The sequence below is a fragment of the Pleurodeles waltl genome, chromosome 5 (assembly GCF_031143425.1).
Source record: "Pleurodeles waltl isolate 20211129_DDA chromosome 5, aPleWal1.hap1.20221129, whole genome shotgun sequence".
Lineage (NCBI taxonomy): Eukaryota > Metazoa > Chordata > Amphibia > Caudata > Salamandridae > Pleurodeles > Pleurodeles waltl.
In genome coordinates this window covers 1,559,557,827-1,559,629,915 of record NC_090444.1, presented here as the reverse complement: position 1 = coordinate 1,559,629,915, position 72,089 = coordinate 1,559,557,827, and positions in this window count along the sequence as shown.

Sequence of the window (72,089 nt, the reverse complement as noted above, 5' to 3'; positions counted from 1 at the left end):
CAGTGCACGTGTAAAATGGCATTCCATTGAATCTATTTTCATTCATAAAGGTATGATAAGCCAAGAGATCAGTTAAACTACCATTCCATAAGATGAAAATGTCATCTATGTAACGACCAGGAACATACGCACATGTTGTTGGATATGGCTAGAATGATTTTGACTAATAATGTGTTTCTTTATAATAAAACATGGTTTCTACAGAAACAAGGGACTGCAATTGGCTCCAGGTTTGCTTCTTTTTACACTAACCTTTTCATGGGTTTGTTTGAGGCGGAGCATGCCTGTTGACATCAAGCACATCAATGGATGAATAATATAATTTTTTAAGGTCGTTACACAGATGACATTTTCATCATATGGAATGGTAGTTTAACTGATCTCTTGGCTTATCATGGCTTTATGAATGAATATAGATTCAATGTGAAACTGACTCTGAAATATGACAGACAAACTTTAGAATTTTTAGGTTTACAACTATATGTGCACAATAATGTCATTCATAGTGATATTTGTAGAAAACCTACAACCTGTAATAGTGTATTACATGCTACAAGTGCACATCCCAGAAAGACAATTGAATCAATACCATATGGCGAAATGGTAAGGGCCAGACGTAATTGCAGTCAACAGGAACAGTATGAAAAGAGATTAATGACCATATATCTTGAATTTCACAATAGAGGATATGATGAAGGTGTTCCCAGAAGGGCCAAAACTAAAATCAAGGGACTAGATAGAAAGCTCACATTGAAAGAAGATCACAAAAAGAGAGAAGACAAAAAGAAAAATAGGGTCACCAACAAGAAATGTGAGATATGTTTTGTCGCAAAATAAAACTTATACTGCAATAATGTGTTTAATGTACTAAAGAAAAACTGACAAATTTTAAATTCATTAACATTGTCAGAAGGAGTTTTACCCAAAAAGCCCAAAATAGTTTATCGTAAGGGCAAGACATTAAAAAATATATTATGTCCCAGTTATGTAAAAGACAACCAGAGGAAATCAGAAGCAGAAACACGGCTGCCTGTCAAACCGTTAGGCTTTTATATTTGTGGAGGATGTTCTATATGCAAAATGGGAGTCAATTAAATACAGAGGTTCAAGTATAATACCCAGGTTGAATACACTATCAATTATTTTATTAATTGTAACACCACGTATGTGATTTATGCGTTAGGGTGTTCATGTGGGAAACTATACATAGGTAGAAGTATTCGAAGTCTTAAAACAAGGGTGTTAGAACATGTGAGAGCCATAAAAAATGGTGATGTTAGATATCCTGTGGCCACTCACATACAACAAGTCCATGCCACTAATACCCAAATTTGGGTTCATGGTATGGAGCATGTGCCCCAGTGTGAAAGAGGAGGAAATAGGGAACTTGTACTCAGGCAAGCTGAGGCAAGATGGATATGTTGTCTACGAACTGTAAATGAAGGATTGAATGTAAATAATTAATTTCATTATTTTTGGGGGAATTTGAATTTCAGATGAGACACAAAAGCTATAATAACACTTGCCATGTTTGACTATAGAGTGTTGTACATGATGAATGTCAACGCCGTGTCCTCCGCCTGCTTCCTCACTCTCCGCATGCTCCGCAAGATCTTCCGCTGGATCCCCGCCGACACCAGAAAAACCGTGACCCACGCCCTTGTCACGAGTCGCCTGGACTACGGCAACACCCTCTACGCCGGGACCACCGCCAAACTCCAAAACCGCCTGCAACGCATCCAAAACGCCTCGGCCCGCCTCATCCTCGACGTACCCCGCAACAGCCACATCTCCGCACACCTGAGACACCTGCATTGGCTCCCAGTCAGCAAAAGGATCACCTTCCGTCTTCTCACCCACGCACACAAAGCCCTCCACAACAAGGGACCGGAATACCTCAACAGACGCCTCAGCTTCTACGTCCCCACCCGCCCCCTCCGCTCCGCTGGCCTCGCACTTGCTGCCGTCCCTCGCACCCGCCGCTCCACGGCGGGTGGGAGATCTTTCTCCTTCCTGGCGGCCAAGACCTGGAACTCCCTCCCCACCAGCCTCAGGACCACCCAGGACCACTCCGCTTTCCGGAGACTCCTAAAGACTTGGCTGTTCGAGCAGCGATAACCCCCCCTTTCCCCCCTAGCGCCTTGAGACCCGCACGGGTGAGTAGCGCGCTTTATAAATGTTAATGATTTGATTTGATTTGAATGGTGATTTGGATACTTTATAGGCAAATTTAATATTTTCAAGGTCTTAATGAAAATAATTGGTGTTAAAAGCGGGGTATTACCTATGGGCTCCTAATGAATAATAGATCTAGGCCAATTAATTGAATTCACAATAATTAAAAAAAATGGAGATGCTCAAATATGGCCGCCACGTATACACGCAACTGAAGGAAATTTGAGGGAAATCTATTTTAACTAAATAAGATCTGATAAGGGAAATGTATAAACATTACAAGATCGTATCATGAATGAGTGCACTTATTTTGTATGTTCAAATTAGATACATGAACAACATTTATGTCCTCGTTCTTGAACCAATTCGAGTTTGTAAACAATATGAATCTAAAATGGCCGCCATGAGTGAATATATTAAAGTGAGGGAAATCGACGATGAGATCATAAGGGATCTGTGTCCTAAAAAAGGCTTCATCTAATTTGATAATCTTAGATCTGTAATTCAAATATGTGAAATGATTAACTATGTCTCAAGAGGTGATTATTGAATATACCGAACCAATGTAGATTGGAAATACTTTGCTCATTCCAAGATGTCCGCCAAGGTTGTATGCATGGACATGGGGTTCGTAAGAAATCACACAGGTGTAAGTAATTGATGGGGATTATAAAAGCAGCGAGATCGAACATAAGAAGATTTGCTTCTCTGTCGCCGAATCGAATTGTGTTGAGAGGAACATTCCATTTGACCTGCGAGGTAGGAATTTATTTAGGTCATCATATATAAAATATGCATAAATAATAATTTTTTTTGAGTTTGTTTGGCCCGACAAGTATAAAATTTAATACAAATTAGATATTCCAGTGTCATTTGGCTCAGTGTAACATGATTAAGCTTCTACAAAATTAGATTAATCTTATCTACATTAGATATGCTCATGTAGTACACCCATGAGGTCCATTGTGGCAATCTAATCCAATATGGCCGCTGCGTTACAAACATAAAGCCATCAATTTTGTTAAAGTACTAAGGCTTTATAGAATGTATGAGATTCAATAATGCTGGATATACTTAAGTATTTTGTGTATGAGATCTACGATGGTAACCCTTTAATATGGTTGCCGCGTTATAAATATAAAGTAAACATTCTAGTTTGGAAATTATCTATGTTAGATATGCTCTTGTAGTATGCCTATGAGGTCTACTATGGTGATTTAATTCAATATGGCTGCTGTTTTACAAACGAATACCCACTAATTTTGTATAAATACCAAGCTTTTACAAAATGTATGAGATTTAATAATGCTAGATACACTTAAGTATTATATGTAGGAGATCCATGATGGTAACCTTTCAATAAGGTCACTGCGTTATAAATATAAATCAAACATTCTAGCTTGGAGATTATTTTTAAGGCCATATTAGTAGGTAGATTTCTGTTATGCTATTGAGCATTAAGTTCTGATTGTAAGAGGCACTTTGGATTTTGGTTGATATTTTGGTTATTATTCGAAGAGAGGATAACATTTATAAACATATGTTAAAAATGAAATTCATTGGCAATAGCTAGACAAACGATTATTGGTCATAGATTAAGGACATCAGTGTCTGGGTTGGTCACATTTACAAAATGATGGGAGTTCAATCAATTTCATGTATTGCTCCTCCTTCCTCTTTCAGGTCAAAATAAAATATACTAATAATTGAAAATAACAAATTAGAGGGAAATACTCATGAATGTATTAGGATTAGTTCCAATGCACATGGATTTTGTAAATAAATATAAAGGCGACATGTGAACACTGTAAATATTGTATTCGCTATAGGTGTATTTATGGAGTAATTTTAATGTTTAATTATTTTTTTCTTTTTTCTAAATTATGGTTAATTATGTTTGTATGTTTCTAGCCCTGAAGAAGTCCTTTGGGACGAAACGAGTTGGCTATGGCTATTTTTATTTTATATGAAGTCATATATGGATAATTACAAGTGAACTAATAAAAATAATAATGTCAAAAGAAGACGTGGTCGATGAGATAATGTTTACATATGGTGCTGCATAAGGATGTGAAGACACATAAGGAGATTTTTCCCTTTTTTCACAAGTGGATGTATATATGTGCTGTCTCTCCTTCTATAATTATAGCACCTGGAGTGTTGGTGATTGAGGATTAGGGGGCTAGTCCTCAAGACTACAGCACTATCTGTCTACAGTTACTTACACATATTATTGATATGACTGAAGGAAAAGGTGCAGCAATCTTTGCTTCGGTCCCAGGGTTTTTTGGAATAATAATATATGTATTAACATTAGGTAATATATTTTAACAATATTTCCTATCTAGGATTATTTTCTATGGGGGGTATTGAAGCACCTGTGAGTGACCATGTGGGTTCTGGACTTACTCCAGTGCTGAGCTGGAGTACATTCACAGTTACTTTGGCTCCTTTTGACTGTAGTAACTTCAAAACCTCATTTTGTGAATATGACGGGGATTACTCTTTTGTAGGTGAGGGATGTTCCTCTATAATCCCTTCCTAAGCCCTAACTTAAACCTATCCGTACTCCTCCAAAAAAATCTCTAACCTTTAGTCATATATATTTTCCATTTTCTATCTACTCCCCCTCCCTCCTACATTTACATTAAAAAAATGTATATCTATATGGGCATAAATCACCAGAGTCAGGAAGGGTATCTCTGCATATAAAGGATAGGTGAGGCAGGAACCTCCACACGTAGGTTTGTAAATATCATTTTGTAGTATGTGTAGTAGTGCTAGTGTAGTACTACTAATCGTACTACAAAAATGCAGTTTTGTTCTTAACAGTAGCAAACAGATCTATTAAGGGTAAGCCCAACTGAGCAAAGACACCTTGAACCACTCCCGGGAGCCGACACCACTCATAATCAGCAAGATGATGCATACTGAGTTTGTCTGCCTTGATATTCATGAAACCCAACAGGTGACTGAACAATAGGAGGAGTAAGCCACTGATACAGCCAAAACCACTACAGAAGACACAGGACTCCACACCGCTTGCTTGCTGCAGTACCACATGGCAGTCGTATATACGCATTAAAACCTGGAATGTCCCATCCGTGATAAAAGGCAGAAATGTCTTGAAGGACTTCTCCCAAATGCTGATGTTGTATTAAAGGCACCACCACTGTTACACCCAATGAAGGTGAAGGTTTCACTGTAGAACCAACATTTGCCAATGGACATAAGGTACCACAGCATGCATAAAGTCAAAAGACAGGAAGCCTCAAAACCATCTGAGCCAAAACCAAGGCATAAGACCAAAACTATTGTATCACAGCCCGACCATCCTGGCCTTATTGTAGAGGCAGAAACCTCTTCAATACCACCGACTTGAGCACTGCCCTGTAAGGGAAGACTCTGCTCAGACCGAAAGATGAGATTTCAGCTTGTTGATGTAGAACCCCAGATTGGACAGTAAGAAAGCCATCATTTCCAGATGGTCCAATATCAACTGAGGCAACCTCGGCTTTAGCAGCCAGTTGACAAGGTATGGGACTAAATGTATTCCGGATGAGCAAAGATGAGGCACCTCCACAAGCATCACTTTCAGGAACGCCAGGGTGGACCGCCATGAGGCTGAAGGGCAAGACGGTGAACTAGAGGTGTTTTTCATCATGACATATAAGAGGAAAACCCTATGGGACTGCAAGATCAGTACATGAAAGTACACATTTGGCAAGTCCATGACCACCGTCCAGTTTCTGGGATCCAAGGTCACCATGACCTGTGCTAATGTCAGCGTTCAGGATTTGTCCTTCCTAAGCAAGGGGTTTAAAAGTCTGTAATCTAATATCATCCTGAGCCCCCCATTCTTTTTAGAAACCAATAAGTATTAGGAGTAACATCCTGTGCCCCTCTTTACAGCAAATGCCATTTCATTCACACTCTTGGCAAATAGTGCCTGGATTCTCTGGCCAACAGGGCGGCATGGCCACAAACTGGTCGAACATGGGAAGAGGTGGACAAAAAGGGGAGAGCATAACCAGAATAAACAACATAAAGGGCCATAAAGGTCGGCAGCAGCTGATGAGGACAGTGTTGAGGACTGCTACATCAACTGTTAGCCATGGCCCCTGCCACCATCATGTCCATTGGAACCACTAAAAGACTGAAGAGGCTACTAGACATGTTGTCACTATCGAAAGGCTACCCCTTTAATTACCTCCAGAATTTCTGATACCGTTGGTGAAACTGGCAAGAAAAGAAAATAATTTAGCTTCTCTCCAAAGAGCCAGGCTCTGTCAAATGCCATATCCATCAATGACATTTGGACATTTCATGAAATGTCAGTAGCATGTCTCCAAGTAAGTCATTAGATAACCATAAAGGTGCCTATTGCAACCTGGCAAAATCCTAAGTAACCAGACTAGACTGAAGAATGACTATGGAGGCATCTGGGCCATTATGTACAGTTTGAGCAAAGAAATACCGAAAGTCCTCAGGGAGACTGGAGAAAATCTCTCTCACCATGTCCCTGAGTGCATGTATGATTGTGTAGAGGCATAGAGATATCAATGATTGCAGGTCCAAAAGGGTAGAAGAAAAATACTCTTTTACTAATGCCATCGATCTTTATGGATGCCATATGAGGAGAAGAACTATGGAAACCATTAGTGTTCACCTTGCTTGCTGACGTCTGAACGAAGAGGCTCTCAGGATTTGATATTGCACCACAAAGGAGGGTCTGCAGTAGTAGACCTATGGTGCAGAACTACTGGCAGTTCACAGGTGGTGTGGAACAAAGTTTGAGTCATTTGGTCATAACACCGTCGGACAGGGCTTTGTTAAATGGCACTAAGGACTGTCATTGGCCCAGATTGCACATTTCAGGCACCAATCACTGCAAATGGCCACCACAAAAGTCGCACTCTCTTCAGTGAGGAAGCCAGAGTCAAATCCCATTCAGTTTTAGGAAAATTGCTTAAATTACTGGCATTCTGAAAGTAGAGATAGAGGCAACATCAGTATATTGAGAGGGGATTGAGGAAAAAAGAACTGCTCACATCTACTTGAAGTCTGAACACATTAAGTAAGCAAAAATAAGCAAACTGCAATATTGCAATGTAACACGTTTCCCCTTACAGCAATGAGCATCCAATCCCGATCCACCCTCCCCTTTTCATAGGCTTTTATAAACTTCCACATTCTAGCATCCAATGGAATGCATGTGAAGTTATCTGAAACTCTGATATTGTTGTAGGAGCACAGCATTGTGTGAAAAATGCACAAAATCTCAAGGAAAGATACAAGAAATTTACATTCCAGATGCTGAATTATCTCATTAAAAATCCTTGCATTGTATAGCCACGCTTGAGAGTGAGACTAATTACTTCAGAGGCAAAGCAGCTTCGGCAGCTATGGTTAACATGGGCAAACAAGATGCCAACAATTTAAACAATATGGCATCAGCCATTACGGTTGGTTGAAAACAAATGTGTATGTTTTCTCAGAAGTAAGTTGGCTGCCTTCTCAGCATAATTTTTAATATGGACAACTTGTTCGAGGCCCCCGACTTCATGAAAGTCGTAAATGAAAATGGGTTCCAAGATTCTGAGAACAAAGGTTTATCGAAAACCTGCAGGCAGAAATTTTCCGTTACATTTTACTAGTTATCATCCCCGGTCATTATGGAAAAAAACGTAGTAGGGCAATTTTTGCGTATCAGACGCAACTTTACAGACACATCTACATACAGAGAACCTGCGGATATTCTAACAAGACAACTGAAGTCAAGAGGTTACCCCGAAAGGATTATATATATAAAACGGCTATTATTAATAACCAGGAATACCTGCTTGAAATTTACAACAACACTACAGAGGATCACCTAGTATGTGTTACTACTTGCAGTGACCTGTCAAATAATATCAAACAGATCATAAATCTGAGCTGGACGCTGTTTGCACATAAACAGAAAAGGAATTTCGGGACCATCTGGTACATACACGCCCAAAACAGGGCGTTATTCCTCTGAAGACGATGTCAATACCAAAGATTTAAGGTCACCATCCATTGAGCAGTGTAAATCCTGTATTCTCACAAAACACCAAGATACATTGGGCCTGATTTGCAAAGATAAACTTGCACTTTTGTTTGCCATTCACAAAGGTTAGTATCTTTATAAATGCGGAGTCTCCGCAAATAAAAAGGCCGCTCTTTTAATGTGCAGAGACAACACACCTGTAGAGATACTATTTGTACATCCCTTTGTGAATAGCAAACAATTGTATACTATCACGAAAGTGTAAGTTTACCTTGTGAATCAGACCCATAGAAGTTGGGATTATGACCCCCCTGAATACTACATAATTATATCAATTGCAACAGTTCTGATGCCATTTACATGATTACTTGTACTTGTGATCTGCACTACATTAGGATGACTTGTTGTAAGATGAAGACCAGGATTCAGACGCACTGTAGCAATATTAGATGTAAGAAACTTAGGGCCTCATTTAGATGTGGATGAAGGGAATAAACCGTCACAAATGTGACGGATATCTCGTCTTCTGACAGAATATCCGTCACGTGTGAGATGGAATATTCCCCTCCGCCGATATCTAAAACAGGCCATTACTGCTAAGATGTCTACACACTTTCATGTATGTATGTATGTATGTATATAGTATTTATAGAGCGCGTTCCGGCCCGAGGGCATCGAAGCGCTAACTAAGGTGAATGGGTGCACGCACTACTGTGATGGGTCATGAAGAGATTGACTTATATTGGACTGCAATTGAAAATCCATCCTTTCAAAAATACCCTATCAACAATTAACCATTTCAGAAAGAACATAAATGGATCTTCAGACTATGTACTAATGAAACAGGCTTAAATGATGAAATTCCTTGGATAGCCATAAACTTGCACTTGTAGAAATATTTGAGTCTGTTTATCTTTAACAGTTTTTCATTAGATCACAGGTCCATATGTCCCATAATTCCCAAGACGCTTTGACATTATCCATGTAGGCTGCTGACTGTACATTTCAAGCGTAAACCACAACATAAGTAGAGATTTAATCTAGGGTACTAGGATATAGAATTCAGCCCCTCATTTCATATGTAATATTCTCTGACTGATACACTACATGTTAACCACACATTTCCCCCCTGATGTCAGTAGTCTGCGCCCATGAACTACACTTATCATCAATCCAATTATTACTGTGGGTTGTTTACGAAACAGACACATTCCATTGAGGAGTCCTTTCCATTTTGTTTCAGTATGTTGAGGTTTACGTCACAGTTTGACGACATTGGCTTATTTAGAATGATATATTAGGGAATTTTGATTTGAACTGCTCTTTCTTTCACAGTGTGTTTTCTACCTCCATGGCCATTACTGGTGTTGGGATGCTTGCGTTCCAGTTCAGAGAGGACCTGGCTGGGCATTTTCGGCTGGGCAGTTAGTGCAGGATGCATGGTGGACAAAGGAATGATGGGCTGCAATGCTACCCTGAGCAATCACCAATAGACAAATCAGAAGGATTCACTTTTGTATGTTTGACTAGAACTGACTTCACAACAAAACTAAGGTACCCTAAGAATAGTTACTTGTTACTTTCACATAGGTCCTGACAAAATACAGAAAAAAACTAAATTTTAAAGGGTGGTAACCAATGTTCCCTCTAATTTTTTTCCACTGTGTGCGGCAGTGTAAGGTCTCTGTGCGCTGCAGGCAAGGATACGTGCGCCAAGAAATTGACCCTTCACGCGAGCGCAGCGCATAATTACTAAGATCAGGCATTAAAAGGAGGCTTCCATTGGTTACAATGGGCCTCTGTGTGCTTTGCAGGATTAGCGTCAACATTTTTTATCCTAATCCTGCAAAGCACTGGACTAGCATATAAAATCCTGACACTAGTCCACTAACTACCGCCATGGTGCGCCGTATTTTGAATATGACACACTCATGGTGGTGTTAGAGGGGGCGCTAAAGGGGGCAAGCAAAGTGGCACTGCACTGTGTGCAGCACCAATTTTTTCAAATATGCCCCATAGTTCTGTTTTTTGCAGCAGGCATATTAACCCTCTATGCCACTTTATGCTGAGTCAAAGCTGCCACCAGGCAAAACTCCCATCTCTCTCTAGTAAGAACATTAATCACAATAGGCATGTTGACATTTTAATTGTTTCTTGAAGGCTAAACGCACAAGGAACTTTTCAGCAGGTGCTTTTAAATCGCAAGTTTTGGAAGTTTTTGCTAAACACAGTGCTCCCCAGAGGTCAGGTCCCGGTGCTGTTGCACCGCTCGCACCGCCAAAAGCCGGTCCTGTGTGTGATTATAGCAGGCTCCTCACAAAGGGCCATGCTTTGCAGTTCATTTACAAAAATGTGAATTCAGCACTTCAGCTAACTACCTGCAAAGTGCATATTTGACCCAGAGTAAATGGCAGTACTCACAATGCACTTTCTCTGGTCATGGTGCAGCTGCCTTTCATCAGGATGTCTGGGCATCCACTGTGTCCTCCATTTGTGCACCTTTCCCCTGTGAGCTATTGCTGTATTAACATGGAGCAGCTGAAGTCACCGGCTTGGAGCCAGACCAGCAGCGCTTTGCAGGGATTCTCTAAAGAGCTCTGATGAGCAGTGCCGATGTGATGCTGAGAGGAGGAGAGACGTTATCATGTTGGAAGCAGGCCTGCAGGGTGAGTTTGCTGCTCTTGTCCTTCTTTTGCAAGCATGTGAACGCTATGTTAATTCCTTGCTCCTGTGTTATTCTCTCCTTTCTGTTTTTTTTGGTTTACAGTTTTGTAAGTAGCTTTAGGTAAGCGACATTTAATTGCAGCAGTCGCGTGGTTAAGTGGAGGGTTTGGGCACCAGCACGGTTTTATTTGCAGATTGAGCAGTTTAGAAAACACGCTCACTGCAGAGGAGAGGCCAAAGGCGAAGGTCATATGTATTTGGTGTGTTTGTGTGGAGTTTATCTGTGATGGCCTTAGTCTGTAATCAGCGTAGAGGGAGCAATGTCTTGAAAGAATGCATACTTCGCTGTCTGGATCAAGACTGTGTCTAGATTCGGGTGGCTTGCAGAATCAAGTCCTTCTGGTTCCTGGGCCAAAGAGCGTGAAAATATCTGTTGCAACAATGCCACGCAATGGCTCATTACTGCCGGCCTCCACACAGCTCCAAGCAGCCTTAGCCACCGCCGGCACTCCCTGACTCTCAGCCTGCGCTCCGAGGAACAGGCAGCCCCAGCATTGCCTTGGACATCCTCACTGCGCCAATATGCCAGGGAACAAGAAACACGTACCTGCTTTCATTTGGAGATCTCCTCGTGCAGGGATTTCTCCTCGGGTCCTGCACTGCTGTTTTGTTTTCCTGATCTGCCGCGAAGAGAGTGACCGCGTTTTTGGCCCTGTTTCGTTTTTTAAACATAGCGCTGCCATACGGTTTCACTCTCTCGCGTGTGGCAGACAGAAATGTGCGTGCTTGGCAAACAGGCCTGCACGGTGGGGGAAGGGAGGGTGCGCGCGCGCCCGCGCGCACACCTTACAGGGAACATTGGTGGTAACCCTCACCCACCAACAGAGTGGCATGCTTCATTGTAGTGCTGCTCCTCACGCCTGAAGTCATGGGCTACAACACTGAAGGGGACTTCTGGGATATGTTTAAAGTCCTAAAATGAGTGATCATATGAAGGAGCACCCAACATAAAAATGGTAATGACTGGCTCTGCTAAACATACCTCATGGTAAGCCTGACTTCACTTTAATGTTGTCATATGATTAAAAATAATGAGGGGAATAATTCAACCCTCAAAAAGGTCGACATGTTTTAGCTCTAACTGTGCCTTCCAAAAGAAGTGCTGGAGAGCTTCTTTAGGACCATTTCACCTATTTTCTGTATAAGTACCCCTAATCTGTAACATATATACAATAATTCATTTTGATACATGACCCAAAGATTCCTGAGGAGCTACGGTCACCATAGAGACTTTTCCTGGAATCTATGAAAGCACTTTAAAAAGCGTTTGACAAAGATATTCTTAGTAGTAGCTTTCATTACAAAAGCAAATTAAAAGATGTGCCCCAAACCATGCATAACTAGACATATATCTGTATAAGAGTATTAAGGGCCAGATGTAGCAAGCCGTTTGCATGTCTCAAACTGCGAAAACCGCAGTTTGCGCCATGCAAACGGCCTCCCGCGATGCACATTCACAAATTGCGAGTCGGTACCGACTCGCAATTTGTGAATGCGACTCGCAAATAGGAAGGGGTGTTCCCTTTCTATTTGCGACTCGCATCGCAATTCAGACTTGCTTTGTGACCGGGAATGCGGTCGCAAAGCAACTCGCAGTTACCACCAGTGTCACACTGGTGGTAACTCATTCGCAAAAGGGAAGGGGTCCCCATGGGACCCCTTCCCCTTTGTGAATGTCGGAAAAAATATTTTTTCAGAGCAGGCAGTGGTCCTATGGACCACTACCTACTCTGAAAAAAACGAAACCAAATGGTTTCGGTATTTTTTTCATTTTGCAACTCGTTTTCCTTTAAGGAAAACGGGCTGCAAAATGAAAAAAAAAAACTGCTTTATTTAAAAAGCAGTCACAGACATGGAGGTCTGCTGACTTCAGCAGGCCACCATCCCTGTGAGTGCATGGACTCGCTATGGGGTCGCAAAATGCGACCCACCTCATGAATATTGATGAGGTGGGTCTTTGCAACCCCATAGCGAGTCGCAGAAGGTGTCTGAGACACCATTCTGCATATGCTTTTGCGATTCTGAAATTGCGAGTCGTTTCAGAATCGCAAAAGCATATCTCGCTACATCTGGCCCTTATTCACTTACAAGTGCTCATGCAAAATATTGTGAATCATGTAAGCACTGAATTATATATCTTACCCCCTGAGTGTCCTATTACGTTTTATGCTCACAGGGTCTGAACAGTCAGGGTGCTTTAAACAGTGAATGACAACAATCATTATATGGTCACTGGACAGCCAATACTCACATACCCATGCTATAATGTAATGATGCCCAAAATAGATGAATACACACTCCCTTTGTCATTTCCTAATGTATTCCAGTCCATTAGTGTTAAACAGACACGTAGGTCTCAACATGAGGAATTGTAAAGTAAGTGCATGCTAGCCCAAGGGTGAAGGTTATCCTACTCACTTGTAAGTCACCCTTTCAGCCAATACGTCTTGTATTGTACAGTGATTTTTTTAAGTGCTTAGTTATTTTTTGATTGTTTTAATTATAATTCTATATTCTTGAAATAAAGAGTAGAATTTTGAATTGAAAATGATTTTAGTTTTGTATTTAGCTTCTGGAATAATGTTTTACAATTGTTTTTGTTTTTAATTTTTTGATCATTGGTAATTTTGCACATAATTTAAAGTTTGGCAGATTGAGAATTGTTCATTGGGATGGCAGTGGATATTACTTCTGCCATCTCTGTGTTATTTCACCTGCCAACCCTTGTGATCATTTTTGTATACTGAAGGGAACCACCGTCACAGCGGTTCCTCTCAATGTGCTAAAAGTTTCAATTTTTTGCTCCAGCTAACCCCACATAATCTATGTAGAAGTTCCGTGCTGCCCTAGGGTCTCAGCACTGGAGTCTCTCCTCCTCCCTAGAGGGGTGTGGCGGAGCATCGAGCATTGGCAGGGTAAAGGTTTTACCAACATGGAATCATGTCATGGCTTTCAGCAGAAAGGACAATAGACTGCAGAACCATCTTGTCTGGAAAGAAGGTTGTGTATGGAAAATTATCAAACAGAGCCAGAAGTTCACTCACACACGGTGCTGATGTGATAGCGGCAAGGGACACAGCCCTGATGGTAAGGAGCAGTAAGAAACAGCTGTGGAGCATTTCAAATGGAGTGCACATCAAATAAATAAGGATGAGATTGAGGTCCCACTGGGACATCACAAAAATGGAAGGGGGAAACATGTTGCAGCTCTTTCAAAAGTCACAAGTGACTAAACAAAATCAGGGCTGATCAGAAGGCCAAAAAGGCGGAAGGGTAACCTTTCACTGTGCCCAAAGCAAGGCTTTGCAGGGCAAAAGATTAAAAAAATATATATTAAAAAAGAACATCAGACACTTTGGCCTTGAGGGGATCAATCTGGCACGTGCCACACTAAACCTGTCCCAATCAGAGGTGTATACAGTTGTTTTGAGGGATAGCTGCCTGCCAAGATGACATCAACCACCACCAGAGGAATGTGAAAGGTGTTCAACTGTCACCACTAAATCCCTGTGCACGAAGCTGGAGATTGTGAAGGCCCACATGGAGAACCTGACCCTGCTGCTGCAACTTTAGATCCTTCCAAAAGGGCAGCCTGATTTAGGAACAGATGCTCAAGCCGAGGAGCTTTGGATACCCCAAAATCGAAGCATTAAGATAGCGTGGGCCCAGTTGGTTCTGATATTTTTGAGAACTCGGGGCTGGTGTGCTATTGGCGGAAAGGCATACAGCAGTCACGAGATCCACTAAAGTCAAAACAAGTCTCCTAGAGAGAGACACCTTGAATATGCAAACTTTCAGATGTGATGACATTGATCATTCTTGGTGGTGGCAAACAGATCGAACTGAGGTTCTCCTCATATGTGGAAGAGACCTTGCATTACCTCCATGTGTAACTGCCATTCGCGATCTATTAGGCACTGATGGATGAGTTTTTCCACCACAGCATTCAATGATGCTTCCAGATGGTTCACAACTAGGAAGATTCCTTGGCAGACCAGCCATTTCTAGAGGCACAAGACCTCCTTTTACAGAGTCCACAACCCCCCCCCACTCTGCGTGTTGCAGTATAAAAAGGCAGTGGTGTTGTTCATGAGCACTTATACCAGTCTCCTCTTGATGGATGGTAGGAAGGCTTTCAGCCCCAAGTAGATAGACCTCAGCTCCAGAATGTTGATATGGAGCTGGGACTTGGCTAGAGACCAGAGGCCTCTGATTTCCACCTCTACGAAGTGGCCGCCCCAGCTCAGTGATGGATCAGTCACCACTGTCAGCTCCCGCTCCCGAAGAGGGGTCTAAGGCTGACCCTATCGAAGTCCAGTAACCACCACTGCAGACCTCATAGTCTCCTCCGAAATCTGAACATGGTAGGAGAGATCCCCTTAATTTTGTACCCATTGGGACTTCAGGTCCCACTGCAGAGCCGGCATATGCCACCTGGTATGTTCAATCAATGGGTTGCAGGAGACCATTGATCACAGCAGTGTCAGACTCAACCTCACTGAAATCCTGGACATGAGGTTTAAAGATCAGGATATGAGCCTGAATGTACTGGACTCTCTTGCCCATGGGAAAGGCACAAAACCGAACTATGTTTATAATGACTCAGAAGAAGGAGAATGTCTCAGTAAGGTGTGACTTTATCACATTGATAGTAAACCCTAAGGAAGGTAGGAGGTTTGCCATGGTCTAGAGGTGGTTAATAACTGACTGGGGCTAGCTTGCCTCCAAAAGCCAGCTGTCAAGACGTGGGAAGACAGGCACCCCAACCTCAAAACTTGTGCTGCTACCACCACCATCACTTTCGTGAACACCTGAGAGGCACTGGTGAGTTAAAAGGGGAGCACAGAAACTGATAATGCTTCTCTAGAACGAAAAAGAGCAGGATGTGGTGAAGGGCTGGAAGGATGGGTATATAAGCATCTCAGGGCCAAAGAGTGAAAAAATCTGGTCCGGGTGAGAATTGTGAACTTCTCCTCCTAGAGGAAGGCGTTGAGAGGGATCAGATATAGAATAGCCTGAAAACCTCTGTCCTTCTTGAGCACCAGAAAGTGAAGGGAATAATGACTATGACTTACTTCTAGCACTGGCACCATCTTGGCAGCCCCTTTGGTCAAAAGGGCTTGCACTTCCTGCCGCAAGATGGAGAGATGGTCCTTAGTCAGTCATTGGGTGGACGTTGGAAGATACATTGGGGAAGAAAGGAAGGGTAAGGCATATCCTTTGTGAAGCCTGTGTAGCACTCACTTGTCTGATGTGAACGCTTGCCAACCCAGATAGAATCAGTGGATTCTGCCTCCTACAAGGAGGCTGTGGTTCTGTAAGAGTACACTAAAGCGGTTTGGCAGGTGGGGCTGAAGTCCACCGCCCCTTTAGGCCCAACCTGCCAAACCTCTTCAGTGTGCTCTTACAGAGCCACAGCTTTGGCTGTGGGGGAGGTGACCTTGGCTGCAGGGGCGGTGGACACCTGGCCTGTCCCAGGAAACTTCTTGCTTCCCTATGGGAGCTAGACAGGTTGACAGGAATGCATACCTTGCCTAATGCCATGAAAGTAGTGATAGGATTGTTGTGGTTGGCGAGGTGGGGTGGAAAGGCCCAGAGAGTGAATGGTGGCCCTACTCTCTTTGCAACGTTCAAGGGAAGAGTCAGCCTTGCCCTCAAACAGGCAAGTACTATCAAAAGGCATGTCCATCAGGGAGGACTGGACATCACTAGAGAACCAAGTCAATAGCCGAATGGCAACGCTGGTCCTTATGGCCCACCAGATGAAGTTGGAGATATCCAAGCCACTATGAATCATGAACTTGGCTGCATCACAACCATCTTGAATCAACTGAGAAAGCACACAGCACAGGTCTTCATGCACGCCATGGAAGACATTTGCCACCAAATTCCAAAGAGCGTGAGTGTACCATCCCGGCAGATAGCTGGCATTATCAGAGTGTAGGGCCAAGTTCGTGTAGGAAAAAAAGACGTTTCCACAAAAGTTTCCACTCACTTAGATTATCTATCAGGATGAGTGGTAGGAAGCGTGTTTGGAATGGAATAGCTAGTGGAGGGCTGCGCCAAAAGTCTTTCTGACGAAGGGCAATGTGAAAGGAAAGCTGGGTCGCATGGAGCAGGTGATGGCACCTGGCATTCTGTCTATTGACCTAGGGGAGGCAGAGCAAGGCATGGCTCAAGTCCCCAATAGGGTGTGCATTTGCATCTAGTTGACGGGGAAAAGAGGTTTGGAAGATGTTTGCCTGTTTGAGGAGCCTCCATCAAAAAGTTAGTGTTAACCTCCAAATTGGAGAGCAGGTCAAAAACTTTGTCGGCCCCATGTATGACCGTGGCATAGGAGGCAGATTATTCTGTGGCTGGTCTGGGGACAGTAAAAAGAGTTGTCTCTAGAGAGGTTAGATGTCACTAGCCTCCTGCAAGTCAAGTTGTCATCTTGATAATGCTGAGTAAATGCACCTGAGACATAGTCATCACCCAAGTCAGTCCCAAAGATAGAGTGTATGGAATATTGCCTACATTGTGGTGACTCAAGTCTCGAATTAGAGCCTCAGATGGATTTGGGCGCAACGTTGGTTGAGGTTGGACAGGCGTTGATTTGGTGTCAGAGAGGACAATCAAGGCCTCCTTTTCAGGCAGTGTGATTGGCATCCGAGTCAACGCACCTGGGCTCAGTGTGGGTTTTAGCATCGAGAGCAATGTCGGAGCAAGATCCAGAGGCAAAATTGGCTCATAGGGTCCAGGTGGTGACAAACCTGCCACTGGTATTTTGGGTGGCAAGCCAGTCTGCGCCCGTCCATGCCTGGACCGTGCCCAGCATCAGGAACCCTGGCCCTATGACCACCCAGCCCTACTCCTCCTCCGAACTCCGAGCCCTACTCCACGGATGAGACGACAACAACTGCTGAACCTCCTCCCCCAGCAAAACTGACGGACCTTTCACCTGCCATCACTGCCGCTTCTCCTGCAACACAGAACCGTACACCCATGCCAGATCCACCACGACCTGCCAGAAGACTACAAACCACCTGAAACCACTGCAGTGAATTCTTCTCTAAGCCTGATGCCTCTGCAAACATGCCACAAAAATCTGGGACACAATCACCACCCTCACCCCAATATCATTTTCATCACTAAGGCATGGCTAACCCCAACTCAAGCCCCGAAATAGCTACCCTGATGCCTGATGGCTACAAGATCATTCATCAGGACCACACCAATAAAAACAGAGGCAGCATTGCCGTAATTTATAAACAAACCATCCTATGCACCACCACTGAAGACAACTCCACGCCCTATTAGTGGCACCCTCGCCAACCAACCCAGGCCCAGCTTCTGTGACATGATCTCCAACTTCATCACCCACCTAGCCACCAACTCCAGGCACTACATCCCACTGGATCTGAGCTTCACATCCAGTGACAGAATCAAATACAGCCACAACACCGAGATAACCTAGTCAGACCATGCCATTGTACACTTCACCATCATAGGCACTCAGAGCAGCACCACCAAACTCCCCCCAAAAGAGCTAAGCACAGTTGGAGCAATGGGACAGAGTCCCAGTGGAAGTAGGCCCTCAGCATTACTCCACTAGAAGCTGATTCAAATCTAGAACAAGCTGTCCTGAACTTTTCCAACTAGATCACTAAATTTGCCGACTAAGTCGCCTCTGTTTTAAGCCAACCAGAACAAACAAACCATGAAGACCAGCTAGCTGGTACACCCCAAACTCAGAACCATCAAACACCACTGTAAACACCCAGCGGAGCAATGGCGCACCACCAAAAACACCTCAGACTGAACCCCCTACAAAACAACGCTCAATCACTACCACCAATGAAACAAGGAGGCTAAGAAGTCAGCCCTCTCAAATTGCATCAAAACAAGCACCAACCAAACAAGAATTCTTCAGCATAGTCAAAGAATTTTCCAGCCAGTAGCCAAGGAAAACACCATTCGGCCATCCCAAGACCTCTGAAACACCCTATCAGAATACTTCTACAACAAAATAGCTACCATCTACATCAATTTCAAACCCCAATCCAACAAAATCAACTTTGACAATCGAGATCTCCCCGAGCAAGTCAACCAAGTCATCACCTTCATACCGTCATCATCATGTCCTCCATCCACTCTGGGGCGACCAACAAGCCCTGCCCCCTCCACCTCTTCAACCTGGGAACAAGAGAAATAGGCACAGAACTAACAAACACCCTCAATGCTTCCATCACCATGGCAGCCTTCTCCAATAAATGGAAACATGCAGAGGTCCAACCCCTCCTAAAGAAACCCCCCCGCCACCCAAGAAAATTAATAAATTACAGCTCCATCTCTCTGCTCCCGTACCCCACCAAGGTCATGGAGAAGGCCATCAACATCCAGCTCACAGAATATCTGGAAAGTAACGACCTGCTCAATGCCCCCCAGTCCTGCTTCCACTGCAACCATAGCATGCAAACAGCCTTGATAGCAGTCACAGGCAACATCAGATCCCTCTTTGACCGCGGGAAGACATCAGTCTTGATCCTCCTCAACCTATCAGGAGCATTCAACACAGTGTCCCACCACACCTTCATCAATAGACTCAGCAGTATAGGCATCCAGGACAACGTCCTCAAGTGGATATCTTCCTTCCTCACAGGAAGAACGCAAAGGGTCCGCCTGCCACCCTTCACCTCAGAACCCATGAAGATCATCTGTGGCATCCTGAAAGGATCTTCCCTCAGCCCAACACTTTTTAACACCTACATAACCTACTCATGAACATCCTCAGATGCCTTGGACTCATATCCTATGCAGACAATACTCAGCTCATTGTATCACTCATGGATGACCCCTTCAAAACCAGATCAAACTTCCACAACACCATGACCAGTGTCGCAAACTGGATGAGAACCAACTACCTCAAGCTAAACTTGGACAAAACTGGAGTATTAATCTTCGGGAGAAACACGCTCATATGGGACAACAGCTGGTAGCCATTTGAGCTTGCCCCACACCCACCCCGACAGACCACACCTGCAAACTTCACTTCATCTTTTACTGTGTACTTTCCATGAAATGCCAAGTCAACATAGTCTCAGCATCCTGCTTCAACTTCCTCTGCATGCTCCGTAAGATCTTCAGATGGATTCCAATGGACACCAGAAAGAGTGTCACCCAAGTCCTCTTCACAGCTGACTGGACTACGGCAAAGCACTCTACGCTGGCATCTCCACTCAATTCCTCAAAAGACTCCAGGTCATACAAAATGCCACTGCCAGACTCATCCTAGACCTCCACAAATGAGCCTGAAAAGTGTGTCAGGTTAATCTTTGTAACTGATGATGTCTTTGAATTTCTAAATGATGCCTAGATCATGCATGATGTCTACTGTACTGTCTTATTTAGCAATATTATTATTTCTCTGGGACAAATCCATGCCCTAAATAATTGTATATCAGTTCCCTTAATTTGCCAACCTTTTGTTCCCAATACTTTATTTTCAATTTATATTTTCCTTTCCAATATGCATATTCATATTTTACAAATGAACCAAATAAGCAGGGTTGAATAAGTAAATAACTGGTGATCAGCATATTGCCATTAGGCAGATGGGTCACTATTAAAATAAGGTAGACTTTTCCAGGAACTTTTAGGTGTATTTACAGACAGGCCCGATAATGCTCCCACTAAGTATGATTATATATTTTGATGGGGCTGTTTGATCAATGAATGTAATGTTGTCTGTAATGATGAAAAGAAAACAGTTCCTGGTGATTTTGAGTAATAAGAACTTAGATCAATCATTAAATGTTCACAAGTGTTTATGTCCAATGAATTTGTGAAAGGTCCAGGAATTATACTGCCATTAGGGAGATGTTTAAAACATAAGAGATCTGACTCATTTGTGTCAAACCCATAATTTGATAAGGAACTCTTTCCCAAACACGATTGTCCAGGACAGGATAGGCAGTGATGTTCACAGCATGAGAACCCTGTTGTGTTCTGTGAGAAGGCGCATGTGGCTGCAATATCTAAACCATAGGAAACAGCATGGATTTTGAAAAATGTAGTTGCCATGTACCAAGAACAAAATTATAACTAACCACATTCAAATAGATAGATCAGTAATAGTATAAATGTAATTCTTTGGTGGGAAAATGCACCTTTCAAGGACCCAACAGCAAGGAAGAAGCCATCTGTTTCTATGACTGACTAGTAGAGAGATGCTTATTTCTCTTCTTTCAAAATCTGAATTCAGTCATTTTCGTATAACACAATTTATTGCAGCACTTTTATTTCAACTGATGTGGGTTCTGTTGGTGGTTGGTGGTGTAAAAAATCACAGTAGCAGGAGTTGCAATGTATGATAATACAGCATCAGATTCTCTCACTAAAACTAGCTCTTGGCATAAAACTGGAGACATAGTATTCTCATCAAACCTCCCAAATGGGGTTAAAGATTTTAATGTTGCTGGACTCTTCTTAGGATAGCTCTTTCAGAGTAGGAGAAGGATGTGCAGATCTACTATTAAGGCACCTTGGTGTTGATGGATGCCTGTGGAACAGAATCATCATGTAGTGCTTTGTAATGTGATCAATCAATATCTTCTTGTTCTTTTTCTTCATCAGGAAGTGGGGGCCAAAATATTGTCCATGTGCCCTTTACCTAAGCACTGTTATACATGGTCTATACGATGGTCTAAAGGCTTGCCTGTCAGGGATCTTTTGGGTAGCCGTCTGACAGCAGCTTTAGTCAATTTATCTTTGTTGATGGCAAAGTCAGAATTCTTTTTGTTGGATAATTTAGTTCTAGTTTTGTGAACAGATCACAACACACTTAAGCAGGAGACAGAATCAGCTGTTCTCAACTATGCCATCTTTCCAAGGACATCATGATCAGGTACACACATTGGTACTCCGAAGAGTAATTATCTTGGGGTGTCAGATTTGACCACCTATTATTCATCTAGACAAATTATTTAGTGCTCTATGAACCTCACACAGGCTATGCAGCGAAGCCAGTCCTGCATTCAAAATCCTACCATTCAAAGCTTGTACTACTACTTTGTTGATTCCAGGCAGAGTGTGTATATAGCAGAGCAGACATAGCACCCCTTAATGTGTTAGCAGCACTCACAAGACCATTGTCTGACTGATAGATATGAACTGCTCCCATTGCTACTAGGCACTGCAAGTCTTTTATGCCTGTTAAAACAGTGGCAGCTGTTTGCGGCCAACAATTTCTACAAGAAGTCAGGTGTCAATCATTTACCCTCAAACACAACCAACTTTTACACACATGTGGGGCTAAAAGTGTCACTATCTTGTTCCTCCTAGCAAGGTGTGCAATGAAGTCATTGTCTGCAACATAGATGCCACTAATATGTAATAGCACCTCGGGACCTTCTTGTAAGATTACTACACTCCTTGCTGCAAAGGATACACAGCTGTTCTTATACACCTGGGCAATCTTGTATATGAATACTGAAAATCACTAAATGAAAAAGCAGTTAGATAGAAAGGGATTGAGGCACTATGTTTTGGCTGACAATCCATTAGATTTATTTAATGGTGTTTTGTATTTTTTCCTGACAATATTCATCATTAATCAAGTGCTCTGAGCATTCTGTACAGCATTTGTACAGCTATATGTACTTACATTTTTTATAATCTAAGACTAATTTAAATAAAATATCAGATTGTGACACCGAAAAAAGAGAAGAATTCACGGTAGCATGACAAGGCCCTATTATTCCTTAATATTGTAGTTGATTTCAATTAACTCTTTTATAGTGCTTAGTTTCTGGCTTTAGAGGATACTGAGAATGAAATTAGGGCTCACTCCTTAAGTAAATCACATGTGAAACAGATTCTTTGCCCCACCACACTTGGATTCTATATATAACACAGGAGCCTGTTTGAAGGGTAATTTTGTGTGCACATTTTTCCTTGAGTTCTTCAGCGATTGCATTATTACTTCCTTACTTCAAGGTGCACCCTTATGAAAACAGGAGGCCAGCCATCCTCTGTGATGATGATGTTGTAAGCATTCCACAAACAAGACCAGAATATAGCTTTGATTTCGTGCTATATATCGCTCTCAACTTGTGTCCCTACAACATAAACGCTGCCTGGAGGGTGTTCATGTCCATACTTTGTCTCGATCTGTATATATTATTTAGTTGAAGGCACTACTAGATGCTCCTTGAGAGTCTTTCTGAACTACTGTCACTTCTGCTGCACTGTCCAGAATAACTACAGCTCAAGTCCCCTTCCACAGGAGTATCAGTAAATTGTAAGGCATGCTTTCGTCTCTAAACTGGCCACTTGCTTTTTCTTAAAGTGAGTGTTTGGGTCTGAAACTTCTCTTGCTTCTTTATACTAATGTCAACTTCAATCATTGGTTCACTTTTCTTTTTGAAATACTCCTCCATTCGGCAATGGTCAGTCAATTCAATTCTTTCCTTGCACTGTCCTGGAAGAACAAGAAGAAAGGCTAACAGAATACTGACAGCAGTCCAACTTTATGATTTTATCATGATCCTTTAAATGATTTCGACCCTTATGGACTCCTGTGTTGGGGAGGGGGTGCATAGTTCTGTTTTTCTGTCTGCCTTTTCTTAGCCTCCAGTGCAGGTTTCTCCTTACCAGAGTCTTCATATTTTAGTTTGAGTTGTTTTGTGGCTCAAAGGTATCAAGTTTCACAGAGGTGTAAACTTAGGAAGCTCTTGTTACCGATATTGAACATGAACCGCTGCCAACCACTGGCAAACCGCCAGAACTATGGGTTCACATTAAATGACACTCAGAACTATTGAGGAAACTGCTTTAAATGTACCTATTACGTTTATTCCCTAAATTAAGAGCAGGTGCAGCTTCCTGCTTGTTTTGTATTTGTTTTAACACCTCCAGGAACACCATGAGTGAGGGAGTATTACGCGTAGTAGAATAGATTCTTGGAAATAGCATCCGGAAGTAGTATACTCCTTTACAAGTGGTACCATAACCAAGTGGAATACATATGTTGCTTATCTTGGGGTGCTGTGTGAGGGTTAGCCAATTCTAGCAGGTTAGTTTTACAATCAAACCAAAACAGAATCTTGTCTCATTTTGTGGGTTCTTTGGCCATAATGGCATTAATAGTCTGGGACTAATTGCCTTCATGCTGCATGAGATTATTATACAGCACCAGGAACAAATACTCCTGTAGCACTTGACTATAGAACATACTTCTGAATTTACTAATCGATAGCCACTATCTGGCTTAACAAATGCTTTACTTCTTCAGCTGTCAAATGTTCTACGCCAGAATGTGGTGTATACCCTGCCAGTACAAATCATTTTGCTTCTTTGTTCCTCAAGGCTCCCAGTCTAACATTCTGCACCACATGAGGTAGTTGACCACCAAACCATGCTTTCTGTTCTTGATATCCTAATGGGATTTCTAAGTCACAATAGGGTTCATAATTAGCCAAAATTGCAGCAGCTCTATATGTATGAATGTTTTCTGTGTTGGGATCTACAGCATCAAACTCTACATATGAGTAAAACATTTTAAAAGGGTATTCAGTGTGTGCATTTACAATAAAGTTACCCCATCTCCCGTGTTAGGAAATCACTAACAAAATAATGATATGTAACTGGTGCCCTAAAATGTATTCCCATCGGAATAGCTGACTTGGCCATAATAATATAGGTTCAAAACATAAGATTAAAAACCAAAATGGCAAATAGATATTTATCAATAAAGTAGCTGAGACAAACCTACAGCATAAAAGAAGCACCTATTGGAACTTAAGGACCAGTATTACAACAGACTTCTCCATTAACTGTTACAGTTGGTATCTTAAGTGTGTCATCCATAATTACTCAAAGATCTAGAACATTGAGACGCACATAGAGCAACACTGGTACATTTTCTGGATTTTTTCCCAGAACACAACCCGAAAATATACATACTCTGGCACCAAGGACCTAGTCAATGTGCCAACTTGGGACAGACAACCTTATGGACTTCAACCACCCTACATCCCACTGAGAATTACGGGAGTGAGATTCATTTTAGTTAACAATCAGTCTTGTGAGATATCACATGAATAGTTACTGGAATCCACACCCTCTTTCATTATGGAAAGGCACACATAAGAAATCTAGGAAACCAGGAAGATATTTTCAAGCTTTATTTTAAAATCTAAATCTTACGCTAGTGCATACAACATGGATAGCAACAATTATAAACACAAGCAAAAGAGTGGCAATAATACTGATCAGGAGGGTGGATAATGAAACAAATATTATAACATCATGACAATATCATATAGCTTCCCCACCTTCCTTTCAGGTAAGCTGAAATTGGCATCAAAAGAGTACTGCTTCAAGGTTGGAGAGACGGCTCTCTCTGCATTCCTCTTCAGAACAACAGAGATAATATTTAGCAAAGTATCAGCATCTGCTATTCTCTTCTGTGTTCGCAGGCAGATAAGCCAGCCAAGTGAAAGCTGAATAAACTTTCCCTGTAGCCTTCAGAGAAGGAAGGCGATTATGTCTCTGTATGATACTCTGTCTCGAGACTCTGTTACTAAGTCCCTCTCTATCTCACTATACTCTATTGTTAGACTAGTCATCTATTGGTGTGGTTTCCCCTGTCTTTTTGGCTTCTGACCTCCTGTTTTTAATCCTGTGCTGAATTTAGTTTTTGCTGGCTTTAGGGCTCTGCGGAATTTACCACTGCTTACCAGTGCTAAATTGCAAGTGCTCCTGTGTAAGTTGTATTGGTGATTGGATTATCCATGATAGGCATTTTTGATTTACTAGTAAGTCCGGGGCCGGGGTCGGCGGGAGCACCGCCAACAGGCTGGCGGTGCTCCACAGGGTATTCTGACAGCGGCGGCTCAGCCGCGGCCAGAAAGGGAAAACCGGCAGTCTCCTGTAGAATCCTCCTTCTACTGCTTGCTGCGCCGCCATGGGGATTCTGACCGCCAACCTGTTCCTGGCGGCTTCGGCCGCCAGGAACAGGATGGCGGTATGGGGTGTCGTGGGGCCCCTGGGGGCCCCTGCAGTGCCCATGCCAGTGGCATGGGCACTGCAGGGGCCCCCGTAAGAGGGCCCCACCCTGAATTTCAGTGTCTGCTTAGCAGACACTGAAATTTGCGACGGGTGCTACTGCACCCGTCGCACATCCTCCACTCCGCCGGCTCCATTCGGAGCCGGCATCCTCATGGAGGGGTGTTTCCCACTGGGCTGGCGGGCGGCCTGTTGGCGGTCGCCCGCCAGCCCAGTGGGAAACCCAGAATACCCGCGGCGGTCTTTTGACCGCGCAGCGGTATTCTGGCGGTTCCCTCCAGGCGGGCGGCTCCCGCCGCCCGCCGGGGTCAGAATGACCCCCTATGTGTCCTCAGGGCCTGTAAATCAAGTGCTACTAGTGGGCCTACATCACTGATTGTGTCGCCCGCTTAAGTAGCCCTGTAAACATGTCTCACATCTGCCACTGCAATGTCGGAGTGTGGAGTTTCAATTGCCAGTTCGATCTGGCCCGAACCTTCCCTTTTACTACTTGTAAGACACCCCTAAGGTAGGCCCAAGGCAGCCTCACGGGCAGAGTTCAGTGTATTAGGACATGTACTGGTGTGTTGTACATGTCCTGATAGTGAAATACTGCTAAATTAGGTTTTCACTATTGTAAGACCTATCTCTCCCATAAGGTAACATCGGTATTGCCATGAAATATCTTTCAAGTGTAATTTCCCACTGGGAGAAGACAGAAATGTGGTGTTTGGGGTCTCTGAACTCAACATTTGAAAATCTATCTTCTGGTAAAGTTGCTTTTTCAATTGTAAGTTTGAAAATGCCACTTTTAGAAAGTGGATATTTTCTTTTAAGTATGCCTACTTCAAAGGCAAAAATGAGTATAAGTATTGGACTTCTGAGACCACAACTTTAGAATCCTTCTGGAACGAGGACAGTGCTAGAAAGAAGAGCTAGATGCTATAGGAGGGGCTGCCACTCTGCCTGTTGCTTTGCTGTGCTGGCCTGCTGCCTGCTGCTTCTGTCCTGTGAGTGAAAGTACTGGACTTTGCTTTCTATATCCTGCTTCCAAAGGTTCTCCAAGGGCTTGGACTGAGCTTGCTTTGTGTTAGAAGTCTCTGGGACATCAAAGAATTCATCTGCCAGCACATGTTCTCTCTTTCTGAGTCCTGACTCAGCAATTGGTGCCAAATCCAGTTCCTGGGTCCTAGGGAGTGAGGTCTGGTGTGACCAAAAAGGGACCAAATACATCTACTCCAGAGCGCCGCTGTCTGACTCCATGCCGCAGCATGCACCAGAGCTGAGGTCCCCGCTGAGTGCAACAACCACAACCGACGCCGCAGGCCCGATGCCCCTGCAGTGCCTCTGAAGACCCTCTACAGCTTAAGTCATGAGTACCAAGTCATTAAAGTCTGTCACACCCACTGCCACAGCACCTGTGGCTCCATGGTGTGTTTGCCACACAGTGAAGTCAACGCTGCATGTCTTTACCTGCTGGATTCATGGACCCCGCCGGAACATAAGAAACCGACGCCCTGCTATCGACCCTGCATCCTCTCCCCTGCAACTATAAGTAACCAATGCCTCACCTCCCCTGCTTTACAGTAAGGATCGGATGCCTCACCTCCCCAGCAGCAGAAAGGAACCAGCACCGCACCCACTCCAGCAACGCCTCAGATCCCCGAATCCGTGCAGCGTCTTTGATTGCCCATTGTTTTCAAACATACTCTGCCTGAGGTCCGTGTGAATCAATGACTGGCCCACACTCCCTCGTGAGTGGTGTTGCATTGTTGGAAATGACTCTGTCAAGACTTTGTGACAGTCCCAATTGGAGCTATTGTGTTTCTAAGTGCTTTTCTGAGATTTAGGGGCATATTTAAGAAAAGTGGCTCTGACACAGTGCAGCACCACTTTTCTTGCACCCTTTAGCACCCCCTACCACCACCATATGTGCCGTATTTAAAATACGGCACACCCTTGTGTAGAGTCGGGGGCAATAGGTTCATTTTTTTATGCTATTGATGTACTGTGCAGGAGTAGCGCCAAAATTTGGGCACTACTCCTATAGAGTACACAGAGGCCCACTGTATTCAATGGCATGCCCCCTTTTAATACCTGCTCTGAGCAGACGTTAAAAGTGCTGAAAAAATGAGCAAGGAAATCTGTTAAATTTCCTTGCACCATTTTTCTTGAACCCCCTAATGGGGGAATGCCCCCTTTGCATATATTATGCTTGCGCAGGCATAATGTAGAGCAAAGGGTAACAAAATGGCGCAATGCATGCCCTGCGCTACTTTGTAAATATGGTGCTGCGTTTTTGGCCTTCTAACGCCACTTTAGCATCAAAAAATGACACTAATGTGGTGTTAGAATTGAGCTAGGGGCTTTTAAATATGCCCCTTAATCTTTCAAAACTCATATCTTTGCTTGTGGATGTTGGATTTTTGTTGTTTTGGACTTGTTTTACTCAGATAACTATTGACTATTTTATAAAACTGGTGTGGAGTCCTTTTGTAGTATTTTAACTGTGTTACTGTGTGTGTGTGTGTATGTGTTCATATACTTTACATATTGCCTCGGAGATAAGTCTGACTGCTCGTGCGAAGCTACCAACGGGGTGCGCATGGGTTATCATAGCTGTGTGGCTCCTATACCCTAACTACAGTGATGGTCCCTACTTGGACAGGGTAAAAACCACAGCCAACTAGAGACCCAATTTCTAACATTTATTTAACAGAACACTGTTAAATATGTCCAAAATAAATCACTAGTAGTAAGGCCCAGGCAGCCTTTCAGTTACTTACATTCTGTGAAACCTTTAAAAACAATAAATGAAAAGTGAGGCTATTCGCTTCTATGCAACCTTGTCCATTATTTAAAAACAATCAATGGAAGAGTAATTTCATTTATAGAGAAAAATATGAATATATTTGCATAGAATTAATTACCATACTGCAATGAATAACAGGATGAATAAATGTGCATTTATATTTGAAACCTATACCTAAACAAACAGCCATATCCTTGGCAAAGGGGATACCTAGAAGAGAAAATATACAGTAAGTATAACAGGGTGACTTACTGAATTTTTAAAGGTAGAGTTCTTCATGTTCTGCTAGGTTTGACTGCATGTTTATAAACTGTAGGGATCAGGCTACACGGATAAACCAGAAGCCAAGTTTTGTTTGTCACTCTAATGGATAGGACAATAAGTGTTGCAGTCCACTGCTGACTTAACTTTTCATGTCATTCGTGTAGTTTCTCATACCTATACTACTGTCTTACTGTTAAGTTAAATATGTCATTTGGTGATTAGCAAATTTCACCATGTATTACATGTCAGATGTCATACACTGGGGGTCTAACAACAATTTCCCCAGTGTGCAGAGTGCAAAAAACAGCTGTACCAGTAAGCTAGAATGGAGGTGACCATGCAAAAAGAAGCACTTTCTCACGCTGAGCACAAGTTGATAAGCAAACCAGGCATTCCCATGGCAGTTCTCATGAGCTGTGCGGAAAGGATGTTAAAAAGCCATCTTCATTGGCATGGTCAATTCCACACTCATATCCTACCGTCAAGTCCATTCCCTGCAGGGAGAGAGATCACCTCAACAGTTTTAGACCTTACCTCATTGTACTTCTATTCTGTCAAGCTCAACCCCAGCCACTAAACTGACCCACAAGGATCCCTTCTTATCTACAGACCCCTCCATAAAGAGGACTATCCCTAGTCTACCTACAAATGCATCCCAGCAGGTGAACTGACCCACCATGATTAACATGTTTATGGGATAAATTCTGCCTCTTAAGCCAGTCATCTGTCCACAACTTTGGGACAGCTCTAACCAAAAGGCAAGCAACCAACAGAGGTCACTGACAGCTGTTAGTGTCAGGAACCAGGCCACTGGCCATCCATTGCTAGGCAGGTGTTTCAATCCCAGCCTTAAGTAGACCTCACTTCCAGCTGATTGGCTGGCAAAGAGTTGGCCACTTGTTTCTAAAGTCTCTCAGGTTTCCTAGGTTTCTCAGAGAGGGGGATTTACATTTACTACCTCAGGTGTGACACCCTGAGGGTCATACACTTGCCTTTTATTCCAGGACTTATAGGGTGCACACGCAGTCCCCCTTAAGAGAAACCCACTCTGTGTCAGATAGGTGTCCAGGTCTCCTGGTCCAGGTCTCTCTTGTGTCTGTGACAACTCAGGCAGCACACTCAGGAAAGAAGTGGCTTTGGCCTCACCAGTGCCCTTTTCAAGGTCCTATCATGCCATAGCAGGTAACCCCTGTTGCTTTGGTCTTCCCACAGTGGTTGGCACTCACCTTCAAACCATGTAGTTTCCTTCTCAGTATCTATATCCTAATCTCAGGGACAGCACCCCTAAGGATCCATGGTGGGAGAAACTAGGTGCTCCCACCTACTGACTCCCTATCCACCAACCTGTGGTAGTTCGCAGCCAAGGATGCAGTCAATGGAAAATTGGAGACATAAAACTTCCCTTCTCTGGACATGAACCCCCCACCACCATTCTGAGATTATGGCCACAGAGTGGTCAGTCTTCATCTTGGACATTTCTTAACCTAATTAACTTTCCTGACAGATACTGGTCTGGGAACACCAGGGTCCCGATTCACAAAGGTAAACTTACACTTTTGGTCAAAGTTTAGACCAAAAGTGTAAGGGGCATATTTATACTCCGTTTGCGCCGGAATTGCGTAGTTTTTTTTTACGCAATTCCAACGCAAAACTAACTCCATATTTATACTTTGGCGTTAGACGCGTCTAGCGCCAAAGTCCATGGAGTTTGCGTAATTTTTTTGCGTGGACACCTACTTTGCGTTAATGAGATGCAAGGTAGGCGTTCCCGTCTAAAAAATTGACTCCGAGGCATGTGCGCCGTATTTACACTCCCGGGCAAAATTCACGCCCGGGAGTGGGCGGGTCAAAAAAAATGACGTCCGGCCGCTTTTGCGCCGTTTTTTAGCGCCTGGAAAAGGCAGGCGTTAAGGGACCTGTGGGCTCTGAAGGAGCCCAGAGGTGCCCTCCCATGCCCCCAGGGACACCCCCTGTCACCCTTGCCCACCCCAGGAGGACACCCAAGGCTGGAGGGACCCATCCCAGGGACATTAAGGTAAGTTCAGGTAAGTATTTTTTTTATTTTTTTTTGTGGCAGAGGGGGGCCTGATTTGTGCCCCCCTACATGCCACTATGCCCAATGACCATGCCCAGGGGACAGAAGTCCCCTGGGCATGGCCATTGGGCAAGGGGGCATGACTCCTGTCTTTGCTAAGACAGGAGTCATTTCTATGGGGGTTGGGAGTCGTAAAAAATGGCGCAAATCGGGTTGAGGCGAAAAATTCGCCTCAGCCTGACTTGCCCCATTTTTTGGCGCCCAAGCTCCATATTCCCCTACGCCGGCGCTGCCTGGTGTACGTTGTTTTTTTCCACGCACACCAGGCAGCGCCGCCGGCTAACGCCGGCTAACGTCATTGATTAAATACGGCGCCCGCATGGCGCTTCAGAATGGCGTTAGCCGGCCCTAATTTTTTTTACGCAAAACTGCGTTAGCGCAGTTTTGCGTCAAAAAGTATAAATATGGCCCTAAGTTTACAACTTTTAGGTATTCAGAAAGGTAAGTTGTAAGTAGTATTTTTACGTCTGCACTCGGGGTGGATTATCTGCACTCAGGCCAGATCATCTGTACTCAGGCCAGATCATCTGCACTCTGGCCAGATGAGGGAAAATGCATGATGACACACATATGTAAGTGCCTCTAATCAGACTTTGAGATGTCCAGCCAAGATGTCATGGCCATATACCATTTTCCCCCTGACATCATTATGGATATGGTTTTTGAGTGGGAGCAGTATCTTGACTCTTTGACCTGCTATTCCCACACAATCCCAGCCTATGTCAAGATCCTGGTAGCTCTCCATTTCTTTGCAACAGGGTCATTCGAGAAGGACACCGTTAACCTTGTGGACAACTTCCAGGCAAGCCAGCCCAATGCCTGCATCAGGTACTGAGCTGCATCAATAGGAAAGCCCATTGTCACATACAAATGCCCCATAGACTGGCCAGAAGGCAAAGGGTAGCTAGGGATTTGTACCTCATTTTCCCCTTTCCACATTTTCTGGGTGCAATTGATAGCACTCATGTGGCTCTTCAGCCACCTCACCACAAAGCACACATCCTTTGCAACAGACACCAATGGCGCTCCATCAACATGCTGGGTGTCTGTGATGCCAATAGTAGCTTCACTGATGTGGATGCGGTGTTCCCAGGCAGTATCCATGACAGCTATGTATTCCGCAAGTCATCTTCTGCCTAGTGGATGACAGCGGGAGAATTTGGTAACATGTGGCTAATGGGTAAGTACCAAGCAGCACACAAGTATGAGATGTATATTTGTGTCTGTACATGTGTAAAGACACAGCAAGTACCACTTCATACAGCATGTACTATACAGATGCATGAGGGATATTTTCAAATATCACTTCATTTCTTTCCTCAGGTGATGCTGCATATGCACTCTCCCCTCATATCCTCACACTACACAAACGTGCAACCACTGTTCCTCAGCAGAGGTAAAATAGGGCACACAGACGTACATGAGCAATCATTGAACACATTTTTGAGTTCCTGAATTCAAAATTCAGATGTATTTAGTGTGCGGGGAGGGTGCTGCTGTACTCCACTCAAGTTGTGTTCAAGATTATAGTACCCTATTGTTTTTTGCATAACATAGCATTCAATGATGGCTTACACATACCTCTGGAGCCTCAGCTAGGTCTGAATCCAGGCAACCTGGCCATTGTACAAAACTGAGGGCAGGATATGCAGGTGCGTGGCCAGCTGGTTTACACTTTTTTCACCTGCTCAACGTGTTGTGTCATGGCCTTCATGTGGTATGCAGTGTGTTGTCATTAATGATTGGTGGACTATTAACACACTTTCCGCAAATGTCATCCTGAGACTGCTTAGCGAGCCATACATGATGTCTGTATACAACAGCTGTCCCCAAGAGTCAAAAGATTGTCTGTGCGTCTTGCCATGTGCACATGTCATGGACAAGCATGTCAAATGTCTTTAGAGGTTTCATTGGCTCTGGGCATCAAAGCTCAGCATGTGTGAGAACTCCCTGAACAGTGTCACAAGAGGCCTCTGCTTCACAAAAGGCCTTGCCCATTGGGGCGAAGGTGCCACATCAGAGGGTGAGTACCTGTAACTAAGGTGGATTGCCTGCTATGAGATATTACAGTGTAGTGATCGTAACACACGTGCAATAAATGAGGGGTCACTGCCATTAGTGCGTAGGCCATGGGCATGTCCAGACTGGACCGTGGGTTACTGGGCTTTTGCCATGGCACTGGAGGAGAGGGGGCAGGTCTTGTTACTGTGTTTTGCTTCAGAACTGGCATGACAATATTTGCCACCAGTTTCAAATCAGCAATCCTGCATGATCCACACACTTACATTTACTGTTTCTGTGTTGGGGTTGGTGTGACAAACAGTCAGTGCTGCAATGGCTTCCCAGCCTCACTCTGTACCTCTGGCCGTTGGTGTAGTTGGTACTATGGGGCTGATTCTCCGCCGCCCGCCACAGTCCCGCAGACAAATGACCGCACCGCGGTTAAAAGACCGCGGCGGCCATTCTCACATTTCCGCTGGGCCGGCGGGCGCTCTCCAAAAGAGCACCCGCCGGCCCAGCGGAAATGCCCCTGCAACGAGGACGCCGGCTCCGAATGGAGCCGGCGGAGTTGCAGGGGTGCGACGGGTGCAGCTGCACCCGTCGCGTATTTCAGTGTCTGCTTTGCAGACACTGAAATACTATGCGGGGCCCTCTTACGGGGGCCCCTGCAGTGCCCATGCCATTGGCATGGGCACTGCAGGGGCCCACAGGGGCCCCGCGGCACCCCCTACCGCCATCCTGTTCCTGGCGGGAGACCCGCCAGGAACAGGATGGCGGTAGGGGGTGTCAGAATCCCCATGGCGGCGGAGCGCGCTCCGCCGCCATGGAGGATTCCCCCGAGCAGCGGAAAGTCGGCGGGAGACCGCCGACTTTCTGCTTCTGACCGCGGCTGAACCGCCGCGGTCAGAATGCTCGAGGGAGCACCGCCAGCCTGTTGGCGGTGCTCCCGTGGTCGGTGACCCTGGCGGTCACCGGCCGCCAGGGTCAGAATGACCCCCTATGTGTCCAGGGATTGACATCACTAACTGCCCCAGGATTGGTGATACAGCACAGTTTTTCTAGATGTGAGTAAGATATGTGACCACATATACCTAATGTAATGCAATGGGCCAACCTGTACTGGGAGGTCCTGTATAAGAGTATAACCACAAAATATTGCATTCCTCCCTCAGTATTCCTGCCCTTCCTACACATCTGCATATGTCATGTATGATTTTCTTTTTTTAGTTTTTTTCTTTTTTTGATTTCAGACGCCACGCCCTGCAAGCAGATCCTACACTCTGGGTGAGGATGATCTGCACACTCGGCATGTAGAATACGGCAACTGGCTATAACCTGATGATAATCAACAGAAAGTGACACAGAGGAAATGTAAGGCAGGAAGTCCATGACAGGAAGTTTCAGGCAGCCATTTTCTTGTCATTCTGAGTCATCCATCCTCTGCTACACATAGGATTCTCTGCCATCCCATTGCTTTGCCACCCTTGCTGCCCCCAATATGACAGAGGGAGTTGAGGAGAGGACATATCCCCTCAGTGAAAGGGAATTGAATATATTAGCTGGAGGGGTTCTGTACAACTACCCTCAGCTTTATGGGTGCCCTGAGAAGCAGCTGAGCAATGCAGTGCACGCCAGGATCTAGGAGCAGATTGCACATTGCTGCTGTGCAGTGGGCATATACCACCGGCGGGCCAGGACATGCAGCAAGCGCTGGGAAGACCTGAAACATTGGGACCTACTGAGGGCCCAAGAACTGTTAGACAGTCTTCTATCCCCATGTGCACTGGCCCCACCTCACACCACTGTACAGGAGGGTCCTGAGTACAGTCTGGCCGAACCTCCATGCTCAGCTGGAGGATTTGGAGCAGCAGAGATCTGGTAAGTGCATTGCCTGCATACTTCATCTGGTAGCATGGTGTGAGTGGTGACAGACCTGTACCAACATGTATCACATGTCACCATGTACACAATCTGGGCATTTGCTGCAGTATTCATAAGGCCAATGCTCCATGGGATCACCCTGGAAGCACTGACCAGTGCATTCTGCGACTTGCATTGTGCTGGACAGTACAGGGGAAATAGACATCACTCATGCATTTATGTGAAGAAATGCAATGCCTACACCATGACTGGTGAAGCATGGACCTTATAACTGCTGGATGCAATGCCAAAAGGATGGTCCAGACACTGTCCAGTGTGAGGTCAAGTGGTTACATTTCTTGCGTTGGATGCTGTGACATGCATGCATCTGTTTTGTGTATCATCAGTGTAAAGTACTATTTCATGTATCTTGGAATAACGGCTGACTTTGGAATACTTGTCTCACAAAAAATGGTTCCAGGATGTCCAAGGTTGAACTATTGCACATGTCTTTACAACAGTGGCTCGTATGTCTCATGTGATAGCTAGCTAGATGGGCCAACTGAGCACACGTGCCAAGTGGTGTGCAGCACCAACAGTCAGTCTTGAATTGTCAAATGTGGCACATGGCATGTATATTGGCAGATAGTTTCAAGCATCCTCCAGTACATGTACTCGCAGCTTAGCAAAGGTCAGAAGCAAGGGCTGGTTTTTACTTGTACACACATTCAAGCATTTATGTGGATTCAGGCCATGCTACACAGCAGATGATATGCATAGTTCGAAACGTCCAAGTCTGCACTTGACAGGATGATCATAGATCTATGGCTTTGGGGCACACAGCTCCATCCAGACTGTGTTCCATCTTCACTTGTAGACTGACTTGTGAAGATGACTAGGTAGTGAGGACAGAAGACCCTTGGCCCAAATACCTTAGGGTAATTTGAACTTCTGTCTAATCATTCACATGTACAGCTTTTGTGGCCCTTGTGAATCTGGCCTGGATCTTGCTTAAGGTTAGGCTTTGTCACTACAGTAGGGTATACCACCCACACTTGTGACAGATGTCAACATGTGAGTTATGTCTGGACATTTCAGTGATAGAACACATTCTATTGGGAGTCTAAGTCACTTGGAATTGGTCAGGAGGATGTTGCATCTCCCCCGGACATTGAAGATCTTGACCAGCCAGAGATGTCCCCAGAGTGGCAATCTACATCACCTGGGCCTGCTTCTGACCCCTTCCTATGACATGAGGAACCCAGTCCAATGGGGCCCCCAGCTGCCACCTCTGCCACCAGCCCCCCTCCAAGTGCCTGCTTTAGTCCCTTGAGGAGCTCTTGTGCTTCCCAAACCCTTCCCTGTGTTGTGACCCCTGCGGCTGCATCTCAGGAAGGGATGATGGCATGTGAGGTGGAGCGGGCCCTCTCTCATCTCCTACTGAAGTTGATAGATGAACAGCATAGGACCTGAGAGAGGTTGAACCGTTCCCTGGATTCTATCAATGCAGCCCTCACTTCCTTGGGCGCAGTCATGATATCTGCCCTGTCACAGTATCTCTCCCACACCACCGTCCATGTGTCTCTCTGTCATTCCTCCCATTCTGTTTCCCCCCTTCCCCTCGTACCACCCATGTGTCTCAGTCCCATTGAGTGTCAGGTCCTCCAACTGCCAGCCAGGAAGAGGCCACAACAGCCGAGGATCTTATTGTCATTGAGAAGTAGGATGACCAGAATGACAATCGAGTGAACATTCAACTTGGACTGCACTTTTTCTTTCCCCTTGTAGACTGTTTTCCTTGACGTTTCCTGATGTGTTTTATTTATTTTGCCCAACCCCATCCATGTCCCCTCACCCTTCTCTGTGAAGAGCAATATTTGTTTTTGTTTCTCCCTTCCCAGTGGATGTTTTTTCTTAACATTACAATGATCCACATGTGAAAAACAAATCAAGACAACTGTGTTGTGTAGTTCACTGTCTTCGCTGGAACTATAGTATTAACTTTGACACGTCTGGAGTTGGTTAGCTACCCCTTCCATGTGACACGCGTGTACACAGATGGTTCCTACCCACACTGTTCACACATATATGTCCCACAGCCACATTATGCATTTGAACATCATCAACTAATGTCCAAACTAGTTCTAATGAGGAATATTTCATTTATTTACATAGTGCTGTGCACACATGTTACAGTGCTCATGGAGGATCTCCACTGCATCTTATCGGTTTTGGTGGTGAGGATCTTTGCAATGTTGCACGTTTCCTAGAATACATAGTTGCATATGGGTGTGGTGCCTGTCCAAGATGGGGTCTTCCTGGACAGGAGGTGTCTGAGCCTGTCCAGTGTGGGGGTCTGCCTGGAGAAGGGGTGTCTGAGCCTGTCCAGTGTGGGGGGTCTGCCTGGACAGGGGGTGTCTGACCCTGGTCAGTGTGGTGGTCTGCTTGGACAGGGGTTGTCTGTGCATGTCCAGTGTGGGGGTCTGCCTGGACATTGGGTGTCTGAGCTTGTACAGTGTGGTGTCTGCATGGACAGGGGTCTCAGAACCTGCACAGGGACAAGACGTTACAGTGCATTGAAGGACGTGTGCAAGGGGAGTGTTCCCATTGTGGATTGTTGGGTGCCCTGTGCAGGTTGCCTAACCAGGAGTTGGAGGTGGGATGGTGCAGGTATATGTGTTGGCTCCCCTCCATGCATTGACTGTGAAGGATTTGGTACCATTTTGAGTATCTCCTCCATCATCTTCATAGCCAGTACATGGTGTGTTGCACTCTCTTCTCTCTGTATAGCCATGATGTCATTCAGACTCTTCCCCATGTCAAGCCAGGATCTATCTATTGTCTCCAAAACATGGGTCATTCTGTGCACCAACTGTGGGATTTGTCTCATGTCCTACAGTGAGGCAGACATGTCAGACAGTGTAACCCCTATGTCACAAATATCTTGCCTCCCATCTGACTGCTGCTGGAAAACATCTTCCTCCTCCTCTCTGACATGTATATCTGCCAGCTCTCTCCACCTGGGACGGCCTTGGATACAAACAGCAGGTCCACAAGCAGGGGGTTGGGGTTTCCAAGTAGGAGGTTGTGAGGAGAAGATTTGTGCCTAGAGGCTACCTGCGCCTCACGAGGGCTGGCATCTCCCTCGGATGTTGGAGAGAAGGCCTGGGAGACACTGTGAGGCATAAGAGTGTGTAGGGGAACCAAAATGTCTGACCTGGATTTGAGGGCTGTAAAGATGTGAGCTTTGGGTTGGGGTTTGTGCAATCCTTTGGTGTGTAGGATGAGGCACCATGCCAAACACAGCAGATGTGGACTTTGTTTGTGAACTGCATGGGCCAAATAGAGTGGTAAGGGGATTGGCCTTCACATTACTGAAAATCAGCCCCTGATCTCCATCCTCTTCTACTTTCTCCTACTCCTCCTCCCCCACCCCTTCTCTCCTGTTCTGACAGCTAACAAGGCAAGTTGGAAGAGGAGTGGGTTCCCCAGTCTGATTGCCTGGCACCTGTCACTGGTAGTTGCTCCATCATCCAGACTCAAATGTTCATCCTCCCCACCTGTGAGACAGAGGTTGCAACAGGCTACATTTTTGGCTTACAACATGATGAGGTGCAATACAGCTATTTGTTAAAAATATCTTCAATTCAACTGATATTCCACATGTGACCTGGTTTGTGTGCCCCTCCATGTGACAGCTCACACTGTGGCAACTCACCAGTTCCATCCATAGGTCCGTGTGGTGCTGAGATCCCCCTAGATGTCAGTTGCTGGATTGGGCTTCTTGAGTGTGTAGCAGAAGAAATGGTCAGTGATCCAGCAGTTACTATTCTCCATATATTTTATGTGATTATGCACACCTGACATAGGCATCATTATTCTTTTAGGGTACATTTTACACACCAACTACAGGAGAGATTCTAAAATTACAATATCTGCTCATCCACTCACACAAGGGTCTAGTTCTTGTTCAAGGGTAGGGTATCAACAGGTTACCACACCGTATGGCACACTTACCTGATGGACGGATGGCAGTGGGTTTGACTGCTGCACCCAGGATGTCTGCTAAACCCCTGAATGGTGTCATCCTTATCACTGAAGTAGTCCTGGCAGCAGCTGTAACGTAACATAAGTAACCATTACTGATTGCAAAGGATGATTGTAATGATTACACATGTACATGTAAGAGGTATTGAGCAGTGATCTACTAGTTACACGCAGGCCCAGGTTTCACACTTACAGACAAACATGGATTTGGAGGTTACTGAGAGCTATAGGATGAAAATAACTAGGGTGTCCTGCACTAGCTACCTCTAGACTCTAGACACACCTACATCTTCATTAGCATCAGGCATCCTATGTTTGACGTGGTATCTGCTAATTTGTAAAGGAGCCTTGCAGAACATGCAGAGCTGGTTAATCTTTGCAGATCAGATTTTGTCAGTACATTGACAAGTACATGTTTGATATACACAATTTTCAACCAAAGTATGGATAACATTTATTTAACCCCCCCACTCCTCCCCAACAGGACAATATTGCTAATTTTGGACTGTGAGAGCAGCCATTTCTGCTGTGCACTTTCCCTTTGGCTTGTCTTTCAAATGTAAAAGTACAACTTCATGGTCTATTTTACTTGACACTGAATACAGGCCTGTACAGCACACATCTTGTGGTCCATTATCCAGAGGTTCACTCATTTGTGACATTATTGGCAAAGTGAAACTAACAGTATTATAGAAGCCCACATTTTGGTAAAGTGGAAAAGCACCACTAGATGGCTAGGCTCCCCTCCTCTACAGCCACTACCACACTCCTGAAATGCAAGCCTGCTGGTATCAGTGCACCCCTCACCAACAACATTTCTTTAGCTGTTGGTTCCTGGCATTTTGTCAGCATCTATCCATGTCAGGAAATTAGGAACAGATTGTGAATCCACCTCTACATGATTTACTTGAGGACAACTTAATGATCCCCTCAAGGTACCAGAGGATCACTCTTTGTGCAACTCCAGCTGCACACACCAGTAAATCGTGTCTTGCATGGTTTGAACTGGCCTGCGCGGAGTGTGTCAAGGGCAGACCAATCACTGTGTTGCTGCACTCTCCACTTGAATGACATTCCATGAATAATGGGAACACTTGTAACAGTTCCCCAGAGTGATAGAGCCATTTAAACCTGGGAAGGCACAAACACCGTACACCCCGTGAGGTGAGGTATTACGACTTGTCACATATACACTTGCAGCACTGACCTGCGCAAAAACAACCTACGTGAGTGCCCACATGAACCCTTAGGTAGGTAGATACTGTACACATGCATATTTGGTTGACCTCTCATTGCCCAACATGTCAGGTTGATGTGTGGTATACTGTTATGAGCCATATATGAGGATGAGTGACAACAGTGACATTAGACAGACACCACATACTGCTGACATTTACACCATAGTTTAGGAGCAAAAGCATTTTGTGAAGCCATTTTCATGTATCCTTACCAGAGACTGACATCCGACCAGTGTGTGGTACCTGAAGATGTCACACCCATCCATGTTGCAGAGGTCACTGCAGGCAGTTCCTCTCTCGACAACGTCACAGGGCCTACAGTGATGTGTGTGTGTTCAGTTAACATAATAGTTGACACATGATACACAAGCGTACATAGTTAACAGGTTTGCCACAGTTTATGCATTCCATGCACATTAACTATTGAATTGACTAGTAACAGTGTATGAGAGAATGCCCTCCCCTAGTCATATTTACGTACCAGTTTGTGCTGATAATATGGGTTGTTCTGCTCCATGACGTTGCCTCCCTGATGGAGCAGAGACCATGTGTTCCAGTGTTACTGTTCTCTGGCTGTTTGTGGTAACAGAACAAAAAGGTTATCAGACATGACCAAGATATTTGATTATGTGCAACCTGTGACCTGACTACACATTTGCATCTACATGCCAACAGCAGTGGTAAATATATGAGGTGTGAAGTGGCTGAGGCAGCAGTGACGCGTTAGTGTTTGGGACTGAGGTTTTGTAAATTTCTATTGTCATCACAAAGGATTCTTGTAGTGTAATGGACTAGCTGAGACACATGAGGGTCTGAGTCACCATGCAGATTGCACTTAGTTGAGACCACATTCATGCTCACATTTTATGAGTATCACAAACATTAGTCATTTGGTTTCATTGTTAGTATCATTGCATATTACCTGGCACCACATTACGGTCATCAGACCCAGGCAGCCCAGGGAGCAGCTCAGGGTCTATGGTGGAGAGGACATCTCTCTCAAGTAGGGTGAGTCCGAAGTGGGCTCCAGTTTGTACACCTAGGAGAGCTCCAGCCATCTCTATCCTGGTGTACTTCCCCTTCAACCTTTTCTTTTCATCCTGGAACTTCTTCTTGATGTCATTCATGGTCCCGATGTCCTCCCTCAATGCAGTGACTGCCGTGGCCAACTGCTGTCATAAAGCTGCAACCTGAAAGAAACTACTGCTGTAGGGTTGGAGACCATAAAGTCTCTTGTAGTTCCTCACAATAAATTTCAGGATAATGGTGGTCACCTCCTCTGTGTAGCTTTTTTCCCTCCTAGTGGCCAGCATGGCTTCAAGATATGCAGCACAGGCAGGCACAGTATAGTTCTTGGGAAATCAGAGCCTTTCTTGTGTGCTGCTCTTATCTGATTTTTAGATCTGGGTTGCAGGTGGGATTGATAATGTATAGGTGCATGTAATTACACTGATTCCAGTTGTGGTCTGGATGATCCGGCCCAAGTGCGAATGATCCGGCCCGAGTGCTAATAATCTACCCCAAGTGCAGACGATCTGGCCCGAATGTGGATCATCTGCTCCGAGTATGGATGTAAAGATACTACTCGAAACTTACCTTTATGAATACCTAAAAGTCGCAAACTTACACTTTTGGTCTAAACTTAGACCAAAAGTGTAAGTTTACCTTTGTGAATTAGGCCATGTCCTGTAGAGCACCCACTTATAAGTACCTTCTTCTTGCGCCATTAAGTATTGCCCCTATAGTGACCTGACTGTACAAAATCCAAAAATATGTTCTTCTCAAAGTGCCTCTTTCTCACTGAGTTCCCACCTTTCTGCTTCCCAGAAATAGTTTGGGCCTTTTCCGCTCGTCAAGATTTTGGGATGATAAAGAGTTCTCTTTTTAAGGCTTGGTGCTCCCCTCCTTTCACTACTGAGGTTGTACCCCATTCTAGAAGATCACCTCAGTGAGGTTTTAGACACCCTAGTGTGTACACAAACCTTAGCTATCTTAGCTTAGCTTAGCTGGGGTAGTTAGCTTGGAAAGCAGTACATGCTGGTGTCACTCTGAAGAACAACTACTTAAGATGTGCTCCCTTATAACCAAACTATATAAATAAAAGTGTTCACTGTATTGCCATTCATCCAGCCTTCCACTGCTTTCAATTAGGATGTCTACAAAATCATTTGAAGATTGGTTTGACTCTGTATGTGTGTCTCAGAACATTGTATGGTATTACATCTGAAGTCAGACTAACTTCTGCACTATTGTATTCTTCATATGGATGTATGAATTGGATGATTCCTCTTCTAGATCAGGAGTGAGTCCCTCCAATGTTTTAGCATAAATCTCCACAACAATGCTCCCAGTGCTATTAGTCTACCCTGTGCATCCACAATGCCCTCTCTTAACAAGTGAAACAAACAATTTATCAATGTCATTACCTACCACAAAGCTAGGTGCCACACTTTTAGGCAAGTGAGGAGTGTTTGGCCTCCTATAGGCCATCATCACCTTTGGATGTTAGCTCCAGCCTATCCTTCCAAGGTAGAAAGTTTCTTCCCAACTTTAGGTTGAAGACCAGAGGTGGCAGATATTTTTCTGTAATAGGAGTGAAGGCTTGGAATCAGCTTCCTCTCTCCTTGAGAGAGGTTGTCAATGATGCCACCTTCAGAAAGCATATTAAGACTTGGCTTTTTCCCAATCTTAATGTTTGAATCTTTAGAGCAGTGAGGCATTATTATAGTATATGTATTTGTGGACCTACCTCCAAGACGCTACTTTGGGGTAACAATGAGCTTTACCCTTTTCTTTTCATTCATTTAATTTTTACCATTGTGAAATCTTTTTCTCCTCAAGGGCAATGGAAGCCAGCTTGGCCTGATAGCCCCCCTCTAATGTCTTGCACTGCACTCCAGCTGGTAGATTGCTAGCTCTGAGGGACTCAGGCTCTAGCGACCCCTATACCCAGCCCTGAAAATTGCACACAAAAGCCTTGTTGAGACAGATTGTTGTCTTCTTCTTGGGCTTCCTCAATTTCCTCATTCCTATCGAAGATGATCTGTAGAACTCTTCCCAGGCATGAGGGCTTCATGGAAACCCTCCTTCTTGGATGTCCTGCTCAACCTCAGCCCCATCTACTTAGCACGGGTTCATATCTTTTCACTTCTAAAGTTCTCCATTGTGGACAGATCATAATCAGTGTTTCCAAAAAGGTAACACAAAATTGTAATTAAAAATGAATTTGGAAAAAAGCACAAAATGAACCAAGCAAAGACCTTATACCAATTAAAAATCACATTCTCCTTTCATTTTTTTAATGGTACTGCTAACCACAAGCATTGGCTCTCGCCCATGAATGCTAATGTAAGTAAGGGGGCAATATATGTTGGGATAGATGTAAGTCTACCACAAGGATCTGACCAAAAACCTATCAAGGTAAAACACAGTTTCAATAATTTAAACCTGGGCTCAACCCATGGCAAACAGGCTTAACTTAGGAAAATGTGTAAACTATGTTGCAGACACAAAACAATCACGAAGTCAAAATATAACACAATGAAAATACCACAGCCAAATCATAAAAATAGAGAAAAATGTAATAAGTAAACTTCACGAAAATTACAAAAAAAACAACTGAGGAATCAGAGACATTAAGGGGGTCATTCTGACCCCGGCCGGCGGCAGAAGCCGCCGGCCTGGCTGGGACCGCCAGAATACCGCTGCGCGGTCAAAAGACAGCCGCGGGTATTCTGGGTTTCCCGCTGTGCTTGCGGGCGACCGCCAGAAGGCCGCCCGCCAGCTCAGCGGGAAACACCCTTCCATGAGGATGCCGGCTCCGAATGGAGCCGGCGGAGTGGAAGGGGTGCGACGGGTGCAGTTGCAGGTGGGATTGATAATGTATAGGTGCATGTAATTACACTGATTCCAGTTGTGGTCTGGATGATCCGGCCCAAGTGCGAATGATCCGGCCCGAGTGCTAATAATCTACCCCAAGTGCAGACGATCTGGCCCGAATGTGGATCATCTGCTCCGAGTATGGATGTAAAGATACTACTCGAAACTTACCTTTATGAATACCTAAAAGTCGCAAACTTACACTTTTGGTCTAAACTTAGACCAAAAGTGTAAGTTTACCTTTGTGAATTAGGCCATGTCCTGTAGAGCACCCACTTATAAGTACCTTCTTCTTGCGCCATTAAGTATTGCCCCTATAGTGACCTGACTGTACAAAATCCAAAAATATGTTCTTCTCAAAGTGCCTCTTTCTCACTGAGTTCCCACCTTTCTGCTTCCCAGAAATAGTTTGGGCCTTTTCCGCTCGTCAAGATTTTGGGATGATAAAGAGTTCTCTTTTTAAGGCTTGGTGCTCCCCTCCTTTCACTACTGAGGTTGTACCCCATTCTAGAAGATCACCTCAGTGAGGTTTTAGACACCCTAGTGTGTACACAAACCTTAGCTATCTTAGCTTAGCTTAGCTGGGGTAGTTAGCTTGGAAAGCAGTACATGCTGGTGTCACTCTGAAGAACAACTACTTAAGATGTGCTCCCTTATAACCAAACTATATAAATAAAAGTGTTCACTGTATTGCCATTCATCCAGCCTTCCACTGCTTTCAATTAGGATGTCTACAAAATCATTTGAAGATTGGTTTGACTCTGTATGTGTGTCTCAGAACATTGTATGGTATTACATCTGAAGTCAGACTAACTTCTGCACTATTGTATTCTTCATATGGATGTATGAATTGGATGATTCCTCTTCTAGATCAGGAGTGAGTCCCTCCAATGTTTTAGCATAAATCTCCACAACAATGCTCCCAGTGCTATTAGTCTACCCTGTGCATCCACAATGCCCTCTCTTAACAAGTGAAACAAACAATTTATCAATGTCATTACCTACCACAAAGCTAGGTGCCACACTTTTAGGCAAGTGAGGAGTGTTTGGCCTCCTATAGGCCATCATCACCTTTGGATGTTAGCTCCAGCCTATCCTTCCAAGGTAGAAAGTTTCTTCCCAACTTTAGGTTGAAGACCAGAGGTGGCAGATATTTTTCTGTAATAGGAGTGAAGGCTTGGAATCAGCTTCCTCTCTCCTTGAGAGAGGTTGTCAATGATGCCACCTTCAGAAAGCATATTAAGACTTGGCTTTTTCCCAATCTTAATGTTTGAATCTTTAGAGCAGTGAGGCATTATTATAGTATATGTATTTGTGGACCTACCTCCAAGACGCTACTTTGGGGTAACAATGAGCTTTACCCTTTTCCTTTCATTCATTTAATTTTTACCATTGTGAAATCTTTTTCTCCTCAAGGGCAATGGAAGCCAGCTTGGCCTGATAGCCCCCCTCTAATGTCTTGCACTGCACTCCAGCTGGTAGATTGCTAGCTCTGAGGGACTCAGGCTCTAGCGACCCCTATACCCAGCCCTGAAAATTGCACACAAAAGCCTTGTTGAGACAGATTGTTGTCTTCTTCTTGGGCTTCCTCAATTTCCTCATTCCTATTGAAGATGATCTGTAGAACTCTTCCCAGGCATGAGGGCTTCATGGAAACCCTCCTTCTTGGATGTCCTGCTCAACCTCAGCCCCATCTACTTAGCACGGGTTCATATCTTTTCACTTCTAAAGTTCTCCATTGTGGACAGATCATAATCAGTGTTTCCAAAAAGGTAACACAAAATTGTAATCAAAAATGAATTTGGAAAAAAGCACAAAATGAACCAAGCAAAGACCTTATACCAATTAAAAATCACATTCTCCTTTCATTTTTTTAATGGTACTGCTAACCACAAGCATTGGCTCTCGCCCATGAATGCTAATGTAAGTAAGGGGGCAATATATGTTGGGATAGATGTAAGTCTACCACAAGGATCTGACCAAAAACCTATCAAGGTAAAACACAGTTTCAATAATTTAAACCTGGGCTCAACCCATGGCAAACAGGCTTAACTTAGGAAAATGTGTAAACTATGTTGCAGACACAAAACAATCACGAAGTCAAAATATAACACAATGAAAATACCACAGCCAAATCATAAAAATAGAGAAAAATGTAATAAGTAAACTTCACGAAAATTACAAAAAAAACAACTGAGGAATCAGAGACATTAAGGGGGTCATTCTGACCCCGGCCGGCGGCAGAAGCCGCCGGCCTGGCTGGGACCGCCAGAATACCGCTGCGCGGTCAAAAGACCGCCGCGGGTATTCTGGGTTTCCCGCTGGGCTGGCGGGCGACCGCCAGAAGGCCGCCCGCCAGCTCAGCGGGAAACACCCTTCCATGAGGATGCCGGCTCCGAATGGAGCCGGCGGAGTGGAAGGGGTGCGACGGGTGCAGTTGCACCCGTCGGGATTTTCAGTGTCTGCATGGCAGACACTGAAAATCTTTGTGGGCACTGCAGGGGCCCCCAGGGGCCCCACAACACCCCATACTGCCATTCTGTCCCCGGCGGCCAAAACCGCCAGGAACAGGATGGCGGTATGGGGGTCGGAATCCCCATGGCAGCGGGAAACCGGCGGTACACCTCCGGTTTTCCGTTTCTGGGTGCTCCCGCGGTCGTTGGCCCTGGCGGATTTTACCGCCAGGGTCAGAATGACCCCCTAAATTTTAAAGATTTTAAGCAAAACTCATCAAGAAAATTAAAATTGGCCATCAGTAGCACAGGTCGGATACTCCAAGCAGACTTGTCCCACGTAAAGATTTTAGCTTCTGAAAAGTCCTCCCAAAACTGGATAGCTATTAGACAAGGTCTCACTTAAGGCAGTGGTTTTGGTGGGAAAAATCTCTGAGCCAGTGAAATTTAAATGTTGAGGTCATCAAAGTATTCTTGTAGGACAGTTAGTTTCTGCACCTATGCCCAGCCAAGATTTCTATTTTCGGGCTTAATCCTTTTATGGAGCTCAAAATCCTCCAGCAGAGGACCTTTATCCAATGAAGTACTCTCAAAATTGTCCATTGTTGCTACAAAGTTCTGCCGAAGCACCATAGGTATTGGAAGTTTGAAAGTTTTCTAAGCCTTACCTTTTCAGAGTCCCTGGAGTAGCTCTTCTAGGTCACTTCTAAGGCTCCCACGACCTCAAGGACAACAGATAGGGGTCAGCACTCACTCCAACAGAGGCTAATAGCAGGGTTCAGTTCCTACTTATCAGCCCAAACACCTCAGGAATAAGGCCTCCTGCAGCTTTTGGTGTCCCTGTAGCCATACAGGGGTCAGCCAACTGGCCCTTGGAGTCCACTTCTTGGACCTTGGTACATGTTGCAGCAAGTTCAAATCTTCAGGTCTCCACAAAAGTCTCAAACAGCAGGTTCAGTCCTCTTCTGTTCTTTTGTAAATCCAGAAATGTTTCTGATGACGAGTGGATGACATGTAGGCTGGGAACTCCTTATCACCTTCTCTGCACCTATTTTCCTTTAATATATTTGTAACAATATTCTCTCCTGTTGATTTTCAGGATTCACGACTCCCAGCCGCAACTGTAAATGAGGTGCCACCTTTGTAGGAGTCACAAGACAGTAGGAGGAGTGACTCCTAGACACTCCGTAACCAATGACAAAAAGGTTACCAAGAACAAACTTTCCCACTTTTGCAGCACATCCGTTTTGCTTTCCTGCAAACTATCCCATAGGGCACTATTAAGAGTAAAATCTAAGATGGCACATACTTTCTGCTGTGGAGGCGATAGAAAGGGATGTCTTTCGAGAAATCAGCAGTACTCTTCTCCTAAACTATACCAAACTAATTCTGGGTCCAGCTCCCCTCCCACTAGGCCAGTGCCAAACTACCTACAGAGAGCCCAGAGAATAAAGGGCTACTTGTCTGCAGGTCTCCCGTTATAACTAACTAAGAATGGGTGTGCCTCATTCCAGTCCCTTACATGTTAATGAAGTTCCTAAACCCTCCCCAGCTGCTGCCTCTGATATGAAATGTGTCACATAACTCATAACACTATATTCAGGAAATTAACAGGCAACTATCAGACAATGTTTGTTACAAATTCATCACAGAGAATCCAATGCAATCTCTGAGTGAGTTCATTAATATGCGACTGAATGATTGGCGTGAAAGTTGCCTTATCTCTGATGGTGAATATAAGTATTTGAGTGTTCATGACCCACATTTTCCATGTATTTATGTACTGCCCAAAATACATAAAGGAGGCAAATTCCCCCCAGGTAGACCTATCATCTCCGGTAACTCCTCTCCCACTGAGAGATTGTCAGAGTATGTTAATGTGTTTCTACAACCTTTTGTACATAATCTACCGTCTTACATATAAGACAGTAAAGATATACTGAACAAATTTGATGATTTTGAATGGTCGGATGAGCTCTTGTTTGTGACTATGGATGTGACTAGCCTCTATACTTGCATACACAAACAATTTGGGACCAGGTCTGTTTAATCTTTTCTCCGTACAAGAACTGCCGACCATTGGCAGCATAACAACATGCTGATGGAGATGATTGATATTATTCTCTCAAAAAACTTTTTTCTGCATGATGGACAATGGTTCCAGCAGACACAAGGAACCGCGATGGGTTCCAGGTTTGCTCCCTCGTATGCCTGCCTATTTATAGGTTGGTACGAGAGAGAGCATGCCTGGGGCAGGCATGCCATGCAATGGACAGACTTATTAGTTTTTTTGGGCAGATACATCAATGATATCATTCTCCTGTGGAAGGGATCTGTGGAACAACTATTGGCATATCATCTGTTCCTCAATGATAATCCATACAATGTTAAATTTAACTTACAGTACAGTAAAGAACAGATAGATTTCCTTGATGTAAGATTTTTTGTTGAAAACAATAAGATACAAAGTACTCTCTTCAGAAAGCCTACTTCGTGTAACAGTGTTCTTCATGCCAGTAGTGCTCATCCCAAATCAGTCATTAATAATATCCCTTTTGGTGAAATGACTCGCATAAGGCGGAATTGCAGTACCAACAACACTTTCACCATTCATAATGATGAAGCTAAACAGAGATTGAAAAATCGGGGATATAGTTAAGATGTTCTTACTAATGCACATAAACGCATTGGTATAGTAAAAAGGCATACAACTCTAATAACGGACCATAACATAAAAAGAAAAGACAGATCTAGTTGCTTGACGTTTACCACTCAATTTTCTACTTTGAGCAATGACATATACAAGACTCTACGTAAGCACTGGCACCTCCTATTAGAAGTACCTGGTATCAGTGGCTCTATTCCTAGGAAACCACAGGTGACCTATCGTAGGAGTTTCACTTTGCGGGATCATTCTTGTCCTAGTTACATCACTACCAACAAGGCGCATACGTGGTTACCTATAGGCCCGAAAGTTTTTTTTACTTGCCATGATTGTAATATGTGCAACTTTGGTGTTAATAAGATCAGGAGTTTCAGCTATAACACTGCCAAAAGGTATGAAATTAGACATTTCATTAATTGCAAAACAAAAAATGTTGTATACATTTTAGGGTGTGGCTGTGATAAAATCTATGTAGGCATTATTATCAGACCCCTTAAACTTCAAATACAGGAACACATTTGAGCAATTAAAAACAAAGATACGAAACATCCCCTGGCGCTCCACATGATGAAACAACATCCCAATGACAGTAAAATCTGGTTCCATGGGGTTGACCAGGGATCACCTAATCGCAGAGGAGGAGATGGAGAATTGGCCCTACGACGCAAGGAGGCAGCATGGGCATGGATATGCCGCTTACGTGCTGTTGCATAGATATGGGCCATAATTTGGATGAGGAATTTCATTACTTCCTCTAGGTATCATATTTAGTCACTCCCTTTGGTTTGACTGTTCTGATACTATCTATGTTCTAATAAGTATATCATTTATTACATTGATTTTTCATAGTTCTATTTTCACCTTTTTTTTCTTTCTTTACCAATTTTATATTCTCACCAATGTTTGGTATTATGCACCCTCATTCAATTATACTAGCCGTTGCGTTTTGCATTGTTTTTCCCTTTCTTTTGATTGAAATCTTTTGCTATATTTTACGTTTTTATTTATATTTGGCCATTTCAAGATGGCTGCCCTCTTTCCGGACTTGCTTTCGATCTAGTGTAAGATGGCCGCCCACTGTTCCTTCTCCTGCTGTTTAATCGGCATTGCTTGGCCGATTCGTTTCCCTAGTAACGCTTTCCCGGAAGTTTCATCAGCAATTAGAGCTGTCGGCTGACCTTAAATACGAGCAAATTTGTGTGCTCGTCTTACATGTATTCCATTCGGGACCGGCAGCTCTTGCGTTATCACTGCATTACGTTTTGGGTAAGCGTTTCGGATGCTCGCTTTCGGATTTCTCTTTATTTAAGCCAAGTTATGTCGATTTTGGGGCATTATTGTGGTGTTTCATGAAATGTTTATCTTTCCAGTGAGGGGTTTTACCTTATCCTAATTCACCTAATTATTTTGATTTTTTAACATAGCTTTTGAATGCATTTTGGAAGTTACTCTGATATGTTTTATTGTACACCTATATTGTTTCATGTTTTTTGGCTCTCCTTACTCATTGGTCCCTTTAGAGGTAGCCTGTATGTTGTCATATATTATGCCATCCTAGTCTAATAAGAATAAGCTTTAATACTTCACAATCTAAGGGGGATCATACTTATTATTGCCTTAGTATAAGAAGGCGCCTTTAATCTATTTTTCTTTTTTTTCTATGTTCTATTTGTCTTTTTCAATGTTTACTATTCCTTTCTCATTGGGTATTTGTTTTGATCTTTTTTCTTCTTTTACTTTTTGTTCTTTTTCGTATCTACTTTACTTTTTTGGTATCAGGCTCTTGCTGACATCTATGACCTAAAAATTGCCAGGATGTGAGGAGATAATAAGTACTATTTATACATAAGGTATGATTTTCTTTATTTTTCATTACCACTAGATAACTAAGATATAGGATCATTTTCAAAATTCTTCACTACATATAGCTTCAACAAATTTTGTTGCTTTTTAGCAATGTTCTTTCTTATATTGTTGCCATCTTCCCCTCCTTCTTCTTTGGTACCGTTTATGACTATCAACACTGTTGATAAATATTCAGCATTTATGCTTATCGTTAGTCCCTTTCCCTAAGGTGTACAACACTTTGTAAACTGCTGCCGGTTTTGTTTGTTCTGACAAGTTCTGTTTGTTTTTTCCCTTTTTTTACTTTAATATGGGTGTTATTTATGTACACAAGTAACTCTGTTGTGTTTGTCCCTTGCCTTTATATCAGTTTATGTTGTTAGTGATGTCTTTAATGTGTTTTTTTTATATATATACATGTACTTTTTATATATATATTCTTTGTATTAATTCTTTATGTATTTGTGTATATATATTTAGGCTATGTATGTTTTATATAATATTTCAGCCCTGAAGAAGTCATTTGGAAAGGACGAAACACGTTGGCTGTTTTGTTTTTACATTCAAGGAAAACCTAATAAAGAGAAGATACTCTTGTGATGATACAGACTAAGTGGACTTAATTGTTCTATTCTAAGTGGTGCACGTTCAAAATTTCTATTACTGTATCTTTTTTGAGTTAGTACCTTGGCGGCAGGTACTGTGATCTGTGCACACGTCGAAATATAAACATTTGTTTTTCGTGTTTGTCTACAAGGACTATATATAAGTTGGTGATAGGAATAGGTGCATTTTCTTTTCGAACCCGCTGCCAATTTCTTTAATATTTTCTATGAAATGTGTCACATAACTCACACCAAGGTATTCCAGACAAAAGGCCTAACTAGTATTTCTGCTCTGGAAACAGTTTTCATGCCAAACCTATATGCTGGCAGTTCACGGCAAATTAGCCACCAGAGGTGCAAGCAGGCAAAGTATAACATTTTAAAAGTCACTTCTCCTAAATAAATACAAACAACTTGACTACACCACTGAATTGGATTTGTAATAATCATGAAAAACAGTGATGAATTATTTCAGTAGCTTGTCCCAAACTTAAGTTAGCAGAGTTATGGTTGTATTCTGAACTTTACTTTTTATCATTGGACAGCTACAGATCTTCATATTATAGTTTTTTGGGGGTAAGACACAGTATGCACATGGTAACATTACATTCTTGCATGTACCACTCTTGAATACTAAACAACTTACCTTGTGGAATACAAGGCCTACTAAGCGATGAGTATTTCAATATTTAAAAGCAGGGTTCTCTCCTATTAAAAGGGTTATTTTTACGGGTTCATCTGCAGGTTTAAAAGCAGCAGGAGTCAGGTCGCACAGGAAGGCCTAAAGCCATATTTCTTTGCCACTCTAGTGGGTGGCATAATAAGTGATGCAGTCCACAGTTGACATTTAACTTTTAATGTCATTGGTGTTTTTTCCTCAGCCATATATTAAGGCCTTGCTCCAAACTTAAATATATTTTTATGGCTATTAACTCATGTTGCCGTGTTCCAGGGCTTAGAGTACATAAAGTGGGCCCTGGACAATATATAGAGTTAAAAACCCAGCAATACCAGTCAGCAAACAAATAGAGGTGACCAAGCAAGAAAGAGACAATTTCCCACATCTAGCCCCTAAAGTCCATAACTTTTTCCAATGTTGTAAATTTTGGTGTGAGACTACATTATGTAAGTTCCACAAATAGTGTTTAGTTTGGTCAGGGTGCCTCGTTTGGAGTTATTACAGTTATATATATATACATTTTTCATAATATAAACTTTGTTTACAATTTTTCACATTTCCTGCTTTTAAACATCTTTTTAATAATAAAGATAGCAGTTTACTGTATTATTTAATTGTATACGTTTTAAATACATATCTGTCCAGTCTATAATCATAAGAAACATATTTTTCAAATGTTTTAACAACAGGCTTTTACAGTTTCAATTTATATTTTCATTTAGTGTATTTTGAAAAATTATGTCAACAAATTACTTTTCATTTTTTTTATTTCAAGAGTGTTTTATGGGGATTTTATACGATAGAAAAATTAAATAACATGAATGAAAAGGAACAAAAAGTTGTATGGTACCGTCAAATCAAGTGGGAACAGGAGATTAGGGTACACCATGAGGAGTCAGTCAACATTTAGAAAAGTAGTGGGTAGAGATAAGCTTATTTGTTTACAATGGTGAGGTGAGGTTAATAAGTGTATGTATTGTGATGGAGCGAGTTGTTGATGTTGTGGTGAATGATTAAGGTACCTCAGTTGTAGATGATGAGTCAGAGTAAAAGAGCTAAGACAAGAGAAGAAGAAGGTAAAAGGGGGTAAAAAGTAGGGAGTACATGGCGAAAGTGGTGGGGAGGGAGAGGAGGAGGTGATCGAGTGGGGAGAGGAGAAGGAGGGTGGGAGAATGAATTAATGCATGACTGATCGAGTGATCGGATGATAGTGGTTACTTAGACGAGTGAGACATAAACTTATCTACTTTGCACCAAAGTTTACTATTCTTCATTGGTGTTGTCATCAAGTATAAGTTTAGTGAGTTATAGGCAGTTCTGCTGCATTGTACCACTATGTGTTGGAGGATAGTTTGGATGAGTCTTTCCATTCATTGAGGATAACTTTAAGGCCAGCTGTGACTAGAATGTCCCATGGGAGACAGTCCTCCTTGTTTAATGCCTATTTAATGTCAGCGGGGGAGGATGCCCAGTGTAATAGGGGCTAACATAGGAGTAAATTTTGTATGAAGAATTTGAGATATTGTATTACTGATGTCCTGCCACAACTTTTTGGTGAAGTAGGTCGGTGGTTGGAGGTTTATGTTTGGCTATAAGGGATTTTATTTTAAGGAAATGATAAAAGTCTAGGTCGTTTAAGTCAAATTTGTCTTTTATTTGAGAGAATGGTATAGGTTCTGAGGGGTGCTGAGATCTCTCACCAGGAAAATATATTTTTCTGGCCATTTTTCTATATACATTTCTCTCCCTTCTAGTTTTAAGTGTTCATTGTGCCATAGCGTGGCTATACATTCATTTTGTTGGGTAATTTGTTATCAATTGTTTGGAGTACCTGTGCTCTGCTGGATAGAATGTTTATAGAGTAGTGTGTTTTATTTTTTTTGACAATTAGAAATGAAGTGAGGGAGAAGGATTTAGCAAGAGTGATTTCAATAGTGAGCCATGCGGCAAGGGGGGAGTGGTGGGTAAGAGCCAGTGGCTCCCCTGTTTCCCTAGGAAGCCATGCTGGTATCTCCGATAGTTTTTTAGGAAGTCTCAATTTCTTTAGAGCAATTCTGAGCTTTTTAGACTTCCAGAGGAATTTGGTAAGTGTCTATTTTAGTAAACAAAAAAGGTGTCTGAGATGTACATGGGGTACATGCTGATTAAAAAGTTAATGGGTGGTAATCATCATTTTGACAGATTCTATTCTAGTACCATCAAGTAATGAACCTGGTTGACAATTTGTCTAAGCTATCTTTGATGTTATCTAGCATCTTTTTCTCATTGAGATCGATGGAGTCTTTAAGGTTATGGGTGAACCTGGGGCCCATTTCAGTCCATAGGGGCTGATGTGTAAATTGCTGCACTAACAACAACAAGTGATGGACGGAATGCTGAACATTGTCAAACATTCACCCCCAGTCACAGATCTGGGTTTAATCCATTGTTTCTTTGCTGCCCATGCCATTCCAGTTTGGACCCAGCCATATGCAAATCAGTCTTGACCCTGTTCCCAGTCTTCCCTGGACTGGAAACAAGCATCCTGAGACCGGTTTCGGGGTTTCACCCCTCATCAGCCAGGCTAGCTTGAATCCAGTGGCATGGGAAGCACGGGACCCACGTCTGGGCATACCCTTCCCACTTAGGGCGACAAATGCAAAAACAACAACTAGTGATGGACGGAATGCTGAACATTGTCAAACATTCACCCCGAGTCACAGATCTGGGTTTAATCCATCGTTTTTTTGCTGCCCATGCCATTCCAGTTTGGACCCAGCCATATCCAGACGTGGGTCCCGGGCTCACTGTGCCACTGGATTCCACTAGCCTGGCTGATGAGTGGTGAAACCCCGAAACCAGTCCCAGGATGCTTGTTTCCGGTCCAGGGAGAACCTGGCCTGGCAGTTCGGGCTGGACTGTTCCCATGAGGAACAGGGTCAAGACTGATTTGCATATGGCTGGGTTCAAACTGGGGTGGCATGGTGAGCAAAATAATGGATGGATTAAACCCAGATCTGTGACTGGGGGTGAATGTTTGATTGGTTCCGCATTCCGTCCATCCAGTTATGCTTTCCCACAGCGTTTGTGTTTTGCTAAACTGTTGCACTACACATTGAAAGGAAGAACCTCTGTCTTTTCCTTGTTGAGGCAGTAGCCTGACATCTTCAAGTAGTCGATGATATTGGATATGATGTGCGGCAAGTCTAAGTCTGCCTGGGAGGTAAAAAGGAGAATGTCATCCGTGAAGGTGGCTAGTTTTTGTGGGCCTGATGAGAAAGGGATACCAGGGATGAATGGATTTTCTCTGATCAATATAAGTATGGGTTCTAGCATCAGTAGAAATAATAGGGGGGAAAGGGCATGCTTGTCTGGTTCCTTGTTGGAGGTAAAAGGGATTAGACAACTTTCCAACTTTGATGTTTATTCTTTTTTTGGTTTTTGGTATAGAGCAAGGATCATTTTTGAGAGAGCAGGACCAAAGTTGAAGGAGGTGAGTGAGGCTTGGAGGAAGGACCACGATCCCTTATCAAAGGCCTTCTCTGCATCTAGTGCTATCGCACAGGTTGGTTGGTGCATGGGTTTGCCTATTTTAATTGCATGGTTAAAAAGTCTGATATTACCCGTGCTGAGTCTCCCTTTGATAAATCCTGATTGAGAGGGCTGTGTTATGTTTTTGAGAATAGGCTCTAGTCTGAGGGCTAGGATCTTTTAGTATATTTTGCAGTCTGTGTTTATGAGGATTATGGGTCAGTAGTTCTAGGCATTGGATGGGTCTTTCCCTTCTTTGGGTATATCAATTATGGTTACCTATGCGGCGGAGCCCTCAACAGAGCCAGTGGAAGAGAATTGGGTGAATAAGTCTTCTAAGGGAGTGATTGGAGAGGTACCCCAAGTTTGATAGAATTACATCAGGAAGCCGTCTGGTTGCGGGACCTTCCTGGCTTTCATTATTTTGATTGCATTTATGATTTCTCTGTGAGAAATTGGCTGTTCTAGTGATTCTTTTATTGATTCATCTATCTTAGTTACGTTAATTTTGTTGAGGTAGTTTAAGCATATGTCATAAATTGTGTTATTTGTTTTGGAGAAGAGGGTATGGTAATATTTTTCAAAGGTATTTAGGTTGTCCTTCTTGTTTGCTGATGTGACGCCATGTTGATTCTTTATAGAGGTTATTCTTGTATTCTGACGGTTCTGTTTTAAATAAGACGCAAGCATTTTGCCAGCTTTATTACGTCCATAGAAACTGATGCCTTTCTATTTTTAGACTATTAGGTGGGCTTTGTTACTCAGAATCTTGTTGTACTCATACTTGTGTATAGTTGAGTTTTGTCTTTGGTGCATTTGAGATCTTTCTCTAATCCTTCAATTTTAAATCTACTTGGTCTAAGGTTTTGTTGTCTAGCTTGTTTTTCTTTGACATAAGTTTAATCATGTGCCCGCGGATAGTGCATTTCGGCCGTCCCAGATGATTTGTGCATTTGGACCAGAAGACCTATTGAGTTCTATGCATTCATAAATCTCCTTTTTGGTTATTTCCTTGAAGGAGGGTTCCTCCGGGAGGAGGTTGTTTATTCTCCTCCTGATGTACTGCAAACAATATTGTACAGTAATAAAAAACAGGCATGGTCCGAGACTAGGATTGGTTCAATGGTTGGGGAAGAGGTAGCTGGGACGTGAGTTTCATCAATTGGAAAATAAGTAATCTTTCCTTGTGGGATTGAATAGTCTCCATATGTCTTTAAATTTAAAAGAATTGCACATGTTTAGCAATTGTTGAGTTTAAATTGAAATGCGGAATTCCTATCAAGGATGGCTTCCCAAGGTAAATTACAATCTCCTCCTAGAATCATTCTGCAATTTGGAGGTAAAGTTGAGAGCTTTTTATTGGGATTAATCAAATGGTAGGGTTGTCGTTATTGGGGGCATAAATGTTCATGACTATGATTTCAGTACTGTGCCTCTGTATTTTAGTAAGATGCCATCTGCCTTTGGTATCTGTTTCTGTGGACAGGATAATGAGTCCAGAGGCTTTCAATATAAGGGGGATCAGCCCATTTTTTTTTGCTCCTGGATGGGGTGTATGCTAAGTCACTAACCCATGCTTTTTTTTAGAGGATTGCCTCTTTTATGACCACCTTGGTTTCTTAAAGGAGAATTAGGTCCCCCTTAAGTGTATGTGTATAGTGTAGGACTTTCTGTCATTTGGTTGGGTGATTTAGACCGTTGACATTAAGGGAGAGTATTTTTATGTTCTGCATTTTTGTGAGAGGTGAGACTTCTTATTGATGTAACCAGTTAAATGTCAGTTCTTCTTTGCCAGTGAGATGGAGGTATGGGATGGGTTTGAAAGGATGGCATGGGTGAGGAAAAACGGAACGGTGAGAGAGGGAGGAGAGGGGGTAGGGAGGAGGGAAAGGAGATAGTAGAGTAGTACATTACAGGGCAGGGGGAAAGACATGAAAGGTAAAAAGAAAATTGAGAAGAAAATTATAGTAAAGTGTTGATTAAATATTTGTAATGAGAATCTCGATACCATGGAGAGGTATCCAACAAAATCTAACTGAGGAGAGGTGATGAAGGCCACGAGTGGTTATGCCTAGGTCCTGAGTGCAGTCTTACAGCGCCCTGTATAGAATAGGGTGTGTATTAAGAGGCACAGCAGTGTCTCATTATGGTATGTTAACCTATAATGTATGGTGAATGGAGTGGCTTGCGTTGTTTATTGTGGTGCCTAGTGCGTTAGTTGCCATTTAGTGGGAGTGGATAATAATGTAAATTCTGTTGTTTATATTAATGTATTTGCAAGTATAGTAGTTGTAGTATATAGAGAAAGTGTAATATTTATAGTAAGCGAGGTGGCCATTTGTAGGATGGGTGTTAGTTGATGACGCATGTGTCATTATTTCTGCTGAGTTAAGTTTTTATGTCAACAGTTAGGGTTGTCAAAAATGGTACCCGATGTGTTTCATAATTATGGAGTACAATGTACAGTTCGCAGTAATTTCACCACTTACTGTCATTATAGTACTAACATAATATCAACATGGTGTCAACTTAGAGCTAAAACAGTATCATTGAGTAATCAGTAAGGTGTTTACCAATAACCAACATCTTATCAACCTAGTACCAGCATAATGTTCACATAGTGCCAGTATATTCTCAACATAGATTCAACAAATATCGAAGTGAGTTGGTGGAGTGCCCCCAGGTTACTGTATGCAGGTAGTGTGGGCAAACGTTAGTGATTTTTGTATTGTCAAACCTGTGGGTAAAAATGCAGTTTCAATTGGACAACAGCTAAGTACCCATTGGATGGCACTAGATTTGTATTATGTTATTAGCAATGTAAGGCTTGTATCAATATTAATTAATGCCAATATGAGATTTGATCAATCTAAATTATTTTGAAAGTGAGAATATTAACCATTGCAATCAATCCGTCATCAGGTTCAAGGCATTTATAAAAATTCGAATTTAACCAGAGCAGGTTGAAGGTCATTATAGAGATACAGTACCAGTCACTGAAGAAGAGAAGAGAAATCTTATCATTGGTTAGGGTTAACAGTAGGTTGTTAAGTTTATTGTTAGGGTATTAGTAGGTTAGTAGGTGCTAGTTAGTTTAGTTAAGGTTCTGTAGGTTGCTCACCACATCATTTATTCGGTCTCGGTTTGAAGAAGTGGAAGGAACTTCAACAAATATTTTGGCCTGTTGGCCTTTTATTGAAAAATGTGCTTGTGTGCCCATGTGTCGATCCCATGGGTCGATCAGAGTTTTGCAGCGTTATGTGAAGAAAGTGAATTAGGTTTTATTTAGGCCATTTGTGGGCAGCCTGATTATAGCATGTTACTAATTGAGTAGAAAGTTAGTGAAAGTTGGTAGGAAGGATTCATATTAAATGTTAGCCATTCCTTATGAGTTTTTAAGAAGTCATTTTCAGGTCATGGATTTATGCAACATAGGAGTCCAGTTTTTTGGTACTTCAAAACTGGTAGTTTTTCCGTTGTAAGTTGTTTTTATTCATGCAGGACCAATAAACGAAAATTGTATTGAGAGATCTTTCAGAGTTTTCCTTTAAGAAAGGATTGCCTTTTGTTTTTTGACAGTGTCTGTGGAGTAATCTTGAGAGATCCCAATAGAGGCTCATTGCCTCTTAATTTTCTGTATTTTCTTAATCTGTGTGAGGATGGCTTCAGTATGTGAGTAATAGAGGGGTCTGAAAATGAGGACTTTTGGAGCTTTGCTGTTTTCAGGCTTATGTGTGGGCACTGTGAAAGAAGAAATATTAGAACTTATAGATTTGTAGAATTAATATTATAGGTTAGAGTCATATCTGCTGATTGACTGACCAATTAGGAATTAGCGGGTGGACTGAAAAACTCTAATAAAAAGTCATGACAAGGGGCTAAAACTTCAGATGCGGGAGAAGTTAGGCAGATGCGAGAGATGCGAGGGGAGAATTGATGAAGTCCTGAGACGTGGTTCAAGATTCTGTCATTGGGCTCATGCTCTTGAGAGCCTGATGCGTTGCTGATCAATTGATGACCTGAAGACGAAGGCTGACTTTGTTGCTGATCCACTCTGTGGATAGGTAGCTATGAAAATGTGACTGACTAACTTTGTGTCTTTTCTTCTAGGTACCAACTGCGCTGTTTTATAGTTTTTCTCTTAGCTAGATGTTTTCCAAATTCACGTTTTCTAAATTATTTAGCATGAAGTCCCACATGCTAATGCTAATCTGGGTTAGTTAAGGGTCCTTCGGGTGACAAATGATTGACGGACAGATTGCTGAGCTCTGCTATTAATGTTGTCATATTCATTTTGTTGGTTTACGTTAAGTATTTTCTCAAGTTCTGATTAGATTGTGTTACTGGTGGTCACTAATAAACTAATTCGGAATTGATTAAATGAAGTTTGAGTTAACCAAATGCATTAGAATTACAATTAATAGGGAAATAAAATTGTTAAACGCTTCATTGAGTTGTAGTTATTCATGAAATGATGGTTATAATTGATTATTGACTAATGATTCTCTTAGTAGATAGTGATTGATTACATTGATTATTGATATCATTGGTCACTACGTGATTAAGATGCTTTATTCTATCCAAAAGGTTCATCGGCCTATATGCGACCCCTTGTAAGTTTACTTATTAAGGACCAGGCACTTTAACAGATTTGGTAGCAGCTTGATGGTTAGTTTCCTTGGAGAACTAGTTATGTGGTGATTAGTGTTTATGGTGGTAGTTTAAGTTAGGGTTAGTTGTTTGTTTTTATGAGGTTTGAATTTTGTTTTTCTGAAATGGTAATTGTAGCAAAGATGATGTCCCCTTAAGCCCAGAAATGACTTTCCCAGATCCTGGATCCTGCTAGTGAAGATGGGTAGCTTCTCGGTGTACTTGTGATAGTGTGAAAGTGGTAGGTTGCGACTGCAAAGACTTATGCAAATCTCAAGTGAATTGTGATGTATGAGAGATAAAGTAGGGAGTTTGCGTACTCCACTTGCAGTTTAGTAGGAGTGTGCATACTCCACAGTATGAGAGTAGGGAAGTCGTCGAACTTCATATGTGTGTTGCGCTTTGTGCTCAAAAATTGTCCACGTGGTTGTTGGTGATGTACGGACCCTGCGTGGTCTAAGACTCCGGAGTATATTAACAAGTGTAGGAGACACTTGATTATGTGTTGTAATCTGTCTGGTTTAGTAGGTTGATTGGGCGTGGTCAACAAGTCAGTGTGTGAGTTAAGCGAGTAAGAGAAATTTGGCAAGTTCTATGTGCACCAGGACAGACCCATTGATCAGTTGAGAGTGAAGTTTGCAGGTCGAATTTTGCTTGCTATTGTGGGAGACTGAGAAAGAGGAATAGCTGCATGAACGAAAGTGCCATCAGTGAAAATCTGTAAGGTCTCTGAAGCAATTGTGTACCTTCCTGTAGTAAACCAGCAGGTTTGTTTTTGGTTATTGGTTTTCAGTTAGTGCTCGCAATAATTTTGCATTAGTTTAGTGTGAGTTGAAGTTAGGAGGACAAGCCGCAAGACTTTGTCAGCCGCAGTGTGTGAGTGTGACGTCAGAGTGAGCTGCGCTGGGATAGGTTGGTTAGTAAGAAGGATCGCAAGCAGATTGGCAGTCGCCCGTAAGAGGCAATTGGTTGAGCAAGCGGGTGAAGGGAATCTTGGGAGTAAAAGTAATTTCCTTATTGAATCGAAATAAAGCCAACCCCACTGGAAAGTTCTCCGGCATATATTGTGATGGAGGGGTGAGGTATCATGCCATGCCTTTGGATAAAGCAGTGGTGCAAATTGGCAGAGTAACAGGGAGATTTAGCGTTTCCAGACCATGGAACGTTTAATCTGAGAATCTTGGATCAGTTGCGAATGACAGTACCTAAGACAAAGCGACTTCTAAGGCCACCACAGTTTGAGGCTTTAGCAGTTAGGAAGCTTGTAGCCAGACAGCAGCAAGAGACGAAATTCCAGAGGAAAATAAGAAAGGTAGAAAAGTCCTTAGCAAAAGCAAGGTGGGATTGGGAACAGAAGAAGTGGAGAACTGAGACATGGCAAGGTGTTAAGTTGTTTTCTGCTATTGCAGAAGGAGATGAGTCTGATGAGAACGAAGATATTAGCAAGAGAGAAAAGAGTTCATCAGGGGGTAAAAAGAAGAAAAAGACCTATGTAGAAGAAGAAGATTCAGATGTCGAGGATCTTATTACACAATTTTTGAGGGACCGACCGACCTCCACCATGTGCGGTGCATGTAGGGGGTCCAAGTACTAGTTCTGTTCCAACTGCTCCAGCACAAGTGTTGGGGACAGTGGGACCAGTACAGACAGATAATGGACAAGTACAGGGGGTAGTACAGAGTACTCCTAATACAGTGACTACTTCGGTGGTCAAAGCGCAGATGCACCCACCATTGATACAGAGAATTTATCCAGATGTACCGGTTTTTGAAACAACTTCGAACTTAGTGGTGCCGTCAGAGCAAGTGCTCCCGAGGTCAATACTAGTTCAGACTAAGCCGACTCCAATGTTGTTGCCCCAGGCACAAACACAGGGTTTGCCAAAGTTTACGCCAATGACAGGGACACAGTCAGATGTGACACCAGTGATGAATCAGAACATGGGAGTCATCCTTCCACAAAATGCGTCAGAGCAGCACCAGATGCAATATCGCTACTGATTACAGTTGGTCCAGCGGTACCATTGTTTGCGCAAAACAAAATAATTGCAGGAGACCAGGGTGAAATATCACAGAGCCCTGTGAGGAGGGGATTGAGTGATCATGTGCAGGAGGTATCATCTATGGGTCAGACCTTTAATGGATCTAGACCTTTAATGGATCTTAGTCCACTTTTTGCACTTCCAGATGTGGTAAATTGCCCAAGTGCAGGTCAGAGCTTGAAGCTTTTGACACCGCAGACTCTGAGGGCTGTGGTACAACAGGTGTCAATGCCAAATGCGATTAACATCTCATTACAGGGATTGACAGCACAGCAATTGAGTGAATGGTTGGATAGTTTAAATACTCCTCAAAATACTTCCAAGGGTGAAGAGCAGCTAAATCGTGTAAGATTAGCTACAGAAATAGCTGAGCTAGTTGAAGGAACGATGGGGGTGAACAGATTGGAATTGTACACAGAAGAAGAGTTAAGGAACATGTGTCCAAGGATTACATTGGAGGTGAGCAAGATACATCAGAAATTGGCAGATCTGGCAGACAAACATGATAAGAGATTGAGAGAACCAAACATTTAAAAAGGAGTTACAGGTTAGATTTTGAGGCGAAGGATTTCGAGCACATGAGGTCAGCAGGGATGAAAGCGCATCTAAAAGAATTGTTGCAGAGTGCTCAGATTTGGGGAGCATTATGGAAGTGGGAAGGGAGATGGGCAAAGAAGAAGGACAAACGGAAATGAGATTCATAAGAAGGGACTGAAGGTGCTCAGAAAGAAAAGGATCCAGTAAAGATATTACAGATGAGGGAAATTCCAGGGGTGCAGTTCATGTTCCATGGCACAGGAGTGATATACTGTCATTCACAAATGATTATCCAAAACTGAAACCGGTCGAGTGGTACCAACACACAGATAGATTTGTGAAGCTTTCTTAAATGTCTGTGGGAAGATTTGAATACCTTGTTAGAAATAGTGGTTCCAGCTGACTTATGGGTTGAGTGCAAGAGAGCAGTAGATTGGTCAACAAGTGAACCAGAAAGGGGCAAGGTTACATGTGCACATTGACCTGAAGTGATGAAAAATTATTATAAGGTAATTGAGTTCCTGAAGATGAGAATCTCACCTAAAAATATTGACTGGCAGAGGAGTGACAGCAAAGGGGAGGAGACGAAAGAGTCAGTACATACCTCTTATGAGAGATTGTTGAAAGCATTCAAGGAGTACAGTGGCAAAGAGGCAATTGAGCCAAAGGACATTTTGCAATTTGTGTTCAGGTTCATCGACGGATTGAGACCTGAAAGAGGGCAGATGATTAAGAGTCATTTGATTTGTTGGCAAGCAAAGCCAATTGCTGAGGTGTTGCAGTATGTGAAATGCTGTAGCAATGAGATTGAGTTGAAGCAGAAAAAGTTGAAGGAGAAGACGATGTGATGCAGATTAAGGCAGCTCAAACAGGAGTGCAGGGAGCTTTAGTGCAACAGATACCGCAGCAGCAGGGAACTGTTATGTTCCAACCTCAGATGAGAGGTAGGGGTCGTGGAGTCAATGAATCGTGGTCCAGATTTAAGCACTGTAATGGTTCAAAATGATGTGCAAGGGATGAAAAAGATGTTACTGTGTCATCTGTGCAGAAACGTGGGACATTGGAAGCTGGAGTGTCCGATGACGGTGCAGGATGGTGTTGTTCAGCAAGGTGGTGATGTCAATACATTTCAAACTGTGAAAGTCCCTAGGATCAGAGGACTTAATCCGAATGTTCAGAATCAAGTGCAGAATTTTCAACCCATGCAGCAGGTGCAAGTGCCGCATGCACAAGTAACACAGTTGCAACCAATGCAGCCGCAGGTTCCCATGGTACCTAGACAGCAAATGCAGATACCTCAAGCCCCGATGGAACAGCAACAGATGATGCTTACTCAGCAGGTCACAGGTCAGAGAGAAGAGAGAAGTAATGACACAGTGCACCAATTCCCATTACATAGTGAGAATGAATTAAACGATGAATGGATGTGTATTAGTTCAGATGAAGAGCCATGTATGCTTGCAGCATCCTTAGAAGTAGATCAGAGAGGACCTTTTGCGAAGGGAAAAGTGATGGGTCACAGAGTCTCATTCTTAGTGGACACAGGAGATACACGCTCTACAGTGAGAAGAGAAGACGTTCAGAATTTACCTCTTTCAGGTAGAACAGTTCAGGTTGTGGAAGTAGTAAACAGACAATTGAGAAATCCGATCACAGATTCAGTACAGGTTGAGATTGGCAGCTTCCAGGGACTGCATAAGTTCATAGTTTGTGATTCAAGTCCAGTTACCTTACTGGGGAGAGACTTACTGTGTAAGACAAAATGCTCAATTAGTTGTTCGACTGCTGGAATAGAGGTTCAGACTAATAGTGATGATGAGGAAGAACAGACCTCTGAAACAGCAAATGAAAATGATAATGAAGAGTACCCATTGATTGAGTTTTTCCTAATGCTTACTGTGAAAGAATTGCATGCAGACTTGCAGGGAACAGTACTGGAAAATGTGTGGGACCTGACAGGTAAAGAAGTGGGCTTAATCAAAGGAGTAGAGCCTATTAAGATTACTTTGAAACCAAATGTAATGTTTCAGCAGCTTCCACAGTATAACATGGCACAAGATGTTCTGATGAAAGTGGCACAGATAATTGGAGATTTTCTTAAACAAGGGGTTCTAAAAGAAGTGTTAAGCAATCCCTGTAATTCACTGATAATGGGCTTAAAGAAGCTGTGTGGAAGATTGCGCATTGTGCAGGACTTGTGAAAAGTGAATGACATGGTGGTTAAGTGTTGGCCTGTAGTGTCAAATCCAGCAGTGATACTGTTTCAGATACCTTGTGATGCTGAGGGGTTCACAGTGGTTGACTTGTCACAAGCTTTCTTTTCTGTGCCCCTTCATGAGGATAGTCAGTTTCTTTTTAGTTTCAAATTCCTAGACAGAGTCTACAGCTGGTGCAGACTTCCTCAAGGGTATGCAGAGTCACCGCCTCTGTTCAATCAGATCTTGAAAAATAATTTGGAGTCATTGGAACTACCGTATCAATCGACTCTATTGCAGTACATTGATGATTTGCTAATTGCATCCAAGACAAGGGACGAGTGTAAGTATGTCTCAATTGCCCTGTTAAATCATTTGGGAAAATTTGGACATAAAGTGTCACCTTTGAAATTGCAGTACTGTCAGAAGTCAGTGAAATACTTGGGACACCAGATTGAGAAGGGATCAAGGAGAATCTCCAGAGAAAGGATTACAATGATACTGCAGAGAAGTCCTCCGACTTCACAGAGAGATGTCAAGATATTTCTGGAAATGGTAGGTTATTGTCCACAGTGGATTCCAAATTTTGTTGAGATTGCCAAACCATTGCAGCAGCTGACACACAAAGATGTTACAGATTCCATAACTTTAGATGAAGATAAGATGATAGCATTTACTAAGTTGAGAGAGTTTGTGGAGAGCTCCAGCGTTGGGAATGCCTGATTACACAAAGCCATTCACACTGTTTTGTCATGAACAGGATGCTTGTTCTTTGTCTGTTTTGACACAGGTCCATGGAGGTGCTTATCGCCCAGTAGCCTATTTTTCAGCTACTTTGGACCCAGTCGCAGCAGCTTTACCAGGTTGTCTACATGCAGTTGTCACAGTTGGTCAAAGTCTTTCTCAATGTGAGGGAGTAGTGATGGGATACCCTTTGACGGTAATGGTACCACACTCTGTTGAGATTTTACTGACAAGGACGAAAACACAGTATTTGACTGGAGCAAGACTTATAAGGTATGAGACGAGAATACTAGGTGCTCCAAATGTAACATTGAAAAGATGCACAGTGTTGAACCCAGCAACATTACTTCCAAGTGATACTGTTGAAATTGAAACGGAAGAAGACATCGAGCATGATTGTCTTGAGATACCTGAAGTGTGTACAAAACCAAGGCCTGATATCAGAGATACTCGATTGGAAGAAAATGACCAAATTGTCTTTGTCAATGGCTCATGTTTCAGAGATGGTACAGAGACATTGAGAGCAGGATATGCTGTATGCACAATCACAGGTACATTAGAAGCTTCCTGGCTTCGAGGTATATATTCTGTACAAGTGGCAGAATTGGTAGCGCTTACTAGGGCATGCAATGTTTCTGCAAGACTGAGAGTCACAATCTATACTGACAGTCAATATGGATTTGGAATTGTTCATGATTTTGGACAATTATGGTCATAAAGGGGTTTCCTGACCTCTGCTGGTACACTAGTAAGACATGACGACAAGATAAAAGAGTTGTTGTATGCAATACAGTTACCTGAAGAAATTTCAGTGGTAAAATGCAGTGCACATCAAAAGGCACAGGATTACATCTAATTGGGAAATGAATATGTGGATCAAGTCACAAGGTTTTGCGCATTGAACTGTATACCGTTCAAAGACAAGTGGTAATTGATGACAGAAGATGACAACACATATACAAGTTTTGCATTGAAAGTGATTAATACTCTGGAAGAATTTAAAATATTGCAAAGTAATGTTAATAAGGAAGATGAACTTCTCTGGGCTAGATTAAAATGCGTTCAACAACCTGATGAGATTTGGGTTTCTGAAGAGGGTCAAATGGCCCTGCCCAATAGTGTATTACCCCAAATGGCCAGGTACTACCACAGACAGGCACATATTGGGAGGGGTGCCATGGTTAGATTGTTCAAGATTGACTGGTTTAACCCTGAGTTCAGCCAGGCAGCAGAGGCAGTATGTCATCGCTGTATAGTTTGTCAGCAACTAAAAGTGGGAAAAGGGACAGTAGTGAATTTGAGCCATACTGAAAGAGCAGGAGGTCCATTCAACAGAATGCAACTGGATTTCATTGAAATGCCTGCGTGTGGAGGTTTGAAATATGTGTTGGTGATTGTGTATGTTTTTAGTCACTGGATTGAAGCGTACCCTACAAGAAGGAATGACAGTCTCACAGTGGCAAAGCTGTTGCTTAGGGACTTGATAACATGTTTCAGGTTTCCGATCTCTTTAGAATCAGATATGGGAACTCACTTCAATAACAAGGTGATTTAACTCTTATATGCAGCACTAAACATCGAACAAAAGTTGCATTGTAGCTATCGCCCTTAAGCATCAGGACTTGTGGAACAAATAGATGGTACCTTGAAATCAAGAATTGCAAAGATGTGTGCAGCTATGAATGTGAAATGGCCAGATGCATTGCCTTTGGTATTGATGTCAATGAGAAACACACCTGACAGGAAGACAGGGCTGTCACCCCACGGAATTCTCATGGGCAGAGCAATGAGATTACCAGCAGTTCCAGCCAATGCACTTGTCAATATTACAGATGATATGGTGTTGGACTACTGCAAGGGTCTGGCTGATGTGGTTAGCTCTTTCTCTCAGCAGGTGCAGGCCACTACCCTGCCACCCATGCACGATCCAGGTCACAATTTGAGAGTCAAAGACTAGGTCGCTGTCAGAAAACATGTTTGCAAGACCTGTTTGGAACCACGTTGGAGGGTTCCTTACCAGGTGGTGTTAACAACTACAACAGCTGTGAAGTGTGCAGGACTCCTGAACTGGATACACGCAAGTCATACAAAGAGAGTGGTATATCCACCAGATCATGAAGAAGCATTTTTGAGAACACCAACAACAGGAAAACAGGTCGCCGCACCTGAGCTAAAAAAAAGAGCCAAAAGAGCCTGAAGTTGAACCAGAGGTTGTGGAAGACGGTTCCAGTACCCCTGTAAGAGACGAAAGTGAAGAATTACAGGATGGTGTGCAAGAACCTATCTTGACAGATACAGCAGGAGAGCCTAGCTCAACAGGGGTTCTCCCAGAAGCAGACGGTGCTGAAAAGCAGATAGAACCAGTGCCAGATAAAGAGGGTGAAAGAGTTGAGACGGATCAAAGTCAAAGTAATCCGACTCCTCCTGAGCCCATTGCAGGTGCATCAAGAGAAGACACCATGGAAAAAGAAAAGGAGAAGAGTCCAATCTTAAGAAGAATATTGACAGAAGGAGCAAGAAAAGGAGATCATTAGCCTGAATCGCAAATAGGGAAGAAAAAGGAACTGGTCATAAATGAAAGAATAGAAGAAGAAGTAGACACTACAAGAAAGGAAGATTTAAGTGAAGGAGAACTAAGTGGTGATCAAAAGTTGAAAAGAAAGAGAATAGCAAGTCGCCGTAACGCAGGTCCTGAATGGGCATATGCAACTACCAATGAATGGCAAAACGAGTTTATGTCTTTTTGTTTTGATAGAGAATTTCCGAGTCAGTATTTTGATGTAACCTGAAGGTGATTAGGAAGCTGAATTGTTGAGCTAATCTGAAAAACTTAAGAAAGAGACTGTTGAAAATAAAACCGAAAGAGACATTGATAACCTGCTTTGACAATTGAAAACCAGATGTGACAAGCTGCTAATCAATTTTGACAAAGGAAAAGGGTTCCTTGATGTGAAACTGAACTGTGAGAGAAGAATGTTTGATTTTTTTGATTTTATTGCACTTTACCTAAGAGTTACTTCTGCTTTTTGATTATTTACAGATCATGGCTAAGCTAAATAATCAAGATAGAAACATTAGGCACTGTAGATATTTGAGTGTTGGATTGGCAGTTATGTGTGGAATAATGTTTATAATAATGATTGTGGGAATGTCTGTTCATGATATGAAAAGAGCTATTATTACTTCTGATCCTGATACTACTACACTAACAGCTTTAGAGAGGTTTAAGTTAGATGATAAATATTTGCATGACTATACTAATGCTCAAGGAGAGCTTTCTTCTAATGTTTTCTATCGCTTGTTGAGTAAGTATGTTAAGACAATGGATGCGAGGAATTGTCTTGTGTGTACGCAAATTCCCTCGTCAGTAGAGGAAGGAGTTACGTACCATAGTCTTCCTTTAACTTATGAAGTAAGCTGTAGTTTGCTACTAACAAGATTTTATAACCAAGAGTATATGCAGTAGTTTTATTCTAGCTACGATGTAGTGTTTTCATTTGTTCCTATTATTAGATATTTGAGTAGAATAGCTAGAGAACATGACATAGTACTAGTTAGAGGATTCTTTGAGCCAACACTAACATTTGGGACTGCTTATAGAAAAGAGATTTATAGGGAACACTGATGATAGGAGAAGAGCATTAAAAGAAAAATTAGAAAAAGGTTTAGAGAAAAGGTCTTACAAGAATGATTATGCTTACACTGCTATTAGAACGAAAGGGAAATTAGCATTAGATGCATTACACGTAGGGAAGCTTTGTTTATATAGGCCAAAATCGCACACGGACACTTTATTTGTAGGAACGAGCGACCATAGGCATGTGTTTTTGTTTCAGAGTAAGTGGACATTTATGCTGAATGGTCAGGACCATGCTATTCCTGGAATATACTATATTTGTAGACTTAATGCTTATTACCGTCTTCCTAGAGGATGGTATGGGACATGTTATTTGGGGATAGTTCTCCCTAAAGTTTATCAGATAGATTACTTAATTTTTTTTCCAAAATTGACTGAAATACATCATAAGCGACAGAGGATGGAAACCTCTTCTGCAATTGTAGGAGATATCTTTTGTGCAGTGATTCCCTCAGTGGGAGTCATTTTGAATTCAACCAAGATAAGAAAGTTGTCTACTATTGTGGATAACATGCTGATGAATTTTACAGGGGCAATACTCCTGTTAGATACTGAATTAGTTGCGGATAGAGCTATGACGCATCATAGAGTCTGTAAAATGATTAATGTTAGGCATTGTTGTTCGTATATTCCGAACAACGATATAGAGATAAGAAACTTACTTACTAACTTGACTAACTCAAGTAAGGATTTGAAGAAATTGAAAGAACCAGGTCTTTGGGAAAAGGTTGGAAAGGGATTTGCTTCAGTGGGAAATTGGCTTAGTCAAATCTGGACTGGGGTATTATTAAAATCATACAAGAAAAGATCTAAAAATAACCAGAGGAGGAGAGAATGAAGCAGAGAAAGAATTTACAGGGAGGATTTAAGAAGGAGACAAAATACAAGTGAAACAGAACTGTGACATGTTGGTAAATGAAAGGCGGGATGACATATTTAGTCATCAGAGGAGGGACTGTGGATACAGATATGCTAATTAGAAATTATCAATGAATGTTTATGTGTTTTGATTAACAAAAAGCTCATAGAGAAATTAATTGTAGGGAAAATAATGTGCACGTATGGAATTGTGCCCACGGGGTGTGGCAGCCATTTATACGAAAGTTGTACTAAAATATCAAAAAATATGTGAAATAATGAAAATATGTAAGAATAATGTAGTAATATGTCATATTGAGATGTAAAACCTATGTTTTGCATTCATTTGTAGAATTAACTTAGCTGAAGTTATGTCCTAGTCTTTTCCAGGCCTCACACAAGAAGCTGAATTTCTGGCGCACTGCAGAGAAGCCGGTGCATAACATCACCCTGAACCACCTCATGTTAAAGTTGCTTAGCTAGAATTTTCTGCTATGTACCAATGGACAGGAGATGTTGAAGTCAAATTGATACACTTATGTGTAGAGTAGGCTAAATGTACTTTCCCAGAACTTGAACAATGGGAACACTGACTGAAGAGGAACATGCAACATTTTTAGTACCTGAAGAGCTGGATGATGAAGACCTCGTACAGTGGACCAATCCGTGAACTGTGAAGGAAAAAATATTAGAACTCATAGATTTCTAAAATTAATATTATAGGTTAGAGTCATATCTGCTGATTGACTGACCAATTAGGAACTAGGGGGATGGACTGAAAAACTCTAATAAAAAGTCATGACAAGGGGCTAAAACATCAGATGCGGGAGAATTTAGGCAGATGGGAGAGATGCGAAGGGAGAATTGATGACGTCAGGAGACGCGGTTTGAGATTCTCTCATTGGGCTCATGCTCTTGAGAGCCTGATGCATTGCTGATCAATCGATGACCTGAAGACGAAGACTGACTTTGTTGCTGATCCATTCTGTGGCAGGTAGCTATGAAAATGTGACTGACTAACTTTGTGCCTTTTCTTCTAGGTACCAACTGCGCTGTTTTATAGTTTTTCTCTTAGCTAGATGTTTTCCAAAATCACGTTTTCTAAATTATTTTGCATGAAGTCCCACATGCTAATGCCAATCTGGGTTAGTTAAGGGTGCTTCAGGTGACTTGACAGTGACAAATGATTGACGGACAGATTGCTGAACTCTGCTATTAATGTCCTTATATTCATTTTGTTGGTTTACGCTAAGGCTTTTGATCATATGTTTTCTCAAGTTCTGATTAGATTGTGTTACTGGTGGTCTCTAATAAACTAATTCTGAATTGATTAAATGAAGATTGAGTTAACCAAATGCATTAGAATTTAAATTAACAGGGAAATAAAATTGTTAAACGCTTCATTGAGTTGTGGTTATTCATGAAATTATGGTTATAATTGTTTATTGACTAATGATTCTCTTAGTAGTTACTGATTGATTACATTAATTATTGATACCATTGGTCACTATGTGATT